This window comes from Erythranthe guttata, chromosome 2 (assembly GCF_056151865.1).
Source record: "Erythranthe guttata isolate IM_541 chromosome 2, IM_541, whole genome shotgun sequence".
Classification (NCBI taxonomy): Eukaryota; Viridiplantae; Streptophyta; class Magnoliopsida; order Lamiales; family Phrymaceae; genus Erythranthe; species Erythranthe guttata.
The window spans coordinates 14,660,623-14,717,500 of NC_142534.1; the positions used below are offsets into that span (position 1 = coordinate 14,660,623).

The 56,878-nt window shown below is 34.0% G+C and overlaps 6 protein-coding genes across 6 annotated transcripts; 5 read left to right on the forward strand and 1 right to left on the reverse strand.

Annotated features, from left to right (window-relative positions):
• The first annotated feature begins 756 nt into the window (after positions 1-756).
• Positions 757-2,384, forward strand: LOC148772428 (uncharacterized). The gene is made up of 2 exons (XM_088815036.1): positions 757-766; positions 1,990-2,384. The coding sequence occupies exons 1-2, from the start codon at positions 757-759 to the stop codon at positions 2,382-2,384; spliced, it is 405 nt and encodes a 134-aa protein (XP_088671162.1).
• Positions 2,385-10,324: 7,940 nt separating this feature from the next.
• On the reverse strand, positions 10,325-13,151 carry PSRP2 (RNA-binding (RRM/RBD/RNP motifs) family protein). Its single transcript, XM_012994298.2, has 4 exons — positions 12,759-13,151; positions 11,989-12,090; positions 11,583-11,882; positions 10,325-10,582 (listed from the first exon to the last, which is right to left on the reverse strand). Exons 1-4 carry the CDS (start codon positions 13,068-13,070, stop codon positions 10,544-10,546), a joined length of 753 nt encoding a protein of 250 aa, XP_012849752.2. The 5' UTR covers positions 13,071-13,151; the 3' UTR covers positions 10,325-10,543.
• Positions 13,152-17,043: 3,892 nt separating this feature from the next.
• On the forward strand, positions 17,044-19,947 carry LOC105969393 (FT-interacting protein 3). The gene is made up of 2 exons (XM_012994146.2): positions 17,044-17,091; positions 17,311-19,947. The coding sequence occupies exon 2, from the start codon at positions 17,339-17,341 to the stop codon at positions 19,739-19,741; it is 2,403 nt and encodes an 800-aa protein (XP_012849600.2). The 5' UTR covers positions 17,044-17,091; positions 17,311-17,338; the 3' UTR covers positions 19,742-19,947.
• A 608-nt stretch (positions 19,948-20,555) lies between these two features.
• NRPA2 (nuclear RNA polymerase A2) lies at positions 20,556-32,827 on the forward strand. The gene is made up of 27 exons (XM_012994243.2): positions 20,556-21,009; positions 21,854-21,936; positions 22,023-22,142; positions 23,197-23,273; positions 23,478-23,541; positions 23,675-23,745; positions 24,218-24,295; positions 24,378-24,423; positions 24,954-25,134; positions 25,208-25,260; positions 25,450-25,523; positions 25,642-25,759; positions 26,512-26,599; positions 27,184-27,299; positions 27,551-27,678; positions 27,800-27,879; positions 28,013-28,254; positions 28,374-28,538; positions 28,670-28,834; positions 28,930-29,004; positions 29,617-29,720; positions 29,801-29,876; positions 30,316-30,444; positions 30,532-30,672; positions 30,886-31,098; positions 31,640-31,894; positions 32,205-32,827. The coding sequence occupies exons 1-27, from the start codon at positions 20,775-20,777 to the stop codon at positions 32,628-32,630; spliced, it is 3,603 nt and encodes a 1,200-aa protein (XP_012849697.1). The 5' UTR covers positions 20,556-20,774; the 3' UTR covers positions 32,631-32,827.
• A 236-nt stretch (positions 32,828-33,063) lies between these two features.
• On the forward strand, positions 33,064-34,431 carry LOC105969491 (polygalacturonase inhibitor). Its single transcript, XM_012994244.2, is given in 2 exon segments — positions 33,064-33,364; positions 33,367-34,431. Coding segments are annotated over 2 exon segments (1,008 nt in total). The 5' UTR covers positions 33,064-33,207; the 3' UTR covers positions 34,218-34,431.
• A 1,011-nt stretch (positions 34,432-35,442) lies between these two features.
• Positions 35,443-42,090, forward strand: GFA2 (gametophytic factor 2). Its single transcript, XM_012994310.2, has 18 exons — positions 35,443-35,824; positions 35,922-35,988; positions 36,090-36,167; positions 36,807-36,889; positions 36,982-37,065; positions 37,167-37,205; positions 37,727-37,831; positions 38,340-38,384; positions 38,475-38,562; positions 38,837-38,901; positions 38,975-39,049; positions 39,518-39,590; positions 40,002-40,093; positions 40,177-40,248; positions 40,419-40,475; positions 40,655-40,703; positions 41,289-41,355; positions 41,655-42,090. Exons 1-18 carry the CDS (start codon positions 35,750-35,752, stop codon positions 41,749-41,751), a joined length of 1,311 nt encoding a protein of 436 aa, XP_012849764.1. The 5' UTR covers positions 35,443-35,749; the 3' UTR covers positions 41,752-42,090.
• Positions 42,091-56,878: the final 14,788 nt, after the last annotated feature.

Below are 56,878 nucleotides of genomic sequence, written 5' to 3' on the forward strand. Positions count from 1 at the left end.
ATCACATATCAATTAATAAACAATAAACAATGGAGAAAAGAATTGTAACTGAAGTTTCATAGGCAGATTTCCTTCCCATAATGTTGGTACTAATCAATTAATACAACGATTCTTACAATATAGTATTTGGAGAGATAAGGATTCTTTGTATTAACAATGGAATAAAAAAATTATGTCACTGTGACCTATAAATTTAGAAGAAGCCTTCGGAAATAATACTCGTCAATTGCAGTTGCGTGAATAAAGAGAAATATTGCACTATACTATTATGGAGGCTAGAAAAATTTTCGCTCTTGTTTTCTTTTTAACATTTGTTTTCGCCACTGGTAAGTCTTTTTTTTGTCTTTGATTTGTTAGTTTTATTTTTGTAACGTTTTATTTTAATGGCCCATTAACCTTTGTATTAAATTTATTAATTGTGGGTAATTCAAATCATGGTATTAAGGTGATTTTATGGTAATTGATTTGTAACGGTGAAGGCAGTAAAAGACCATGATGGGTGGGATTTGTCTTCTGCCGTTACAAATCAATCGTGGCCCTCTTCTCTCGTCTATAAAAGAAATCCACAGCTCTTCTCCTCAACCATCAGACGCAATTGAGAATTCCATCACTTACAGAATACTAGTGAGTTGTGATATTAGAGAGATGGAGAGAAGAAGGTGTGTCTACGAATAAAGTTCTCACAAGGAGATTCGAAGGAGGCCTGGCTAGGCTCGGCTTGTAGATTGCTATCGTTCATCCTCTCTATCGAAACCCATGGCGAACGGTATGTCGATAATCTCTATTACGTGATTATATTCTTAAGATGAATTTGATTTCAAGATTCTGTGGTTAAAGTTTTCCGCATAAAATTAAATAAAAGTCTTTCAATTGGTATCAGAGCAGGGTTTTGAAATCGATTCATCTTAGAACTCAAATATGTTATATGTTAATTATACGATTTTTGATTTCATGAAATAAAATATTTAAGATGATTTTATTATTTTGAGGAACGATTCTCTTGCTCCGTGTTTCGTATGAATAAGAACATCTTGAGTGCTGTACTGATATTATAATAACAATATTTTGTTTTGATATTAAATAATAATATCTTGGTACATGTTGATTTTGATTGAATTTATATATGTGTGTACTGTATTCAAATACAGTGTGTGCGTGTGATTTGATACACACACGTTATTAAAAAAAAAAAAAAAAAAAATTCTGCATATCGTATGAATGGTCTGGATCCTTAGTATTACATGTCTAATGATTATTTTAATATTTTGCTATTATGTAATTATATAGTGCATATGATTAAATTAACATCTGCACCATACTGACATGCTTTGAGATTAATTGTAATCGGCATATATGATTATATAGTACACATGAAATTTTGTATATTTAACTGTATGATACAATATGTCAGTACTCATTTTGTATGTTTTTGATGGGTTTAATATAGTACATCATGTGATATGTGTGTAGTAAATACATGTTTGTGTATATTCGATGACTCAAATAAAATAATGAGAATATTATTAGTTTTATATTTATAAAATTTACTAATCTTGTAGTTGCTAAAGTGACCTAGATTAGTAAAATCTAATAAATATAAGAACTATATGAAAGTTTAATCATTTACATGATATTAAAGATTATAATATTCTCAAATTGCAGTCATAATTAAGAAATTGAGACTAGCTCAAAGGATAGTCGATTTTAATTAATTATGAACTGGGTAGGGTATCATAATTTGTATTACTTAGCAATTAGAATTGTTTACCTAAAGGTAACATGAATAATTGACGAGTGAGACAAATTATGTTAGACCCTACTTAGGTGTTATAAAAGATTATTTACACCAACATAGAGTGAACAATAGGTATGCTGTATTTCACCCAAAGGCGAACTTGTAGTGATATCGATAGTTCATCTTATTTGACTCAAGGTCTTATTTGAGCATCCTTTTATCTTTACCTTATATATTTGCTATATTTATTTCAGTTCCTATTCCCACTTCATTGTACTCGCATGCTTCTGGTATTAAGACTCTCAGTGGGTCAAATTTCTCCGAATGGTATGAACAAATTCAATTCACCTTGGGTGTTATGGATTTGGACCTAGCATTGCTTACTGAAAAACCTGGGGAAATAACGGATGCTAACAGTGAGGAAGAAGTTAGCCTAATTGAAGCCTGGACCAAGTCCAATAGGCTTAGTCTTATGCTTATTAGAATGACAGTTGCTAATAACATTAAGACTTCCCTTCCCGAGGTTGACAATGCTATGGAACTGTTAACGGCTATTAAAGAACGCTTTAAATCAGCGGACAAGTCGTTAGCAGGGACACTCATGGCTGAATTGACTACCATGAAATATGGTGGTGATAAGGGAATTTAGGAACACATCCTGAATATGACTGATAAGGCTGCCAAACTTGGAGCTCTTGGCATGAAAGTGGAAGAGTCCTTCCTTGTGCAATTTATCCTTAACTCACTTCCATCAAAGTTCGGCCCATTCAAAATCCACTATAATACTCAAAAAGATAAGTGGAATTTGAATGAGCTGACTAGTATGTGTATTCAAGAGGAAGTGAGATTAAAGCAAGAAGGAAATCACTTTGCATTGGCTGTAACTCATGGAAGTATGAAGAAGAAAGGGAAATTTGTGAAGAGTGGAAAGAAATTCGCACCAAACAAAAGATATGAACCTGGTGAAAGTAGTCAGGGTCATGGAAAGGCTTTTGTTGTCACCTGTTACTTTTGTAACAAGAAGGGACATGTAAAGAAGGATTGTGAGAAACGAAAGGCTTGGTTCGAAAAGAAAGGTATTCATCTTTCTTTTGTATGTTATGAATCAAATCTTATTGAAGTTCCTTCTTACACTTGGTGGCTTGATTCTGGTGCTACAACTCATATCACAAATTCATTACAGGGATTCCTTACAACTCGGAAACCGGAGGAAAGTGAAAAGTACATCTATATGGGGAACCGTCTCAAATCTAAAGTGGCGTTTGTTGGCACTTATCGCCTCATATTAGAGACGCGGGTCACAAGATGGATCTTGAAAACACTTTTTATGTACCTTCGTTTTCTAGGAATTTGGTTTCTTTGTCAAAACTGGATGTTTGTGGTTATTCAGCTTTAATTGGTTGTGGAAAACTAGTTTTATGTTTAATTCAATAATAATTGGTTCCGGTATTTTATGTGATAGTTTATATAAAATATCTTTGAATCATGAGTTTGAACAATCATTATTAACCACTCATTCGGAAGTTGGCGTAAAGCGAAGCCTAAATAACGAAAATTCTTCTATCTTGTGGCATAAACGATTGGGGCATATCTCCAAGGAAAGAATCGAAAGATTGGTAAAAACTGGAATTTTGGAAAATCTAGATTTTACTGATTTTCAAATGTGTGTGGATTGCATTAAGGGCAAGCAAACTAAACACAATAAAAGAGGTGCCACAAGAAGTAAAGAGCTTCTTGAGTTAATCCATACAGATATCTGCTCACTACCTATTCCATGTTTTAGTGGAGAAAAGTATTTTATCACCTTCATTGATGATCTATCTCGTTATGGTTATCTCTATCTAATTCATGAAAAATCTCAAGCCGTTGACATGCTTGAGGTGTTTGTTACGGAAGTCGAAAGACAATTAGATAGAAAAATTAAAGTTATACGATCAGATCGGGGTGGGGAATACTATGGTAGATATGATGAGTCGGGACAAAATCCTGGCCCATTTGCTAAATTCTTAGAAAAGCGTGGTATTTGTGCTCAATACACAATGCCTGGAACACCACAGCAGAATGGAGTTGCTGAACGTCGTAATCGTACTCTTATGGATATGGTTAGGAGTATGTTAAGTAATTCAACTGTACCCATTTCACTTTGGAATGAAGCCTTGAAAACCGCTATGTATATCTTAAATCGGGTTCCCAGTAAGGCAGTCCCAACAACTCCATACGAGTTGTGGACTGGTAGGAAACCTAGTTTAAGACATTTACATGTTTGGGGTTGTCCTGCAGAGGCTAGAATATACAATCCAAATGAAAAGAAATTGGATCCTAGAACAATTTCTGGATATTTTATTGGTTATCCACTAAAGTCAAAAGGGTACAGATTTTATTGTCCTAACCATACTACGAGGATAGTTGAAACTGGAAACGCCAAATTCTTAGAGAATGGTGAAGTTAGTGGGAATGTTGAATCAAGAAAGGTAGAACTTGAGGAAATTAGGGTGGATATTTTACCATCTTATTTCCCTCAAGATAAAGTTAATCTTCAACCTATACAGCAGGTTGAAACAAATGATTCGCCACTCCATTCACCACTTCATGAAGATGGCATCATTGGCAATATTGTAGAACCACCACAACCGGTAGCTTTGAGGAAATCTCAAAGGGAAAGGAAATCTGCCATATCCGATGATTATGTGGTGTATCTACAAGAATCTGATTTTGATATTGGTATTCAAAATGATCCAGTTTCATATTCACAAGCCATGAAAAGTAAAGATTCTAATAAATGGATTGATGCTATGAATGAAGAGTTGAAATCAATGGACTATAACGGTGTCTGGGATCTTGTCGAATTGCCTAAGAACAGTAAGAAAGTCGGTTGTAGATGGGTCTTTAAGACCAAACGTGACTCTAAAGGCAATATCGAAAGATTTAAAGCTAGACTAGTGGCCAAAGGTTTCACTCAAAAGGAAGGCATTGATTATAGAGAAACTTTCTCTCCTGTATCTAAGAAAGACTCTCTTAGAATCCATATGGCTCTTGTAGCTCATTATGATTTGGAGTTGCACCAAATGGACGTTAAAACCGCTTTTCTGAATGGGGATTTAGATGAAGATATCTATATGGACCAGCCTGAAGGATTTGCAAAACAAGGAAAGGAACACTTGGCTTGTAAATTAAAGAAATCCATATATGGACTTAAACAAGCTTCTAGACAATGGTATATAAAATTCAATGATACCATTACTTCCTTTGGATTTAAGGAAAACACTGTTGACCAGTGTATATATCTAAAGGTCAGTGGGAGCAAGTTTATATTTTTAGTCTTGTATGTGGATGATATTTTACTAGCAAGTAGTGATCTTGGTTTGCTTCACGAAACCAAGAATTATCTTTCCAAGAATTTTAAGATGGTTGATATGGGTGAGGCAAATTATGTTATTGGGATAGAGATCTTTAGAGATCGATCTCGTGGATTGTTAGGCTTGTCTCAGAAAGGATATATTAATCGAGTTCTTGAAAGATTTAATATGCAGTTTTGTTCAGCCATTAATGCTCCTATCACGAAAGGTGATAAATTAAATGAAAAGCAATGTCCAAAGAATGATTTGGAAAAGGAGAAAATGAAATTGATTCCATATGCATCAGCAGTTGGAAGTCTGATGTATGCACAGACTTGTACTAGACCAGATATTAGTTATGCAGTGGGAGTACTTGGTAGATATCAAAGTAATCCGGGAATAGATCATTGGAAAGCAGCAAAGAAGGTTATGAGGTATCTTCAAGGAACAAAGGATTACATGCTTACTTACAGAAGATCGGACCAATTAGAGGTTATTGGTTATTCAGACTCCGATTTTGCTGGTTGTGTAGATAGTAGAAAGTCCACATCGGGCTTTGTATTTCTACTAGCTGGTGGAGCAATCTCGTGGAAGAGTGTAAAGCAAAGTATTATTGCTTCTTCCACAATGGAGGCTGAGTTTGTAGCATGTTTTGAGGCCTCGAGTCATGCACTATGGTTGCGAAATTTTATCTTAGGGCTTAAGGCTGTTGACTCAATTGCTAAGCCATTGAAGATATATTGTGATAACACCGCAGCCGTTTTCTTCTCTAAGAATGGAAAGTATTCAAGTGGATCCAAGCACATGGATCTTAAGTACTTGGTTGTTAAAGAAAGAGTCCAGAAACAACAAGTGTCAATAGAAAATTTAAGTACAACTCTTATGGTTGCTGATCCATTAACCAAGGGATTGCCTATAAAGACATATGAGGAACATGTTATTAGAATGGGTCTTTTGAGCAATCCATGATTTAATGAGATATGATTATGTAATTGACACTTAATTTATTTAATGAATTGTTTCTGTTTTCCTGTTTCCAATTATGTGTGCACATATTATATTTGGAGTTAATTTGACAGGATTTGTCCTAACAAGACAAAATTAAAGGGGCTATTATGGATTAGAATAGTAAGGGTTATTAGTGGCGTGATACATAGAAGGGAATATGATGAATGAATCATATAACCGCTATGATTCACATTAATAACTCAAGCTAGTTCTAGTATTAAAGTACTCTATTTACCTATTATGGTAATCACCTTAATTTTATTTTAAAATCGTGATCACGTGTCAAATGTTTTGTATGAAGAACCCACCGAGTCAAATAATTTTTAAAAACTTATTTTTCTTAAACGGTTCAATGGGCCAAGTGGGAGAATGTTAGTTTTATTTTTGTAACGTTTTATTTTAATGGCCCATTAACCTTTGTATTAAATTTATTAATTGTGGGTAATTCAAATCATGGTATTAAGGTGATTTTATGGTAATTGATTTGTAACGGTGAAGGCAGTAAAAGACCATGATGGGTGGGATTTGTCTTCTGCCGTTACAAATCAATCGTGGCCCTCTTCTCTCGTCTATAAAAGAAATCCACAGCTCTTCTCCTCAACCATCAGACGCAATTGAGAATTCCATCACTTACAGAATACTAGTGAGTTGTGATATTAGAGAGATGGAGAGAAGAAGGTGTGTCTACGAATAAAGTTCTCACAAGGAGATTCGAAGGAGGCCTGGCTAGGCTCGGCTTGTAGATTGCTATCGTTCATCCTCTCTATCGAAACCCATGGCGAACGGTATGTCGATAATCTCTATTACGTGATTATATTCTTAAGATGAATTTGATTTCAAGATTATGTGGTTAAAGTTTTCCGCATAAAATTAAATAAAAGTCTTTCATGATTACCCTTATGGTACACACTAAATTTACATCTTAAATTTCCAGACACTTTCGTTCACATATTTACATGTTCAACAAATTTGGCGACGGTTTTTCTATGTTTGTCATGTTTGCAGCGGGTCAAAAACTATGTGGTATTCAACTTCCAATGAACTCTTGCACTGACGATGGCACTTGCCAGGCAAAGTGCATCCCGTTAGGTTACACAATTGGCTTTTGTTACATAGGAGGACCCGTACCCCGAGTTTGTACTTGTCAAAGACCTTGCTAGTCATCTCAATTGGCTTTTCATCTCTCGTATGGTTTGCAAGCTATTATACGAGAGTGTAGGTTTACCCAGTGCACCTATATGGTTGGCTGCGGGTTCCTGCATTACCAAAAAAAAAAAAAAAAAAAAAAAAAAAAAAAAAAAAAAAAAAAAAGACCTTGCTAGTCAATTAACATGTTTTTTCTAATTGATTTTCCAATGTATGCGCAGTATTTTCGTAAACCATTATGTGAGGGAAGTTTGAATAAAATGAAATAATATTTATCTTGTTTTGAATTGAATTAAGTATTATTTTTATTTTGCACATCGTTGTAACTTTTACTAACATCTGTTGTCAATTAAGCAAGATAAACCATGATAAAATCATTTTGGTGGGTCGATCCATAAAATAATAGGTTAATCAAACATCAAACTAAATTTTACTATTTAATTAATCTTGATTGGATTTCTCAACCAAACGAGACTTTATTATACTTCATTCAAATATTAACCTTATAATTCAATTTGCTCTAGTTTAGAGAAAAGGAAAAATACAAACAAACACGTTTTTCAAGTTGGAATTTAATTACTATTGCAAAACTAATTAATATTAAATTCTTGGAACACGTGGTAAGAAGTGACCCGAATCAGTGCTAGAAGCAATGACAAAAAATGAAAGGATGAATTGTAATTGCAGTTTCATAGTTGGGCCCCTGCGTTTTGTTTTTTTTATAATTTGGGTCCCCGCACTTTTTTTATAATTTAGGCCCTCGCATATTTTTTTGATAATTTGGGCCCCCGCATAATAAGCCCATTAAGATTTGATCAAGTTTACTATTATTATTAGCCTAAACTAAATAACGAGATTTGCTTCCTATGATTTTTGTACTAATCAATCAATAAAACGATTCTTACAAAATAAATATTAGGAATTAATATTAAATATAGAGTAAACAAATTATGTTGTTATGAACCTAGAAATTAAGAAACCTTTGGAAATGATTCTCATCAATCGTAGGGTGAACAAAGATAAACATTACATTATATATAATATAATGGAGGCTAGAAAAATTTTCGCCTTCGTTTTCTTTTTGGTATTTGTTTCCACCGCTAGTAAGTTATTTTTCTCTTCGTTGGAACACTCTAATTTCACATCTTAAATTTACTGACACATACTCACATACAGAGATATCTTATATCTAAAAGAGAGAAATGTTGGGCAACCCTAAAAAACTTTAATGGTATTTCAGTAATTAATTATTTTTAGTATTTTTTCTCTACTAATTTCTAAATATATTTTTTAACAATTGTCAAAATTGAAACTAAATCGTGAAAAATCCTATCCTAATTGTACTTCTATAATTATTTATTTTTTGATATTTTTTTCTACTAATTTTCTTATTATAATTTTCAACAAGTATCAATCTCCTATTTTTCATCAATATTTCTCAACTCTTAAAAGATAAAGATAGATATTTGATCTGTTAAATATTAATCTATATATTTGGATTATAAATATTAATATGTAAGATTTTAAAAAACTAAAATTATATAGAATATGAATAATACATTATTAAATTTTACTATGTTAGTGATATTTTTTATTAGGTATTAAATTGATTTTTTTTCACTTTTGAAATTATATCACGTGCATCGCACGGGAAAAAAACGCTAGTATGTATATACATAAAATAGTGTTCAAAAGGAGTAGTTAGTTATTAATTATCATAAAAATCCCCAAAATCTGTTGTTTTTATATTTTTTCGTTTTTTATAAATTTCGTGACATTATTTTGTATCTTGGGTGTTCTGTAGGGGAAGTCATGGGTCAACCACAGTGTGTAAACATGGCCACGGGCCGGGTTTCCCCGGACCAACCCGACGATCGCCCCAACCCGCCCCATTGACCCGGACCCGCCAATATATGAGTTGGTTTCGGGTCCCCAATTTCAGGACCCGTGACCCGACGGGTCTACCCTTACGATCCAGAGTTTAATTAAATTATTAATAAATAATTCTAAAATTGCATTTAAGGAACAATAAATAATACTAAATTGCACTTTTAATTCAGTGGAAAATTAGAATGTCATTCAGACACATTTTGATGTCTGACCCATGATAAGTTTCTTCAGGCCCAAATTGATTATATGGGCTCAACCCAGGCTATTGTTATGATTTTGGATTAAAATAAAAAAAAAAAATGGGTGAAATTATTTACGTGGAGAGAAAATATCCATTTTGGAACAATCATTTTCAATCCGAAATTTTAAATTCCGACTTTTGACTTCTTCTAAAATTATTTGGATTGGGATTGAAATATATATAAGATTCCGATTTACAATTTGATTAAAGTTTCGAAAATAATTCCAAACATTCCGATTTACAATTTGATTAAAGTTTCGAAAATAATTCCAAACATTCCGATTTTGTTTTCCGAATATTACACTTAGAAAAACCAATATTATTATGTACTTTTTTCATTTTTAATAAATTTCGTGACATTATTTTTTTTATGTTGGGTATTTTGTTGGGAAAGTTATGGGCCAACCAAGTTGTGGACAACGTGTTTGTGAAAAACCTTGCTAGTCAATTAAAATATCTGGACTTTTGAATAAAATGGAATAATATATTTTTTTGAATTGAATAAATATCGTTGTATCTATTTTGCATACCATGTGGGTGTTAATTTTTGTTTAACCATATTGTAAGATTTCCATAACTTGCAAAAAACCAATAAAAAAAATTAAAATTATATAATACCAAATGAAAGCAGTTATTTTGCACATTGTGTACTGTTAATTGATTTGTTCGATGCTACACCCGGTGAAAAACACCGGGTGGGTCTTCTGCTGCCACGTGTCTCTTTTTTATATTTTATAATAGATTCCCCGCTAGGGTTTACCTTTAGGGGTTTTAGAAAAATAAAAAAAAGAACACGTGGCAGCAGAAGACCCACCCGGTGTTTTTCACCGGGTGTAGCATCGAAGGAACCCTGTTAATTCTTGGTTAATTGCAAATCATTAATCGAAATTCTACATTTTGAATCCATGTCCTTATTTCTAAAAGCAAGCATAAGGCTAAAATCAATAAAAAAGAGTGGGAAATAAAAATAAAAAAATAAAATAAAACAAAACACAGCACAAGTGTAATAAAAGCAATTTTATAGATTTGTACTAGGAAAAATAAATTAAAATTACATGAATCTCAGTGAGTTATAAACGTGTAATACACCGATCTATTAAATGCAACTAAGACATGACCTTCAAAACTTGTTAGGATTTCCAGTTCCACTTTGTTCACCGGAATTCAAATAAAGCGTCTTACTTTATTCTACGCCTTATTAACACGAATCTTCTGGCCCTCGAGCACCTGCAAAGCACATTTTACAACGCAATCAACAAACATGTGTCTTTCATTGATTACGAACACAGTACTAACATTTTTAACTTGTTAGTGCGTGCGTGAATGTATGATTGCATGCATGTATGTATCTATGCATTCATGCATGTAATCATCTTTTTTCTCTATTTCTACTGACTAAGCTTTCTCATAAGGCTTCGTTTGGATTGATGGATTTGAAACTACGGGTTTCAAATCAATTAAGCTTGTTTGGATAACCTTGTGATTTACTCCTATTTCGAGCAATCTTTTTAGTCATTGGTGGATTTCAAATTATTGCATTCAAATGCAATTCAGTTAAACAGTTCGATTTTGGGGAACATTTTGGCAAGAAGTAAGATAGAACTAAAACTCAATTTGAGTGTGTAAAGGGTTGAAACCGGACGGATCGGATCGGATCGGAATTAGCATTTTCTTAAAAATTCCATTTCTTTTAAGAAGTGGAAAACTAATTCCAATTCGATAGCAAAAGCAAAAAAAAAACGGAAAATAGAATTTCAGAAATTGAAATGAAAAAACTTGTTCAAAAAACCAAAATTTTCAGATCGGATTCGACAGATTTTCGGGAATATTATCAGAAATCAAAATTGGATCCCAAACCGGAATAACAGTATGTATTCCAATTCCGTTCCAAAAAAAAGGAATTGGAATCGGAACTTTCGAAATTCGGAATGAAAAATATTGTTCCATAATCGGAAAATTTCAAATCGAAAAAGGCGAAATTCAGAATTTACGACCCAACTTCTACCCCTAGATGTGTAAATGTGCTATTAGAAACCAAATGTGGATAGAGCATAAGAATAGCATGAAAGTTACGCACATGTCGAAATTGAAAAGACAACTATGATCAATAATAACAAAAACGCCACTCATGCAAAAAAACGTCAATAAATCTCCATATCGTAAATATATCATAATACCCCATTCGAAGAAACAATGAAAACTGAGAGTTCAAAAGTAGGAAACTTACGGCATTATTTAGAGACGATATGGCAGCTTCCACATCCTCTTCCGAAGAAAACGTAACAAAGCCATAACCGGTCGATTTTGACGTACCAGGAACACGAGATACCCTTGCACCGAGAGCTTTTCCCTTTTCTGCAAAGAAGTTTTTAAGGATGTCGGTAGTTACAGTCTTTGCAAGGTTTCCCACGTAAACCTTGTACGGACTGTCCACAAATTGCGAATCATCGGCTTGAACTGGCAAATCTGACGACCCAACCAACGGCTTTTCCGTTACATTTACTTTGATTTCACGTCCTCCAATTTCCTGGTCAAGATTTAAAAAAAATATATAATAATAAATAAAAAAATATCCAATCCTCAATAACTTCATTATCTTAAAAAAATTTCAAGAAATCAATCATTTTACTTACTGTGCCATTTAGCTTTTCGACAATTGCATTTGCGTCCTCGACGGTTTTTGTGGTGACGAAAGCAAAACGTCTGCTCCTTCCAGAGTACTTATCATACATAACCTATAAAAAAAACACTCTAAAAAGCTCATAATTCTGCAAGATTAGCATTCGAGCCAAATATATTCCCATGTATCAAAACCGAGCAATAAAAGAAGCTTCGACTCTCTTTAAACCAACGCCTCAAACTTAACATTGCTAAGCATGAACCTAAACACTACTTTAGCTAGACTAATTAAACTTCCAGAAAGTTAACATAGGTGGTGTTTTGCAAAAGCTTTTGGAAATAGATTATGAGTTTTTTTCTGCACATAATTTTCCCTCTACTTTTTCTATTTAAGTTGATTTTCCCGTATATTTGCAAACACTCTCAACTTTTAGAAATAAGCAGTTAAACCCAACTTAACCCACAATCTATAACTTATGCTTTTAAATAAGCTTTTGCAAACCACCACCATAGTAGCGAAGAGGACTACGGCAAAATCTAAGATCAATGCGACCCCGTTAAAGAACAATATCATCATATCATATAAAATCAACTTACATTTCCAAATTAAAAATAAATAAATAAAATATGCTTAGTGAAGTTTTTCACATATTTGTACATATAATTCATATCCCCCGCCAAGTAAAAAAAAAACAAATCAATTAACGGATAAAACCTCATCTACACTAACAAAAAAATCAGTAAAAAAAAAAAGAAAAATTAACAGTGGGGAAAAAACAACAACCTCGGCCTTCTCGACGGCGCCGTGCTCTTCGGCGATTTTCTGGAGCTCGTCGTTGGTGACGGTGCGGGGAATGTTGCCGATGTACACTCTTCTAGCGGCGGCGGAGGAAGGGTCCGCCGTGACTTGTGTTGCGTCCTCGGCGACGGCGTTGAGCCTGCTGGGGTTTGACGAGCGGGCGAATCTCAGAGGAGCGAATTGAGGTTTGTGGGGGTGGAGGTGGAGGTTTGGGAGATGAGTTTTGAAGAGTTTATTAGGGTTTTGCAGGAAATTTGGGGAAATTAGAGACGATGATGAAGATGTAAATGCGGCCATCTCTGCTTCCAATGTGAAGGTTTTTTCTGTAAAGGGGGGTTGAGAATGTGGAGAAGATGATAAGAGAGGGAACTGTGTCTAGTCTAATGGTTTATCTCTTAATTTTTTTATTTATTTTTTTTTTTGGGCAAATTTCATTTTTCACCCTTGGACTTTGGTTCGGTATCACTTTAACCCCTCTACTCTTGATTGCATCGATTTACCCCTGCACTTGAAAATTTGTCAAAATGTGGCCCTTGTTGTTAGTTGTTTGACATTTGACCTTAACACCGTTTGGTCTAAGCTCTGAAATTACAAAAATGCCTCCCCTTCCAATTTAAATAATTACTAAAAAAATTAAAAATCAAGACACTGAGAAAGCATAGTTCACGACGGCAACCACAATCTATTTTTTTTTTATAATTATTTAAACTGGAGGAGTGGTTTTTTGTAATTTTCAGACCTTAGACCGAACAGTGTTAAGGTTAAAAGTCTAAAAATTAACGGCGAGGGCTATATTGAGTTAATTTTCTAAGTACAGGGGGCAAGTTGATGCAATCGAAAGTAGAAGGGCAAAAGTGATATTAAGTCAAAGTACAAGGCAAAAAATGGAATTTATTCTTTTTTTAATATAAAAAGCGATTTTCTTTTCCTTTTTTTATTTTTTTAATAAGCATTGACATGCTCACGAGCTTATCTTTATTAATTACTATTACACTTTTCCTCTTAAATTAAATATATTTTGTGCTATTTCCATTTTTTTTTTACTTTTTTAAAGTTTAAATTGTGTTGGTGATGAGAAATTTGGCAGAGAAATTATAAGTTTTATAAGTGTTGTTTAAAGTTGACGCGTGTTAATTAAAAAAGTTATAAATCTTGATTTTAAGCGAAAAAATTCGGAATAGATAATTGAGAATGCTGAAATTTTATGTTACGAGTGGAGATAATGTGAGATTAGAAATATGTTCGTTGCTCGATAAAACAATAGAAATACTATGTGACACGTTGGGATTTTTCAATGATTGTGCTCAAATCAGAAACCGAAAATCGAAGTAAACTTGATAGCAGGGTCAGGCCTGGAGTGGGGCTCTGGCGCTCAAAACAGAAATCGAAAATCGAAATAGACTTGATAGCAGGGCCGGCTATGGGGTAGGGCGAGCAGGGCTCACGCCCAGGTCCCATTTCTAGTAGGGGCTCGAAAAACAGATTTTTTTCATATAGATTATATATATTTTTAATGTTACTTATTTGATTCTATATACATTTAATTACTATCATGTAGAATTAATCAAAAAATAATTAAATTTATTAGCTGAATAGTATTTATAATAAAAAAAATCATTTATTAATAATAGAATTGAAATATTATTGAATATAAAATAAATATGAGATTATCATACAAAAGAATTACTAAATATTTTTTTCTCAAAATTAAAATTTAAAATAATTAGCAACATAGTTATAGCATATGATATTAAAATATTTATTTTTATTTTATCAATAGAATAAATATAGTTTTATGAATATGTTTTTTTAAATTAAATCAAGAGTAAGTAGCACTTAACTCCCTTGTGGTATGAAATTAGGCACATAAACCCCTTGTGGTTTGCACATTTTACACATGACTCTCTCTCTTATGGTATAAAATTAACCACATAACCCCCTTGTAGCTTTGACATTTTGCATATAACCCCCTTATGGTATGAAATTAGGCACATAACCTCCTTGAATAGAAAACTGAAAAAGACTAAATTAGCCCTAAAGTTTAGCAAAATTACAACCATACCAACTGTTCGTTGGTTACTCTATCAAGTCAAAATTTCTTTTTTAAATTTAAAAATAACTTTTCTATAAAATGAAAAGTTTAATGTACTTTTTTTGTAAAATGAGAAATATAATATATTATTGTTTTTTTTTTTAATTTTACAACACAAAATGTATATAATACTATTTATTGTACGATTGACAATTTATTCAATTTTAGAAACCAATTTGAAATCTCATATGCTACAAATCAAATATAAAATGATTAAATTCGATATAAAATTATGAACTATCAATTTCTTTGTCCAATTACAATTCGATAAAATAATTCTATACATACTTCAAAGCTTTAATATTATTATTAATTATGATTATTATTTACTATTTTCTATTAAAAAAAAAATTATATTATAGCTGTTATCGAATTTTATTTTTATAAGAACAAAGTTTTTATTCTTTAGGGGTAATTTAGGTTTTTCCAGATTTCTATTCAAGGGGGTTATGTGCCTAATTTCATACCATAAGGGGGTCATGTGCAAAATGTCAAAACCACAAGAGAGTTATGTGTCTAATGTCATACCATAAGGGGTTATGTGAAAAATATCAAAACCACAAGGGGGTTATGTGTCTAATTTCATACTACAAGGGGTCATGTGCAAAATGTTAAAACCAAAAGGGAGTTAAGTGCTATTTACTCTTAAATGAATTATTATATACTTTTCTAATTTTTTTTCTTAAAGAAATAAATTATAATCCAAATATGCAATATATTTATTCTATAATGAGGCTTATATTAATAAATCTTTATCCACATTAAAATATTCGGAGAAAAAAAACCGGGGGCCTGCTTTATAGGCCGTAAACTTTATATTTTTAATTGAGAATTATGGATTTGCTTTGATTTTGATGGGCCTAGTTAAGCTTTTATAGAGGGGATTTTATTTAGATTTATGGCCCAAACTTTATTTATCCTTTCATCTTAAAACCCATATATTTGATTCGTTCTTATATCAGTTTAGTTGTTAATGCATGTTTTGCATGCACGCATGCCGTGCTATAAAGCTTAGGTCATGTGTATTATCAACGAATTATATAATATACTAAATTAAAGTTTTTATTCTGTATTTATTTTCTAATAGTGCATTTAATTTGATTTTACTAGTATTCATTGATCAATTTGTATTGGGTCACTGAATATTATATTTCAAAATAAATCAATAAAAAGTCCAAAAATATTCTATGGTATAATGGGATTCCCACTCGGTATAACAATTTAATTAATTAAAAAAAATCACCTATAGTAGTTTCTAATAAAATGAGAATTATTTTTAATAAAAAATAGATGAAAGTATTTAGTTCCATTAATTAACAGGGAACCAAAACTGCAGTGCAGTGCAGTACGTCGTATACTGTATACACACAGCCTATATATACATCCTAGGTTAGGAAAGTGACCCTCTCTCTTTTGCTTTCTTGCTACCAAAGAAATGCTAATAATAATTAATATTCTTTGATAATTGCAAGAACTACCAAAAAAAAAAAAAAATTTACTAAAGAATAAAATGGATTCGGATTATTATTATTATTATTATTATTATTATTATTATTATTATTATTATTATTATTATTATTATTATTATTATTATTATTATTATTATTATTATTATTATTATTATTATTATTATTATTATTATTATTATTGTTTAGGTAAATTACAACTACCCCTGAAGTATGGTCAAATTACGAAAAAAATCATCATGTTTTGAAAAATTACAACCACTCCTTCAACTATAAATCTTCTTATACGTCCACCCTTGTGGTGTCAAATTTAGTGGAATCTTCTAGATTATATCGAATATTCTCAATTTCTACCAGTTTTATCCCATTCAAACTCTACATTTTGAAGCAAGATGATCATAAGATGTGTCTTTTTGCTTGTATATATATCAGACTATGATGCATCAGAAACTGCATTTTTGCACAAAACGAATACAAACTAGAGAACATCACACGGAACGTAGAAGATTATGTTGAATTTGACACTATAAGGATGGATGCTTAAAAAAATTCAAAGTTTCGAGAATTAATTGTAATTATCCAAACAAAGGGAGTTTTTTCCTAATTTGACGGGGTGGGTGTAATTTACCTTTATTATTTAGCCCTATCAAATATATATATATATATATATATATATATATATATATATATAATTATAAGTTATAGATACTACATTGGCGTCTGTATTTACTGGGAAGGATCACCGTTACCAAAATTGTAGGTAAAAACGTAATTACGTAACGGCTCATTTTAGCCTCTTCGTATATCCATCCCCATTTTTTCAGGCGCTCTTCAAATTATTAATTATTAATTATTTTTTGAAACAACAAAATTTTTCACGAATCAGAAAATGATTTGTTTGCGATAGATAGTCTTTTGCCACAGAACACAACATTTTGCAGTAACACTCACTCTGCAACCCTTTGTTTTTTTTTTCCAGGTTTTCTCCATTCTCCTGTTAACCGAGGATGGCAAACCCGAATCGAAACCAAAATCAAAACCAGAATCAAAACCAGAATCAAAACCAGAACCAAAACAGGAATCAGAATCAGAATTCCAACGCAAATGCAACGCCGGAGGAGGATTTCAACCTGCGGGAGACGCGGCCGAGCCTCGGCGGAGGGAGGTTCTCCGGCAACGATCGCGTCGGCACCGCCTTCGACCTGGTGGAGCAGATGGACTATCTATACGTCCGCGTGGTGAAGGCGAAGGAATTGCCCGCCGCCGCCGACCCCTTCGTCGAACTAAAGCTTGGAGGGTTTACTTCCACCACCAGGCATTTCGAGAAAACCCCCACCCCTGAGTGGAATCAGGTTTTCTCAATCCTTAAGGATCGGATTCAGGCCCCGTTCATCGAGATTTCTGTGAAAGACAAGGCCAGAAACGGCGACAATTTGATCGGGTTAACGGTCTTCGACGCCGTCGATGTCCCGAGAAGGGTTCCGCCGGACAGCCCCTTGGCCCCCGAATGGTACAGATTGGAGAATCGGAGAGGGGAAAGAGTCGCCGGAGAGTTAATGTTCGCCATCTGGATGGGAACTCAGGCCGACGAAGCTTTCCCCGAAGCCTGGCATTTGGACGCCACCGCCATTAACGGCGACGGTATCGCCAGTATCAGGTCAAAGGTGTATCTATCCCCACGCCTCTGGTACCTCAGAGTCAACGTAATCGAGGCCCAGGAACTACAGCTCGGCGACCGAAACAGGCAGCAGCCGGATATTTTCGTGAGGGGAGCACACGGGAATATGATGTTGAGGACCAGAATTTCTCAGAGCAAAAATATCAACCCACTTTGGAATGAAGATTTGATGTTTACTGTTTCGGAGCCGTTCGACGAGCAGTTGGTTTTGTGTTTGGTGGAGAAAATCGGACCGAAAAAGGAAGACGAATTGGGGCAGTGTTCGATCCCGTTGCACGGTGTGGAGAAGCGGTTGGATTTCAAACCCCCGTTAAGCAGGTGGTACAATCTCGAGAAGCACACGGTTTCTGAAAACGGGCAGAGGAATGTGAATAAACTGAACAGCAGGGTTCACTTGAGGATCAGTTTGGATGGTGGCTATCACGTGCTCGACGAATTAACTCACTACAGCAGCGATTTAAGGCCGACCGCTAGGCAGCTTTGGAAGCCTGCGATTGGTGTGTTAGAGCTGGGAATCTTAAATGCTCAAAATCTCACAGCGATGAAGACGAAAGACGGGAGAGGATTCACCGATGCTTACTGCGTGGCGAAATACGGGCAGAAATGGATTCGGACAAGAACAATCCTCAACAGCTTCAATCCTAAATGGAACGAGCAATACACGTGGGAAGTTTTCGATCCTTGTACTGTAGTAACAGTAGGTGTGTTCGACAACTGCCATCTCCAAGGAGTGAATGGAAACGCAAAGGATTCAAGAATCGGGAAAGTGAGGATTCGACTCTCCACACTCGAGACTGGGCGAGTTTACACGCATAGTTATCCGCTCACAGTGCTGTCACCCACTGGTGTCAAGAAAATGGGCGAAATCCAATTGGCTGTCAGATTCTCGTGCGCGTCTCTTTTCAACATCTTGATGATGTACGCTCAGCCCCTTCTGCCGAATCTTCACTACCAACACCCGCTAAGCTGCCACCAGATCGAGAGCCTGAGGAACCAAGCTACTCAGATAGTCTCCACAAGGCTGAGCAGGGCTGAGCCGCCGCTGAGGAAAGAAGTCGTCGAGTTCATGCTCGACGTGGGGTCCAACATGTGGAGCGTACGAAGAAGCAAAGCCAATCATTACAGAATGGCCGGAACGTTGTCCGTGGTTGTCAAATGCGTCAAGTGGTTCGACCAAATATGCAGTTGGACGAACCCTTTCGTTACAGTCTTGGTCCACATTGCGTTCCTCGCATACATATGCTTCCCATGGATGATATTGAGCACCGTGTTTCTGTTCCTTTTCTTGATCGGTATTTGGAATTATCGAGGCAGGCCAAGACACCCGCCCCACATGGACGTGAGATTGTCTCAAGCAGACAACGCACTGAACGACGAATTGGATGAGGAGTTCGACACTTTTCCGACTTCCCAAAAGCAAATCGATGTGGTGAAGATGAGATACGATAGGCTTAGAGCGATCGCTTCGAGGGTACAGACGGTTTTCGGCGACATAGCTACTCAAGGGGAGAGGCTGTACAATCTGCTGAGCTGGAGGGACCCACGGGCAACGGCTCTTTTTCTCGTGTTCTGCTTCGTTGCTTGTGTGGTTTTGTATGTGACTCCGATGAAAATTGTGTGCGCTGTTGCGGGGTTTTACGCGATGAGGCATCCCAGGTTTCGGAATCCGGTTCCTTCGCTTGCTCTTAGCTTCATGAGGAGACTGCCTGCCAGAACTGACAGCTTGTTATGATACCATGATATATGCTTTTCTTGGTCCTGTTTTTTTTTTTTCTTCTTGAAAATCATTAGTTTATTAAATGTTTTTTGCGTATGGGTTTTTTGGCTGATTTGGGGTGGTAAGAGTTTTGAGGTTGTCTGGATTCTTGAATATAGTGGCTGTTACTTTTGTTTGCTTAAGATTATTAATCACTGCAAATTAAAAATGCCTTTTACAAATTTTATTTTATTTTATTTTATTATTATTATTATTATTATTATTATTATTATTATCATTATTTTTTCAAAATAAGTTTACATATCAAAAAATAATTCAAACTCCTACTATTTCTTCTATTTTTATTAAAAAAAAAATTCAAATTCTACATTTATATAGATTATTTATCTTATTATATAAGCAACTTATTTTAGTAAAAACTAATTCTTTTTTAAGGGAAGTAAAAAATAATTTTCCTGACGTTAATATGTGATACAATGATCACCTAGTTGATACAGTAAAAAAAACTGCGACCTCTAACAAATTTAAGTTCGATTCTCTTTCTCAATAATTTATAGGTCAAACTCGTTACAAAAAACTTGCTCGCAGTGTAATTCCTTTACGTATGGTTGTAGCCATTTATTTATAAGGACAATTTTTTATGTTTCTTTTAACGAAAAAATAAACATAAACATATGTGATTGTTAAAAATTCTATGGGCTTGGTTGTAATTAGACGATGAAATATGTTAGGGTATAATTGTAATTTCCTAAACAAAAGGGGGATAATTGTAATTTCGTAAACAAGAGGGTGGTAATTGTTTATTTAGACATATCTTATGGGCTTGGTTGTAGAATACCGAAAAAAGAAAAAAAAAACATAAATAAAAAAGAATTAATGCCAAATTCAAAAGCAGCCTAAACCCTCAAAAACCTTCCACCGTCTCCGCCCTCACTTTCTCTCACACAACCGCCAGCCGCCCCCCCGCCTTTTTTCATACCCACGCCGCCGCACCGGCACCGACCGATGTTTCTGTAATTTAGCTTTTTTTTTTCCTTCTTCTCAGGCAATGGCGGCTAGAAAAGATATTTCTTCTCAGGCAGCGGCGGCAAGCAAAGATAGCAACACGAAGAAATCGTGGTCGCCGCACCTGGATAAGGAGAAGGACTATGAAGCATTAAGAGAGATATTCAAACATCATATAGACTCGTTCGATTATATGGTGGAGCATGGTTTCGAAAAGATGATGCTCGGATTGAAGCCTGTCGAAGTTGTCGATTCTTCCACCAAGCAAAAGCTTAGAAATATCCTTTTTTTTAATTATTTTGATGATGATTTCCCATAGCAAATTTATGTATGTATGTATGTGTGTGTGTGTATGTATGTATGATTACTTTGTTTAATTCCCATAGTGTAGGTCTCGTTGTGTTAATTGAATTGGATTTCGCGAAACAAAACAACAGAATTACTGAATTTTTTCCAGATAATTTCGTGCCTGTTATTTTAGTAGCTTTCGATTATTCGTATCAGCGAAGAGCTGTATGAATTCCAATATCTGTGCTTTATCATTTTTTTTCCTGGTGAAATATGCGTTGTCGGATTCTTGTTCTGTTTTCTTTTCAAGTTTGATTTTGTGGCTTAATAAAATCTACGTTGCTTGTCGTTGAGTCGCTCATATTTTCTTAGTTTATACTTAATTAGCATCTTAATGTGCTCTCTTTTGGTGCAAAATTGTACGAAGTGAGAGTATACGTTATTTTATGCTTACAATTGGTTGTTTCAAATTGTTCTCGGAGTTGGTATGAACACTGAAAGCTATGAGATTTGTTTGGGATGGGTATTACTGTATGAGTTGGTATGAACACTGAAATTATTTGATTTTATCCAAAAATTCTTCGTTGTCTTGTTATCCGTAATTATATGATACAACTTGATAACAACTTTTGATTTTTTTATTATTGGTTTTAAATCGAAGAGATATTACTGGAGGTGTCCAGAACTTTGGTTTGTGCAGGGATATTGTTCAAATGTATTATACTGTTTAAGATTTTAGGGGCATGATCTTTTCTTTCGGTTGTTTTATGATCTATTTTTGTTGTACTTCATCATTTGGTATAGTTTAAAGTTGATCCTTAACTCGTGACATACTTTGGTTTGAAAATCCGGAAATATTTCCTCCTCAAAAAGATCGTGCTACCAAAACCATTGCAGATCCTTTATATCCTTTTGAGGTACACTTTTTTGACATCATAACTCCTTTATAACTGAATCCACCCCACCGCGAAATGTTAACAGAATCTTAATGTGGCTGGAGCAGTGTCGACAAGCAAATCTCACATATGCGGGGAAGTTCATGGTGGACATTAAATACCAGTATGATGAGGGTGTCGTTATTAGGGACAGAGTTAGTCTTGGGCAATTTCCTATCATGTTGAAGGTATGGGACTTAACACTTGATCCACTTGTTTTGTAATTGCTTGCCTTCGATTGATATCTTGTTCAGTTAAACAAATGATGATCTTTAATTAGTCAATGACTTGTTCCAGTCTCGTAAAGTGGACTCATGGCTGCTTTGCCCTTTTAGGATGTCAAGTTCTATGTTTTCGACTGTTTACTGGTATAATAACTAGTTGTTAATGAAGTCAACTTTCAAAGACGGAAAATGTTAAAATTTGATGGATGGATATAATTCAGTTGCTTAATTTCTCGTTTCTTAATAGTGACAGTTAATTTTCGTTTATACTTGAATACATCATTTTCAACAAATACCAGTCTTACCTGAGCTCTTGAACTGTGAATAAGTTTCCATAAAATTGTAAAATCTTGGTGATATCTCTATCTTAGGAACAAGGAGTCTGCCATAATCTTCATAGCTTTTATGATCATTTTTGTGGAAAACTTATGGAAACTATATTCTGAAGTAAAGATTGGTGAAATTTGGATGTTAAACAGTGATGGTGGGCTGACACGATGTTCTGAATATCAATTTTTACAAAATTTCATTTTGCATGACCATTCTTAAAAATAATAGTTACTGTTTCCATGATAAAATCGAATACGGTTAATAGCCACAATACGTTGTAGTTCCATTCTTTAAATTTGTTTGCATTAGTATCTATCTGTAAATATTATAAGATATTGATGTCTACATGTTAGATGTGCATGCCTAGGTTGCATTATGAGATTGCTTGTATCTTTATTAGGTCTTGCGAAGTGGGGGTCAAAATATCTTTATTAGGTTTCCTTCTCATTGGGTACACATAGTTTTTGTTTGAAGTAGTGATCATAAAAGCTATGAAGAGACTGTCGAATACTAATAATGTCGATGGTTATCTCTAAGAAAGATCACCGGAGTGAGGGATCAGAGAAACCAGTTAATGTTAGAGCTTTAAAAGACAAATGTATATAATTTCTGACCCCGAGCCGGGAATATTGTTTGAATTTGTTTTTGTATTCATGGTTTACCTGACATTATAAATTTTGTTATGCAGTCGAAATACTGTCATCTTAAAGATGCGAATACTAAGAAATTAGTTTCACTAAAAGAAGAGCCTTCTGAAATGGGAGGGTAAGCATGCCTAATTGTTCTTTCTGCCTATATCTTTCTCCTCCATCCCCCCCCCCCCCCCCCCCCACACACACACACACACACATATATATATATATATATATATATATATATATATATATATATATATATATATATATTTGTGAACTTTTATCTGACAGTTTTTTTAGTTTTATTGAGGCTTACCATTTACATTTTCTTTAGATACTTCATCTTGAATGGGCTTGAGAGAGTTGTTCGTCTTCTTATATTGCCTAAGCGAAACTATGTAAGTTCATCAGTATGCATCTATGTAACCATATTTCTATGGTCATTGTATGCATTCCTCTAGTGAATTTAGTTTGAGTAAAAACTTATTCTCTCTTGTTGTTGTTTACTCACCTGCTTGTGTTCTTATCTAGCCAACGAGCGTTGTCCGGAATTCATTTCGTGAACGACGTGAAGGTTATACTGATAAAGCTGTTGTCATAAGGTTCGATTTAATTTCAACTTTCACACCTCTCAATCTTTTAGTTTTTGTAACGTCAAGGTGGAAAATCAAATCTTTTATAGATTGTATGATTTCGTAGACCTGCGTGCCACACTGTTGCTTGTAATCTTTCATGCTTTGAATAGACATGGACCATCGTAATTTGCACCAAGTCAGAAATCATTGTAAGATGATTAAGTTATCTTTTATGCCTTTGACTTCCCTCAAAGTTGCTGGTCATTTTGGTTGAAAAGACAACATATCGTTACCTGATATGAGCTCCTCTAATCGCAAATGAAATAAAAGAAATATTTGTCCAGCTGCATGTTCTATGTCGATATGTTGAAACTTGGGCCATGCTTCTTAAAGCTCTTCAATTTTTTTTTTCTTCCATATTTATATGTTGCAAAAATATATCACTTAAAAGAATATTGCTATGGGATATTAATTTTGTTTTTTGGTTATGAACAATCAGATGTGTTAGAGAAGACCAGTCCGCTGTGACAGTTAAACTATACTACCTCAATAATGGGAGTGCAAGGCTTGGATTATGGTGGGAATTTATTACTTAGCCGCGTAGTGGACTTTGTCTTGTATGGTCAAATAATTAAAATTTAAATTTGTTCCACTTTCAGGATACAAGGAAGGGAATACCTACTTCCTGTTGGCATCATATTAAAGGTACAGTAAAGTTTTCTCATAACCTTTGACGGTATTTATTATTGTAAATTACTCTTGATTCTTGAAGTTTCTCCAAAATAGTTATGTATAGCTACTTACCTACAAGTTCCAAAATGTATGGCTGGATTTTTTATTTTGTTCGATGCCGACCTTACCTTTCTATGTATACTCGATAGTTGAGGGATATGTTATGATGTTTATCATTGTGGAAACGAAAATTCAGACTGCAAATACTTTGGTATCCAGTCGGGTCTTGATCCTCTTTCTGAGGAAGCTTTGAAACAGTTACAGGCTGTCTGGCTTCGGATTTTGGAGAATGGGGGAAAAGGATATTAGACGAGTTTAGGAGTGACAAAATGGGGTAAAATAGCGGAAAGTGGAGAGCAGTTTATAGTCGGACTTAAAATAATGTGATAGAAAATTCTAAAATACATGGTTAAACAATGATTAATATTAGTAGTAGGATGTTATCATTACATTATGAGTCGAATCTCTCACTACTCTCTTTTCTCATTGTCCACTCCATGTAGGCTCTGACTGAGACAACGGATCATGAAATCTATGTGAGCTTAACATGCTGCTACAATGAGAAGTACGACCGGGTTAAAGGATCTGTTGGCACTCAACTCGTTGGTGAAAGAGCTAAAATCATATTGGATGAACTTCAGAACTTGTCCCTTTATACCCGTGCTCAATGTCTGCAGCACATTGGTATTGAATTTAACTACTGCCTTTTTATCCTTCATGTGCGGATGGAAGTCTTAAAATATTTTTTATTTTTCAGGGGAGCATTTCCAACCTCTTATGGTGGGATTGGAAAAAGAGGGCTACTCCGTTGTAAGTTTTTGTTTTCTATGCAAATTATACTACGCGATGATCACTATTATGTGTCTTCTTAGTTTTGGTATCCCTTGTAGACTGCTTTCACTTAGAAGATATTTCACGCACCTATACACACATCTTCTTTTGCACGGAGTGTACATTTTTTCAATCTTTCACTCATTTCTTTCTACTTCTCATTTGCAGATTGCTGATGCTGTATTAAGAGATTACGTATTTGTTCATCTTGATGAAAATATTGACAAGTTCAATTTACTCATGTTAGTGTTTACTTTTTCTGTTGTTGCTAGTATATATATATTTTCTTTGATAATATCTATAGATGCAACATCAGTAGACATCTTTATCCCTTTGAAACTAATTCAAATGTCAATTTAGCTTCATGTTGCAGAAACTGTTTTCTCTCGTAGACCAGACTTCGGTTCCTGACAATACAGATTCTTTACAAAATCATGAAGTCCTATTGCCTGGACACTTAATAACCATTTATGTCAAGGTAAAAACCTTGGTATTTCATTCCAAGGAGATGCTTCTTTTTGTATAAATTCATTTTTAATGAATAGTGAATGTACATACTCTGCTAAATTTGATTTAAGATATTTTCTTTATCATATAAATTCGTTTTATCTAATACTGAATGTACATGCTTCGTTTGGTATAAGTCTTCATATGAATCATGTGTCGACATCATAGCCCCAACTGTAAAGAAAGACTTCGATGTATGGAAATAATGTGTAATAATGCTGTCCAATCTAGTTATCATCGATGAACATGTTTTAAGCAGTACTCCTAGACACAGTGAAGAACTTTTTTATACCCATCAAGTGAATGTTTCAGGTTTTCTTTGGGAATAACTATCTACTTGTTGCAAATTTAGTTTACTTTCCTGTCTCATTAGGCTAGTTAATTGTGAAATAAAATACATGGCCCGATGATACATCAGTTGCCGACTGAAATTTGTAGACTTGTAACCGGTGGTGTTTTTGACAAAGCATGGTGATACTGTTTACTGTGAAGCTCCATATCTGTAGTTAGTCGTTATTACTTTGTTGGTCCTCCTGATCATGCCTAAAGCGGAAATCCGCAGGCTTAAGCGTGGAATTGATTTATATCTAATTTGTTATTTACTGGATAGAGGGGTAACACAGATGATTTCTGAGTAACTAGTTAGTTGTGTTGTCTAGTATGTTACATGGTGTATTAGTGATTTCATTTTGAGTTATATAAAATAAATTTGTTATATTGCAGGAAAAACTACAAGACTTTTTGCTCAAGGCCAAACAGGCTCTTCAGGATGTTGTTGACAATAAAAAGAAGAATTTTGAGATGAGCAGCTGTATGCTTCTATACCCATTTCGATTTTAGCTTTACGTTTCTAGGTTTTTGTAGCTGGTGTTTATTTTATCATCTTATTGTGAAAGACCATGTTCTAAGTTCTTGGACAGGTGTTTATAGAGGCCCCGTGATTTTTTGGATTCAAATTTTTAATTGTGTTCCCCAGCTGCAGCAAAGCTCTAAGTATAAAATATGAGTTTGTGTGAGAGTTAAAACCATTAGGCAGGCTTGCTTACCATTAGTATAGGAAGTTCCATGTGACAGATCATCAATTTTGTTCTAATCGTGGGTCCAACTTTATATGTTCCTTTACTATCTTCGAAGAGCAGTGCTTGTGTGCCGAAGTGGAATTTTCTTTTTCATCTTTAATCATCTCCCTAACAATAGATAATGTTATATTTAGATTTATGGTTCTGCTTTTGGTACACAATAATCATAAGCATGACCTAGTTTTTATGGACTTTAGGCATTAGATGTGATCCTAATAAGTGAACTGTTCTTGTTTTACTCTTATGCACAACGTTCTGGGGACCTGTCTTGTATCTTTCTGTTTTGATATGCTCAGTGTTGTTCTGGTAAATGCAGTGGCAGATGTTAAGAAAGTCATCGACAAAGCTTTTCCAAAGCAAATTGGTGCAGCTATTGAAAATTTGTTGAAGACGGGAAATTTGGTTACAAAAACTGGTCTAGATTTGCCGCAGGTATGGTAGTGACATTCTCCTTCAGTATAAAAGGAGCTACGTACACGTATACAGATTAAGATCTTACATTTGAGGAGTTTACGGTTGGAATATACATCTGATGAGTGATAACTGTTTGTTTGAGGGGTTAATGTTCAAAACTCTTCTACTGAAAAGCTCTCTGAAAATCCTAGTATCTAAAATCATTTAATTTTTCTGATCTTTATTAGCCATGCTAGAAATCTCTGATTTTTCCAAGTTTCTGTTGCTAGAAATCTGGGATGACAGTTCTGGCCGAGAGATTAAACTTTCTGCGTTTTATTTCTCACTTTCGAGCTGTCCATCGAGGTTCTTTATTTGCTGGCCTTCGCACCACAAGTGTACGAAAGTTGTTGCCTGAGTACGTACTACTCTCACTAAAGTACTCTAGACATGTGATCATATTTTGCTGTTCTTTTCTTGTTCTTCCTCCATTTCTCACCCCATTTTCCATTCATACCGATATATATAATTCTGTGCAGGTCCTGGGGATTTCTCTGTCCTGTTCATACACCTGATGGGGAGCCATGTGGGCTGCTGAATCATATGACTTCCTCTTGCCGTAAGAACTCGTCTTCTAATTTCATCTTTTTCCTTGAGAAATTTTGATTAGCAGATGGTGACGGCCAATGTAGTCATAAAAACTTAGTCATAGAAATTTTCTGAAGCAATAAATATCTTTGACTCTTTGGCAGGGATAACTTCACATTATGATTCTGAAGGACAAGTAAAAGACTTCCTTGAAATTCGAAAGTCGATTTCAAGAGTGCTGGTGAGCATTGGAATGATTCCATCATTGCCAAAGCTTGTGCAAGCTGGCCCCCCTGAAGTTCTTCCTATTCTTCTAGATGGGCGTGTTGTAGGTTCTATTGCATCTGATATCGTTGGAAAAGCTGTCACTCACCTGCGGAGGTTAAAGGTTTCAGCAACTTCTGCGGTACTTTTTGTCTCTACTTCCTTTTGCTTTTGCCCCCCTCCCAAAAAAAAAAAAAAGAAAAAAAAAAAGAGAAGAAGAAACAGTTCTGGCGACAACTTATCATAGTTAACATGTATCAGATACCTGAGGATCTTGAGGTTGGTTATATACCTCTGAGCATGGGTGGTGCATACCCTGGCTTATACCTGTTCACATCTGCATCAAGATTTGTTCGACCGGTGAGAAACCGCCTGATACCTCCTGGTGAGAGCAACAATATTGAGCATATTGGGCCCTTCGAGCAGGTGGGTGTCGCCACATGGCATTGTACATCTAATCTTATTGAAGCATGAAGTCGATTTTTTTACTATATTAATTTGCTTGTTTGCATTAAACACCATCAGAGCTTCTGAAAGATATACTTGTATGCATGTAGGTCTACATGGAAATTAGTTGTCCTGATGGTGGAGATGGAGGTAGGAAGAATGTATTCCCGGCTACTCATGAAGAAATTCATCCAACTGGAATATTGAGTGTTGTTGGAAATCTCACACCTTGGTCTGACCATAATCAGAGTCCTCGTAATATGTACCAGTGTCAGGTCTTTCATCTTATTTTTATTTGGGATTCGATATGTTTTTGATCCGTAATGCAAATCTTTGTAATTTGACTCTTTCTCGCCTTTATCTTTAATAGATGGGAAAACAAACAATGGGTTTCTCTTGTCAAGCTATAAATTGTAGAGCCGATCAAAAGCTGTATCATCTTCAGGTTAGTCTTAATCATTTTCCATCCTTCTGAGTGTCGTTAAAAAGTTTACTCTATCTGTTACTTTTTCCTGATTTATTTACTTCTGAAGCGGATTTGCTTTAACTTATCCTAATGCTGCAAGGACTAACATCATTATCAATACCTGGCTTTTAATAGTTGAAAATACAAATATTTTTTTTGGCGTTTAAATTATTTCTTATTTTCTGTCAAATTGGGGAATAAGCATATTCTGAGATACTCCTAATAAGGATTAGGATTACCAGGTTACTTGCTCGAGAGTTTTGTTTTCAAAAAGCTTCAATTGTTGAGGATCATATTTTGGTTTAATAGAGTTGATTCCTTTCTGTAGCCTCATGGTCAGATGAAGCTGCAACCAGCAAACTTTCTAGGAATAATTTGTTACTAAATTTTTCTATTTGTTTGATCTAATTGTTTCTTTTATCACTCAAGATTTTCCAGCGTAATTATTCACTCGGTTGATGTGGTCAGTTGAAGTAAATTGAACCTCTGAGAGATTCACTTAATCCCATTTATTATTGATTGTGTTAAACATTATCTCTGCGCTTCGTCTCGACATTTTTTTCTAGTCTAACCATGGGACGGTGTTTGCAGACTCCACAGACGCCAATTGTGCGCACAAAGACGTATGAGAAATACAACATTGACGATTATCCACTAGGAACCAATGCCATTGTTGCAGTGTTGGCATATTCAGGGTAACTAATTCACGCATTGTTTTCCTAATCGTCTCTCAGAATGTTGTTTCATTTTCATTTGTTCTTCTCATTCACTGCAGATATGATATGGAGGATGCTATGGTACTAAATAAATCATCTGTTGACCGTGGAATGTGCCGTGGATACATATACCAGGTCTGCTAGTACTCAATATATTCATTTAATGTAGAACATGTTGTGAAATGTACTGCTTGGAGGATTTGCAACCTCCATACGTGTTATCCTTCCTCTCATTCCTTCTCTTTTATTTTGGTCTTTTGTTCCGAATAAAAAATATTTTTTAGAATAGAAAAAAGTATTCTATTTAAGTTAATAAGGTAGTAAATTCATTTTTTAGTATTGGGTTTCACTTGAATCTTTGTTGGCTTTGTAACAAAAGCAAAGTCTGGGATGTATATATTTTTTTTCAAGAAATAAAAGTCAACCACAGTAGGTTATTGGAACTGCAGAGAGAATAAATAAAGTTGAATAGGTTATGATGTTATTAGAGATTCTTACGACATGATAGAATATCTTGATAGTTTATTTTTTCAACGTTAGCTGTTTGCCTGAAATGTTGTGTTGTTCTTTGCAGACAGAAAATATAGACCTGACAGAAAAAGGGAGCAAGTCGGATCGCTCGCAACAAACATTTGGGAGAAGCAATCTGGACAAGTCAAGTCATCATTTGATTGATTCTGATGGACTTCCCTATGCTGGCCAGGTGTTTGATATATGCATACAGTATATTTTCACTATTTTTCTTCTTAGAAATGGTGTTAACTAATTTATTTGTGTAATCACTTACCAGAGGATAAAGCCCGGTGATCCGTATTGTAGTGTCTACAATGGAGTCACGAGTAGAGTTACAACATCTAAGTTAAAAGGTTCAGACCATGCCTACATTGATTATGTTGCTGTTGACGTTAAGACCAAAACGCGTATGCAAAAAGTAAGCGCCTATACTTGTACAAGTCTGATTATCTTCATACCTATATTTCCTCATGGCATAGAATAGCGAAATATAAATAGAACCAAAGAATCGAGTGTGTTGGTTATTCGATGCACCGTTCTGTAAATTAATGCACCACTATTTTATAAACTATTGGTCATTGCTTAGCATATATAACCACCATAAAAATTCTATTCACTTATCCTTATGCAGGCGAATATCCGTTTTCGGTATCCAAGAAATCCGGTAATTGGTGATAAATTTAGCAGCAGACATGGTCAAAAAGGTGTTTGCTCTCAGCTATGGCCAGACATCGATATGCCATTTTCAGGAGTTTCCGGAATGCGGCCAGATCTTATTATCAATCCCCATGCATTTCCTTCTAGGATGACGATTGGAATGCTTTTAGAATCAATGGCTGCTAAGGTATGACCAGTAATCATAACTATTTTATTGCCAACTTCTCTTAGCTAGTTAGGGTAATTACGTCTTCTGAAGTAAAGCCAGCATCACAGCAGTATATAACTCATTCACTGTTGTTAAAGATCTCTGCATAAGCCGTGTATGACTTATTTTTGGTCAACATATCGAAAGAACTAAGCTCTAAAGACTCATAGTTGTGTAGTTCAGAAATGCCCAAAGGCAAAAATAAAATCATTTCTATAATGCTGGGGCTTCATCGCATGCTTATCTTGGTTTATATATACGTGAATTTTGATCTTCAGTCAATATCAAAATCAATCATGGAACCCTCGTATCTTTTGTAATGATCTCAACTCTCTCACTGATAGTGTTCCCTCTTCTCTAGATTTTTTATATCAGTTCCACCATTCATGTGTGTTTAGGTTCAAATCTAACTGAGTGAGATTTAGTTTACTTATAATGTCATTTGTAACACACCTGAAAAAATGATCTACTATAAGGGTTTTGATTCTGAAACACTATTTTCATATGTGATTGATTGTAGGGAGGTGCCATGGATGGTAAATTTGTTGATGCAACACCTTTCTCGAGCTCTGTGAAGAATTCTTCTGAAGAATCTGGATCAGAACTCACCTCACTTGTAGATGAACTTGGTTCTAAGTTGATTGCACGGGGATTCAATTACCATGGTGTGGAGGTATTGTACAGCGGTGTTTACGGCACCGAGCTGACGTGTGAAATCTTTATCGGACCCGTATACTATCAACGTCTGCGGCATATGGTTTCGGATAAATTTCAGGTGCTAGATTTTCTTTGAAAGTTTAATGTTTGCAATTTGTTGTTATCAATATTATGCATTTACTGCATTTAGGTGTGATCAAAATGGAATGAAATTTATATGTTCATATGTGACTGTTTTTTGAGTTGTGCCTTTGCAGACCTTTTTTATGAATAAGAATCGGTATCTTGAAATGATCAATATATCTAAAATTTGTTGATTGTCTAGGTCATTAAATTGAATACTAAATGTTCTAATTAAATTTGCCATGATCTTTACCAAGACATAATCAGAAAAATAAACTAAAAATTCCTTAATTTTATTTTTGCAGGTTCGGTCCACAGGAATAGTGGATGAGGTGACTAGGCAACCTATCAAAGGTAGAAAACGTGGTGGTGGGGTCCGCTTTGGAGAAATGGAGCGAGACTCTCTTCTTGCCCATGGAGCAGCGTATCTATTACACGACAGGTTACACATGAGCTCCGATCATCACATTGCTAATGTGTGCTCCATCTGTGGAAGCATCTTGACTACATCTATCATCCAATCAAATACAAAAGCGATACGTGATATGATCGTCGGTAGGGACCTGCCAGGTGGCAGAACCCCCAAGAAGGTAACGTGTGTTGTCTGCCAAACTAGTAAAGGAATGGAGACAGTTTCCATGCCCTACGTCTTCAGATATTTAGCCGCAGAATTGGCAGCCATGAACATTAAAATGACTCTCGAACTGAGCAGTAGTGGGGCAGGTGCTTAAGATTTGAAGTAGAAGACAACTAGTAGCAAAACCGTAAAAGACGTAAAAGAGTAGATGCCTTCAATTCACTTGCTATAAAACCCTTTTTTGGCCCTCAGATTTAGAAGTCTGATATCTATAAAACTACTTATTGACATTTTTGTGTGGCACTCTCTTAAGTTATATCCTAGTAAAATAGTTTTGATTTTTCTGATTTATTACTGTGGGTCATTATTTTGTTACATGTTTATATACCTTTATGCAACACAATTATGCTCGGAAGAAAAAATCGTATGGTTGCCCTTCTACGTGGTTCTTTGTAGAATTATTTATGATTTACATATGTGGCAGTTAAATGTCTTGATATCCAATCCCATTATTATTTTGTCATATTCACACTTTGGCATGAATCTGAAAGGATGTAAACAAGTCAACCAATTACACACTGATACAGTACCATTTCTTTACCAGGTAATAAGCCCATCTTCACATATGTTCAGATCCCAGAAACCCTTTTTTCATATATAATAAATCAAAGCATATTCCTTAAAATAAAATATTATCTTCTCATCCATCTGCATGTATCCATTTAACAATTATGCTGTTTTTACTACCATTTCTCCTCTTTATATTCTTCCCCAATCTCTCCCAATCAACATCATCAGAGCTTTGTCACCCTCAAGACAAAGCTGCACTTCTATCATTCAAACACAGCTTCTCAAATCCCAATCCTTTCCCCTCGTGGGACCCACTCTTCACTGCTGTGATTGGTACGGCGTCACATGCAATGACACCACAAACCTCGTAATCAGCTTCACCATTATATCCCAAACCCTAAACGGCACAATCCCTCCGTCAATCTCCAACCTAAAACACCTCCAAATTCTTCGTCTCCACAAAATCCCGAACCTCGTCGGCCAAATCCCTCTTGAAATCTCGAAACTCTCGAATTTAACATCGTTAACTATAAGCTGGACTAATATCTCGGGCCCTTTACCTAGCTTTCTCGTTAATCTCAAGAATCTTGTATTTCTCGATTTATCTTTTAACCGTTTATCCGGTTCGATCCCCCCTTCTCTTGCAACTCTCCCGTTTCTTAGAGGCATCGACTTGAGTAGAAACCAACTCACCGGACAGATACCGGAATCTTTCGGTCACCTACCCAAGACCGCCGAATTTCCGGCGCTGGTTTTGTCGCACAACAAGCTCTCCGGCGAAATTCCCTCGTCGTTGTCCAATGTCAACTTTTCTTTCATAGACATTTCGTCGAACACCTTGTCTGGAGATGCTTCTGTGTTCTTTGGTGAGGGGAAGGCCACGGATACTATTGTGATATCGAGGAACCATTTCGAGTTCGATTTGTCGAAAGTGGGGTTTATGCATTTTTTGATTACTTTGGATATCTCGCATAACAAGATTTATGGGAATATTCCGAAGCATATTACGGATGCTGTGTTCTTGCAGCAGCTGAATGTTAGTTATAACAGGTTGTGTGGAGAGATTCCAACTGGCTGGAAATTGAGATATAGAAAAGATGGTTGGGATAACTCTTCTTTCTTTCATAACAGATGCCTTTGTGGGGTTCCTTTGGATATTCCATGCAAATGATGATGATGATTATGCATCTTTGTTTTTGTTTTTGTTTTTATTTTTTTATTTTTTTTATATATGATTTTACTATGCAATGTTTGTTTGATTTCTGCAGAAGTTGCTATTGAATAGATCATGATCTTGTCTAAGGTGAAACATCAAATAAACCAATTAGAGTGTTGAATTTATTTTATTTATAAATCAAATTTTACCTATGTATAACTTTTTTATACATGTATTGTATGTTTGTATGATATAACACATAAAATTTACCAAAAACACCATAAAACATACTATATTCCACTCGGTGCAACATTTAATGGTTGAAATTGGAACATAATTTTTCGATCCGTCGATTTTGGTCGAAATTTTTCGATTTTGAATCAATATTCTTCATTTCGAATTTCAATTTTTAATTTTCCATGATTTTTGGAATCTGAATTGGAATAAATATTAGATCCTAATTTCTAATCCAATTTCAATTTCCGAAAATTCTGATTTGTTTTCCGAAATTTTAACTAAAAAGTATTGTAGTTGACTAAAACATTGAAATTATCTGGGTTCTGCGAATCACGATGAAATTATTCGTTTTTTGTAACAAATTTTTCCATTTTTATTTATTATTTTCTTTGGAACGGAATTAGAATTAAATTTACACATCCGAAAAAAATTAAAACATCTTAGAAAGTGTTGATTACAATCCCACTCTAGGAGTATAAATTAGTCAAGGTCAAGCCGAACTTGACTGTTTGGCAAGCTCAAATTCATTTAGACGAGTTCGAGTATTTTTTTTCTCATGTTGGAGCTCGAGTCTGAGTCCATTTTGTGTATTTTATTCATTTATTTTATTTTATTAATATTATCAAAATTTTATTAGTATAAATTATAATTAAAAAAATGACTTGGATTTTTTTTTAATTATTTATATGAATCTATTATTTAATTGTATATTAGTTATATTTAAATTAAAATTAAAAAAACTCGCGATCTCACGAACAACTAAAAATGAGTTTGGGCTCCACTCATCAGAAAGCTGGAGCTCGAAAAACTCGAGTTCAATTTCTAGCTTTTGTCGAGGCGACCCAGTCCATCTGATGAACTTCGAGCTTTTTTTGTCGAGCCAACTCAGCTCATTTACACTCTTAATTCCTAATCCGTCCATCCGACGAACTTCGAGCTTTTGTCGAGCCTGCTCAGTTGATTTACACTCTTAATCCCCAATCCGATTCAAAAGACGGACTTCGGACCTACTCAGCTCATTTACATCCGTAATCCCTAAGCCCTAATCCGAGCCATGTGATTGGGGCACATAACAAAAGCCATAGAAAACGGGTCGGGTCCCAATTCAAGAATTAAATACCAGAAAATTGTGGACAAAGCAAATTTCCAATTTTTTCCAACAGTTGCCACTAGAACCTTCCAACAACTCTGCTCACTCAGTCCCTTCTCTTCTCCCTCACAAAACCAATTGACAAGGGTTTCTCTAGGGTTTTACTCCACGCGCCCATTCCCCCACCGTGTTCGTACAGTTACAGTACCCAACCAAATCAATGTTCCGGTCACAGGGCCTCCGCCTCGCCCGCCGCTCCCTCTCCTCCTTTCTCCTCCCCAATCCCCATTCATCTGTACGCATTTTCCCCTTCATTTCTGTGTGTGTATATATATATATATATATATTGCGATTATTGTGATAGTGATTGGATACTTGATTCTTATTTGCAGTTGTGCGACTCCTTATTGAAAGGCGGCTGCAGGAGCTTCCGCGCCGCACTGTGCGATCAATCTACGGGTATTTTCAATTTCGGAGTTTTATTGAATGGAAGTTTCAGTTTTTTTTATCCCTTCTTGAATTATGTGATTCCTGATGTTGTTTATTTTAATGGAATACAGTGGGTAATGAGAGGTATTGGTTGAAGGGAGGATTGTTTAACGATATTTCAGGCGCACCAAGGTCAATTCACAGTAATGGTAATGATTTACCCGTCGGTTTTTCATTCTCGGATTATCGGTTTTGTTATAATTTTTCTTCTTCTTCTTCTTGCATTTGGTGAATATGAGGGGGATTTCATGAATGAAAGTACTGTATTTGAAATTAACAAGCTTTTCATGGCTAATTTTTAATTATTAGTAGCAGCTACTTCTAGCACCAGCTTATTCAAAGCCTATTTAGTGAAGCTCAAACGTAAATCGATTGATGGATGCAAAAGTTTTGGGTTTGGGCTTTAACAATTACTCAGTGCATCTTAATCTTGATATGATATTTCCCCCATAATTTTGAACCTGAAGTTTACTTCCCCTTATACTTCGTAGAAGAAATATGACGATGATGACATATGATAATTATGCGACTACTCAAGTGCCCTCTTTCTTCTTTACGTATATGAACATAGGAACAAAAATAATTTCATTAATATCTGTTTTTTTTTTTAAAGTGGACTTGTAATTTATTCTGTGAACTATTAACTATTTGTGATCGGTCTGTTACATCATTAACTTTTTTTTCCGAGTCCTGGTAAAAGTTGCGCATGTGAAGCTAACTGTCTCAAGTCTTAACCTTCTCTTCTTTAATTTTTCTCTTATTTCTCTTTTTTGGATCTTCCCTTTCAGCACAATCGCCGAAAGATTTCTACGGTGTTCTTGGTGTCGATAAAAATGCAACAGCCTCCGAAATCAAGAAAGCTTATTATGGGGTATGTCACTGTCTGTTCACCTTTTTGTTAGAGCTTGCAAACAAACATGTACCTTAGTTATTTTCTCATTTTCTTATGATTTGTTTCCGCAGCTTGCAAAGAAGTTGCATCCCGATACGAATAAAAATGACCCAGAAGCTGAAAAGAAATTCCAAGAAGTCCAGAAGGCATATGAGGTATAATATCTTGTAAACCTTCAGGTTTTACCAAGTAAATTCCCAGGTGTAATTTCTGGGCATTTTTCTTTAACCTTGTTTTAATATCCCAATTTTTGTAGGTCTTGAAGGACGAAGAGAAGCGTCAACAATATGATCAGGTCTTGTATATCTCTTTGCTAACTAATATATGCTCAACTTTTTTTATAAAGGCCTACAGATAATGTATACACCTCTGGCGTCTAATTTGATATATGTATGTGCATACAACGGAGTAAAACTTACTGTTAAATATTAATAATGATACACGAATGATTGGGTGATTTCTTTTAAGAGTCTACCGTCATTTCTCCCTCACCTTCTCTCGTGTATGTGTTCTTTTATTTTGCTTACATTAATATATAGCATTATATATGTAAAGTCTCACATCTTTGAAATTACAAGTCTTCTGGAGAATATATCAGCTGGATTTAGTTCTTAAAGTTCTCTGTGTCATTTTCCGTAGGAAGATTCTCTGTACATGGAGGTGCAGAGATTGCTCTTTTTTTTTTTTTTTTTTCTGTGACAGGAGACGTGATTTATTTAATTAATTAATTTTCTTTTAACCCCCCGGCTGGATTTGTATCAAAAGCACAATTTTCTCTATAAGGTCTAACTAGTCGTTAGAATTTCCATTTAACAGCTCGGCCACGACGCTTTCGAGAGTGCCGGTAATGGTGAAGGTCCTGGTTTTAATCCATTCGCAGGTGGCTTTAATCCTTTCCAGGACATGTTCAGAAATGGTGATGTAAGTCTATTTCTTTTATGTCCCATTCTATATATGACTTTTATTTCCCTTTTTTTTTCAATCTATTAAGATTCCTTACCCTCCACTGGTACCGATATTAAGATTAGATTATATATTTATTGAAATGGTTGAAAAGGTCTTATAATTGCCACGTGCCATGATCACTTCAAAGTGGCTCTTCGTAAATTAATCGTGTACAGCTTCCACATTTTTTTGTCGACTTAAAAGGTTAATCAAGGTCATATAGCAAAAAAAAGAAAAATTACATTATATCTATAGTAATAGTTGATGGATGCATATTTTTTATAAAACTAAATACGTGCAAAATCTGAACTGCTAACAAAACCACCTTGGCAGCCGATTGAATTATTAACCTGCACCATAAAATTTGCCATGTCGAATAATTTTTTTGTCATTTCTTTCCCGGAATTATCTATAACTCCTAGATAACTTTGGAAATCTAATATATGTTTTCTTTTGTGTTTTGGCATATATTCCTGGGGATCAGATTTTCAACATCTTCAACAGGAACATGGGCGGTGAAGATGTTAAGGTTATGCTCTACATTAAATGATGCCATTATGAAGTTAGCGTGCTTTCTCTCTTCAAAATTCAGTCTGACAAATTTTAGCATTAACTTCAGGTTGCAGTTGAATTATCGTTTATGGAAGCTGTTCAGGGATGCGCCAAAACGCTTTCAATCATGACTGATTTGGCTTGTGATACTTGTGGTACTCCCATTTGTTTCCTAGAATAATTTCTTAGAAATTTGTGAAGTACCATCTAAAATTTTCTGCCTTATTTATTGTTTTTGAATCCTTCAAATTTATACTTGATTTAGTCTTACGTTTCAGCAGGTCTGGTTAGCTAGTCATGAATACTATTATGATGTTTATTCATACTGCCTTCTCAATGAATCTTCTTAATTTCTTAGTTTGTTCTTGTCATTCTTTTGATGTTTGTTTTCACAATATGGCTTTCAATCAATCTTCCTGACATATTTAGGTGGAACTGGCGTTCCTCCGGGAACAAGGCCCGAAACATGTAAACGATGTAGGGGCTCTGGTATGGTGAGTACCTTGGGCATCACTTTCCTCCTCGCAGTTGGTGAATTAGTCCTAATACCTTTCTTTTCTATCCTAGATTGTATCGCAAAATGGTCCTTTTACACTTCAATCTACTTGTCCAACTTGTGGAGGGGCTGGAAAAATTGTATCGGTACGTCAGTTTACGTTTTCTAATAGAATGTACAGTACCGGTTAAACCGCAAGTCTGAATATTGTTGCTTTCATCACATTTTTTTAAATATGTTGGGTAAAGTTGTTTACTGAATCGCATGTCCCATGTAGTGGAAAAATTCAGTTAAAATTGTTGGGGTTGCGGGCTTAATTTGGTTTGCTAGGCGACTCGGATAGTTAATGTTATTTTTCATTGTTGCAGTCTAATGGGAAAAAAAAATGTGCAATGGATATTTACTAGTTGCTAAAATCAAATGATTTATAGTATTTTTACATGTGAGACCAATTCCTTTTGTATATAGAACTTCCATTGTTGTGTCAAATGTTAGTCATTTAACTGTTATATTGCTATATCCATCTTGAAAGTAGTCGATGGCTCAAGCATAATAGTCCTCATTTGGAGTTGCGTAAAAACTAACCTCTATATTCTTACTTCTTGTTGCAACAGAGCCTCTGCAAGTCTTGCAAGGGTAAACGGGTAATGAGAGGGCCAAAGACAGTGAATTTGAATATTATGCCAGGTGAGCTCGGATGACTGTCTATTGATGTTTCATGTTATTTTTGTTGTGCTGAACTTTTTTAGGATTCTGTTTCTCGACTTCCTCCAGCAGTTTTTTGGAAATCAAATGCCCATCAATTGCTAATTTTAATCAAGATATATAATAGAAATGATTTTATCTCGAACTTTCCTGTTACATCATTAGTTGAGAAGGGAAATTGCGGTCTAACTGCATGTGAAATTACATTAATTTAACTTGTTCTCTTATTTTTTTGAACACTACGTATACTGATGAGTAGTTTTTTTAAAACTTTCTTCCTGTTTGGGGGTTTAAAGGGTGGTAAAGATTAATGAAAAGTGGTTTCGAAAGTGATATTCGTGGCTTCTTATTTGCAATTTCATCATGGGCATGATTTGCACGGTCTATCTGCAGGGGTGGATACGAATGAAACTATAAAGATTCCAAGAAGCGGCGGAGCAGATCCTGATGGAAATCAACCTGGCGATCTTTACGTTTTGATTAAGGTTGCTTTATTCTGCTATTCCTTTGCGTAGTTTGACTCTGGTTAATGCTTACATGCTCAAAACCATGCTGGATGTATTTGCAGGTCAGAGAAGACCCGGTATTCCGTAGAGAAGGTGCTGACATCCATGTTGATGCAGTCTTAAGCATCACTCAGGTAATACTCGCTGCAGAACGATTAATTTTCCTGGTAACTCTGGGTTTTTTTTTTCCCCGTCTCAAGAATAACAGAAGGAGATGCTTTTCCTGATGTCACCTTTTTTATATCCGACTGTCATTTTTATGAATGTGGGGCTGGTGTTCATCGGAAATTATTTTCTTTTATAGGCGATTTTGGGAGGAACAATCCAGGTTCCCACACTGACTGGCGATGTGGTTGTTAAGGTTTGTTTAAGAAGTAACTTCTCGTTTATTTTCCTATTAAGTAGATAAAGTATTATCGAATATGTGGACATGGTAATATGAATTTGCAGTGACTTCTAACTTTTTCATTATTTTTGACATTTTTTCTACATTTAACTGGCAACTGACACGGGCTTTCTACTCGTTTCCGCGATCTTTAGGTACGCCCTGGCACTCAACCTGGCCAAAAGGTTGTTTTGAGGAAAAAGGGTAAGCTTTCACCTCGATATTTACCGTCTCCTTTGTTATTCAGATTGTAAGACGCAGCGCAAAATAGGCGTGTTTTGCTTTAGCAGATTTTGATAATTTATTAGCTCTTGTTTTAGCCGTTTCTTTCTCATAGTCACCGAGCAGAAGTAACTTGCTGAGAACGAATTGCTCATCTTTCATGCACAACCTATTTTTCTGAAAAACCTTTTCATGTATATGCTGAATATTAGGTCTATCTAGGAATTAATTGGCTATGATTTTTTTTCGGTTTATGTGCCAGTCTCTTATTTCAGTTATTAAATGTAGAGGCTTATCCATGAGCAATAAAGTTTCATTTTAAAATGATCAAAAGTAGCTATTATGTAGTATTATGTCGCCCCCCCCCCCCCCCCCCCCCCCCCCCCCCCCGCCCCTTTTTTAATTATTATTATTTTTTCTTGTATGTATGTAAGAGTTGAGTTCTTGTGCGCCTCTCAATTTACTCCATGATGTACTTTGCCTCTTTTTTTTTTTTTTTAAGGATCTTGTATGTATATGCATGTTGTTTGGATGATAATAATTTCTCAAATCTTGTTTCGTGTGCAGGGATTAAAGTCAGAAACTCATTTTCATTTGGCGACGAGTACGTGCACTTCAACGTCAGCATCCCCACGTAAGTACCTTTGGTTGGAATACGATTGGTTCTTCTTCTTTGCCTTTTTTGTAGAACATATTCATCATATTCTTTTACCAATTTATACCATATTCTTCACACAACACACACACACACACACACTTCACACAACACGCACACGTGCACACACACACGCACTAAAAACTGCAGAGACACACACGCAACTCACAACACACTTCTCATCGAACTATGGGTCCATCCGAAGAAAACAATGTACCAACATGGATCTAATCCAAATCCGTTGATCAATACTTGTTTTCCGTGTTACCTTGTATCAGAAATCTGAGCCAAAGGCAGAGGCAATTGATTGAGGAGTTCACCAAAGAAGAGCAAAAGGAAGATGACAAGGGAGCTGCTGCAGGAGCATCAGGTTGAACACGATCGCACCCTCTATAAACATTATATACTTAGGCAGATGAAGAAATTACATTTCCTCTCGAGCTGAACATTTATGGCCGAGCAATTTTGGGATAAAGGAGTCGTCGGCAGTCGAATATTTTTACGCCTTCCCTTTTATTAGGCAGGCGATGTAAAACATTTCTCGGCTGTGAAGCATATTTATTCTTGATAGCTGTTTTGGTGAAATTGGGCTTCGTTTTATTGTACATAAAAACATTAATCTTATGGAGATGATGTATTGACTGTGTATGTTTGAACACTATGGAACATAATGAGTCTTCTCATTCTCTCTAATAATATCACTCCATTACTCTATGGCCATAGTCCATGAGAAGGGACTTAAATGCATATAGATCCAGATAAAAGACAGTTTTGCAGATAAACTCATGTCATGTCTGTAGTTTAAAATATCATTTATAATATATTCTTTTATCTATTTTATCCATTATACTCTAATTTCTCAAATATTACACATTGATCTCGGATTTGAACAAATATATCATACTAACCCTTATTTTCATAATTTTTTGCAAAACTAATTTTTTTTTCTGGTCAGATTCCGACGTTGACTATATATATATATATATATATATATATATATATATATATATATATATATATATATATATATATATATATATACTAAATTACTGTGTTAACAACAAAATTATTGACTGAAATAGTAATATTGAATACCAAAACAGTAATATTACTGTCGCAAACAGTAAAATTACTGTCTCAGACAGTAATTTTACTGTTTGTGACAGTAATATTATGAATATTACTTTTTCGAACAGTAATATTACTGTCCCAATGATAAGGAACGTCAAATTTGATTCAAATTGCAAAATAACTATTTAATTCGGAGAATAGTTATTAATGGGCATCGGTGGAGATACCGAAAGAAATTATGGAAAAATAAGGGTTTTCAACGAACTCAAATTGTATTTGAGTACGAAATGAACTCTATCTCAAGTAAAACGGCGCAAGGAACAAAACTCATGAGCAAAGCTCATGAATCACGTCAAATTTCAGCAATCTAACGTCGTTTACACTCCTAAAAGTTCGTTTTTGCTATTTTAGGTAAGTTTTAGAAAATTAATATCAAATCATAGAAAAATCGGATTAGGATTCCGTAAATTGGGTTGTTCCCAAAATTACAAGATCTATTTGAATGAGACTCTAACTCGTTTCTTCCCTTTTTGGTAATTTTTAGTATTTTCTTAGTTTAGTTAGGATTTTCAGTTTTTTTAGTATAAATAGCTGGCTTAGGACTTTATTTTGAGGAGAATTTTGGATTTTAATAAAATATTTAGAGTTTTCTCTATTTTACTGGTGGATTCCAGAGTTTTCGGTGGATTCCGAATATTATTTTGTTCTATAGGATTAATTCGTAGAAATTAATTATTTACCGTGCTTCCGTTCTACGCCAGTTGGCATCAGTAGCGAGGTTTTTTCTGGTTAGATGGCGAAAGGTGTGAAACATGGAGACACCAACTACGTCGGCGATGACCGCGGGGTTGAAAAACTGCAGAATCTGCGGTTGGTGCGCGAGGGATTTGCCCTTGACAACAACAACAGAAGGACTGAATCTAGCATGATGATTGCCGACGGTGTAGCCCGAGGTGCACATGTTAGACACAATTATCATGGACCTGTTCAACTTCAATCAAGGTATGACGACTATTCAAAGGGGAGCGAAAACTCTGAGTTTTAAGAAAACCCACCTAGAAGGAGGCAAAAAGATCGTGATAAATATCGGGTAAGAGTTGAAATTCCTTCTTTTGGTGGAAATTTTCTTGAAGTTGAGGATTTTATCGATTGGGTATCAAAAGTTGAAAGGTATTTTGAATTGATGGATATTTTGCCGAATAAGATGGTAAAATTGGTGAGGGGTGAGTTAAAGGGTAGTGCAGCCGCATGGTGGGATGTGATACATTGGAAGAGAGCTAGACAAGAAAAAGTGCCAATCCAATCATTGAGGAGGATGAGAAAAATGTTGATGGATCGTTTTTTTACCCTTAGTTTATGAGCAACGTATATTTCAACTATATCATAATTGTTCGCAAGGGAGTAGATCTGTTAACAAGTATACTGCTGAGTTTGTGAGACTAGCAAACTTAAATAACCTGCAAGAATCTGAAAGTACATAAATCTCGCGGTACTTGGCAGGATTGAATATGTCAATACGTCTTAAGATGGGGTGACGTACATTCTACACCCTTGAAGAGGCCTAAGAGTTAGCATGGAGAGAGGAATATCATCAGAAGCAAAATAGTTCTTCTAGAAAAAACCGAAGATGTGCCGTCTGTTATCAAAGTTAAGGAGGCACAAGATACTTCATTCGTTATTCAACCTCCAAATTTGGTGGAGGATCATGACGTATGAGTTGGCGAATTTGAAGAGGAAATTGTCGTAAAGGTTAAAAGTAGCGTAGCTATTATTAACGATGACGTTAACGAAATCAAAGTGAGCATCGACGAAGTTGAAGCGATAGTCAACGAGCTTGAAGCGACCATCAACAAAGGTGAAGAGAGCGACAATAGGGTAGAAGACAATGTTAGCAAGCTTTAAGAAGAAGTCGATGAGTTTAAAGAGGGTGTTAAAAGTAAATTTGAGGAAGAGTTTGAAGTTGTAGAATTTGTTCAGGAAAATGAAGGTGCACGAGAAAAGAAGGTACAAGTGGATTGCGTTGAGGTATGTGATCTAACTGTAGATAGTGTTTGCTGTGAAGTTCTTGTATCGGAGAAATTGGTGGAGCCATTGGGATTTTTGATTAAGAAGCCAATTTTTCCAAAGCCTCGTTTGGAGGAAGATTTTGTAAGCGAGATTTTTTTTACCGGGAATATTGGTGGAGCACTTGAAGTTGTTTGCAAATAAATATGCGATCGCTATATTTTGATCATAGCTCGAGGTCGAGCTCTTTTGAAGAAGAGGAGATTGATAAGGAACACCAAATTGGATTCAAATTGCAAAATAACTATTTAATTTGGGGAATAGTTATTAATGGGCATCGGTGAAATTATGGAAAAATAAGGGTTTTCAACGAACTTAAATTGTATTTGAGTACGAAACGAACTCTATCTGAAGTAAAACGGCGCAATGAACAAAACTCATGAGCAAAGCTCATGAATCACATCAAATTTCAGCAATCTAACGTCGTTTAGACTCCTAAAAGTTCGTTTTTGCTATTTTAGGTAAGTTTTAGAAAATTTGATAAGGAACGTCAAATTGGATTCGTGTTGCAAAATAACTATTTAATTCGGAGAAGAGTTATTAATGGGCATTGGTGGAAATATCGAAAGAAATTATGGGAAAATAAGGGTTTTCGACGAACTTAAATCGTAGTTGAGTATGAAACGAACTCTATCTCAAGTAAAACGGCGTAAGGAACAAAACTCATGAGCAAAGCTCATAAATCACGTCAAATTTCAGCAATCCAAGGTCGTTTAGACTCCCAAAAGTTCGTTTTTGCTATTTTAGGTAAGTTTTAGAAAATTAATATCAAATCATAGAAAAATCGGATTAGGATTCCGTAAATTGGGTTGTTCCCAAAATTACGAGATCTACTAGAATCAGACTCTAACTCGTTTTTGCCGTTTTTGGTAATTTTTAGTATTTTCTTATTTTAATTAGGGTTTTCAGTTTTTTAGTATAAATAGATGCCTTAGGACTTTATTTTAGAAGAATTTCGAATTTTAATAAAATATTTAGAGTTTTCTCTATTTTTCTGGTGGATTCCAGAGTTTTCGGTGGATTCCGAATGTTATTTTGTTCTATAGGATTAATTCATAGAAATTAATTCTTTACCGTGCTTCCGTTCTACGTCAGTTGGCATCAGTAGCGAGGTTTTTCCTGGTTAGATGGCGAAAGGTGCAAAACATGGAGACAACAACTACGTTGGCGATGACCGCGGGGTTGAAAAATTGCAAAATCTGCGGTTGGTGCGCGAGGGATTTGCCCTTGACAACAACAACAGAAGGACTGAATCTAACACGATGATTGCCGACGGTGTAGCCCAAGATGCATATGTTAGACACAATTATCATGGACCTGTTCAACTTCAATCAAGGTATGACGACTATTCAAAGGTGAGCGGCAACTCTGATTTTGAAGAAAATCCGCCTAGAAGGAGGCTAAAAGATCGTGATAAATATCGGGTAAGAGCTGAAATTCCTTCTTTTAGTGGAAATTTTCTTGAAGTTGAGGATTTTATCGATTGGGTGTCAGAAGTCGAAAATTATTTTGAATTGATGGGTATTTTGCCGAATAAGATGGTAAAATTGGTTAGGTGTGAGTTAAAGGGTTGTGCAGCCGCATGGTGGGATGAAATACAGAGGAAGAGAGCTAGACAAGAAAAATTTCCAATCCAATCATGGAGGAGGATGAGAAAAATGTTGATGGATCGTTTTTTACCCCTAGGTTATGAGCAACGTCTATTTCAACTATATAGTAATTGTTCGCAAGGGAGTAGATCTGTTAACAAGTATACTGCTGAGTTTATGAGACTAGCAGACTTAAATAACCTGCAAGAATCCGAAAGTATGAAAATTTCAAGGTACTTGCAAGGATTGAATATTTCAATCCGTCTTAGGATGGGGTGGCGCGCATTCGACTCCTTTGAAGAGGCTGAAGAGTTAGCATGGAGCGAGGAATATTATCAGAAACGAAATAGTTATTCTAGAAAAATCAAAGATGTTCCACCCGTTGCCAAAGTTAAGGAGGTACAAGATACTTCGTTAGTTATTCAACCTCCAAATTTGGTGGAGGGTCACGACGTAGGTGTTGACGAAGTTGAAGAGGAAATTGTCACAAAAGTTAAAATTAGCGTAGCTATGATTAACGATGACATTAATGAAATCAAGGTGAAAGTCGATGAAGTTGAAGGAAGAGTCAACGAGGTTGAAGAGAGCATCAACATAGTCGAAGAGAGCATCAACGGGGTAGAAGAGAACGTTAGCAAGGTTGAAGAGAGAGTCGATGAGTTTCAAGAGGGTGTTAAAAACAAATTTGAGGAAGAATTTGAAGTTGTAAAATTTGTTCAAGAAGAGGAAGGTGCACGTGAAGAGAATGAACAAGTGGATTGCGTCGAGGTATGTGATCTAATTGTAGATAGTGTTTGCTGTGAAGTTCCTGTATCGGAGAAATTGGTGGAGCCATTGAGATTTTCGATTAAGAAGCCAATTTTTCCAACGCCTCGTTTGGATGAAGATTTTGTAAGCGAGATTTTTGTGCCGGGAATATTGGTGGAGCACTTGAAGTTGTTTCGAAAGAAATATGCATCGCTATATTTTGATCATAGCTCGAGGTCGAGCTCTTTTGAAGAAGAGGAGATTGATAAGGAACGTCAAATTGGATTCGTGTTGCAAAATAACTATTTAATTCGGAGAAGAGTTATTAATGGGCATTGGTGGAAATATCGAAAGAAATTATGGGAAAATAAGGGTTTTCGACGAACTTAAATCGTAGTTGAGTATGAAACGAACTCTATCTCAAGTAAAACGGCGTAAGGAACAAAACTCATGAGCAAAGCTCATAAATCACGTCAAATTTCAGCAATCCAAGGTCGTTTAGACTCCCAAAAGTTCGTTTTTGCTATTTTAGGTAAGTTTTAGAAAATTAATATCAAATCATAGAAAAATCGGATTAGGATTCCGTAAATTGGGTTGTTCCCAAAATTACGAGATCTACTAGAATCAGACTCTAACTCGTTTTTGCCGTTTTTGGTAATTTTTAGTATTTTCTTATTTTAATTAGGGTTTTCAGTTTTTTAGTATAAATAGATGCCTTAGGACTTTATTTTAGAAGAATTTCGAATTTTAATAAAATATTTAGAGTTTTCTCTATTTTTCTGGTGGATTCCAGAGTTTTCGGTGGATTCCGAATGTTATTTTGTTCTATAGGATTAATTCATAGAAATTAATTCTTTACCGTGCTTCGTTCTGCGTCAAAATTAATATCAAATCATAGAAAAATCGGATTATGATTCCGTAAATTGGGTTATTCGCAAAATCACGAGATCTATTAGAATCAGACTCTAACTCGTTTTTGCCGTTTTTTGTAATTTTAGTATTTCTTAATTTAATTAGGGTTTTCAGTTTTTTTAGTATAAATAGCTGCCTTAAGACTTTATTTGAGGAAAATTTCGAATTTTAATAAAATATTTAGAGTTTTCTCTATTTTTCTGGTGGATTCGAGAGTTTTCGGTGGATTCCGAATGTTATTTTGTTCTATAGGATTAATTCGTAGAAATTAATTCTTTACCGTGCTTCTGTTCTGCGTCACCCAAACAGTAATATTATTGCACGAGACAGTAATATTACGCTCGAAGACAGTAATATTACGGTCGAAGACAGCAAAATTATAGGCCAAGGCGATAAAATTAATTAAGCAAGATTACTATCACATACAGTAATATAACTGTCTCCGACAGTTAAATTACTGTTGGAGACAGTAATTTAGCAGCCAAGACATTAATATTAATTAAAATATTTTTTTTAAAAAACACAAGTTCAAAAAGAATTAATAATTGTACAATTAGTTGTAAATACTTTTTTTCAGATTTTCTATTTGATTCAGCATAGATGTCTCGATTAATTAAAAAAAAAAATTGACATTACTCAAGGAAAAATTAATGTATATGACAAAATTACCCTCAACACTTTAAACTCAATTTCTAATTGTAACTCCAATTTAATCAATTTTGACCACAGAAATTCAATTTTGACTTTTTTTTTTAAATTGTTTTTTTTGAGATATTTTTTTTGCCGCCGGTTTCCGGTATTAACTTTGTTTTAATATTTTCTTTTTATTATAATTTTGTTTGTATATTTTTTCCGCCGCCGATTTTCGGTGTTGATCGTCGGTCTCTTGTGTCGATTTTTTTAGTGTTTTTTTACCTAAAATTTTATCCGTTTTTTTACGTTCGCTGCTAAACGTTGACCGTAATTGTACCGTCATTCACAGTAATTATACCGTCTCTAATAGTACATTTACGTAATTATACTGTTGTTGACGGCTCATTTATCTTGGATTGCAAGGTCGATCTGGGAATCCTATCCCCATGAACGGAACAGGGGATTTACATTAGGGAGGCAAATAACCATGCCAGTGGGCAGAGAGGATTTGGGCTAGGACAGGGTGTGACACCGGTGGCAACTGTGCCACCAGACAGTGGGACGGAAGGTTGGAGTGCGGAGGGACCGGCGGGAAGCCTCCAGCGACACCGGTGGAGTTCTCACTTGGAATTGGAGAGAAAGAATTTTACGACATAAACCTAGTTGATTGATTTAATATCCGACTGACAATTTGGCCGGGGGTCGTCAAAAGGTAACCGTTCCACTGTTACCTGCGGCCACGTTCGCTGCCATGAGGAATTGCAGCTGAATGACCCCATGGAGATATTCCGGCATGCAAGAGCGCCTGCCTAGCTTTTGGAAATGACGATTACTGTTGCAAAGGCCCATTCAAGCCAAGCAGAATGTAAGCCGACAATATCAACAACATAAAAAATAGATAATGACATTAATACTCTTTTTAAAATCAATACAACACAAATTTTGATTAACTTAATATTGTAGTTTCTCCTGATTATTTAGGAACTAGTAATTCACCCGTGCGATGTACGGGATCAATTTCTTTTTTTAAATTTATTTTGGATAAAATAAAACGAACGAACACTTTGAACAGTTGATATACATGTAAATAATACAAAAAAAAATATTTTATTGAATCAAAATATACATTTGTTTGTGACTTACCTTCATATTCGCTGAAAATCTTTTGTTCACACAACATTGCTTGTAATTTTAGTTATATTGCCCGATTCTGAGTTGATAAATATCTTTATCTCAAATCTATTTTTAACTCTGGACATTGCGGCGTACAATTGCATATGTCACCCTAGTATTAACACTAATATTACACTAACAACAACAACTACTACTAATACTAAAACCAACATTGATAATATTAATACCAATACTAATATTAATACTAAAACCAACACTAATAATACTAATCCTAATATTAATACAATGATTAACACTAATAGTCTAATACTAATATTAATATCAACACTAATATTAATAATAATACGCCAATTCTTATACGAATATTTAATGTTTAAACTAATACGCCAATACTAATACGAACACTAACACTAATACTAATACTAATACTAATACTAATACTAATACTAATACTAATACTAATACTAATACTAATACTAATACTAATACTAATACTAATACTAATACTAATACTAATACTAATACTAATACTAATACTAAGACTAAGACTAAGACTAAGACTAATGCTAATGTTAATGCTAATACGCCAAGACTAATATGAATTTGAATACTAATAATAATACTAATAATGATAATAATATTGATATTGATATTGATACTGATACTGCTACTGATATTAATATTGATACTAATATTAATAAACATACTGATACACATACACATATTGATACTGATATTGATATTGATACCGATACCGATACCGATACTAATATTAATACTAATACCAATACTAATACCAATATTAATATTCATACCAATAGTCATACCAATACTCAAACAAATATTGATACTGATACTGATACTCATACTCATACTCATACTCATACTCATACTAATGTTGTTATTGATAATGATACCAATACTGATAGTGATACTAATACTAATACTAATACTAATATCCTACTAATACTAATACTAATATTAATATTGATACTCATATTAATACTAATACTAATATTGATATTAATACTAATAAGTATACGAATACTAATACTAATCCTAATACTGATGTTGATAGTGATATTAATATTGATGCTCATATATACTATAATACTAATACTAATATTGATATTAATATTGATACTACTACTAATACTAATATTAATATTAATACTAATACTAATACTAAGACTAATATTAATAATAATACTAATACTAATACTGATATTGATATTGATATTGATATTGATATTGATATTGATATTGATATTGATACTGATATTGCTACTATTAATGATACTGATACTTATACTGATACTAATACGGATATTGATACTGATATTTATACATATACTCATACTCATACTCATACTCATACTGATACACATACTCATACTCATACTCATACTCATACTCATACTCATACTCATACTCATACTCATAGTGATATTGATATTGTTATTAATATTGATAGTAATAATGATATTCATACTAATACTAATACTAATACTAATACTAATACTAATACTAATACTAATACTAATACTAATACTAATACTAATACTAATACTAATACTAATACTAATACTAATACTAATACTAATACTAATATTAATACTAATACTAATACTAATACTAATACTAATACTAATACTAATACTAATACTAATATTAATACTAATACTAATACTAATACTAATACTAATATTAATACTAATACTAATACTTATACTGATACTGATACTGATATTGATGCTGATATTGATATTGATATTGATACTGATACTGATACTGATACGTAAGTAATGTTGACATAATTATAAATTAAACGTTTAAAAATAGTAATTTTGCCGCAAAATGAAATTAGTGATTATTTGTTTACTCTTACTTGAAAAAAGCTTATTATTTGAAACAAATTAAAAGAAGATACGTAAAGCATGTGTCAAATGTAGGTACTACCACTTGTCAAAAATATAGTTTCAATTTAAACTTTATATAGAATCATATCAATTAATATCCATTATTAATTTCTTCTTGTCTCTTATTCTTCTCTGTATATGATAAACAATAAAAATAAGTTTACGATTTATATAGTTAAATATAAATTAAATAGCAAAAGGAAATTGCTAAAAGGAAAAGAAAAAAAGAAGATTGGCACAAATAATAGAAAGTAAATAGCAAATTATGAAACAAAAATCTTGAAATACGGCTATCAGTATGTAATGGGTATCTAGAAAATATGTGGGTATCTTTAAATATTTTATTTGATCTAGAAAAAATATGTGGGTATAATCTATATATAACATTTATATTGACCATTTAATATAGCAGAGTATGTATATATACACACACACACGTAATATTTAAAATATACTTATTGATTACATAGTATAAGAAATCGTTATATGTAACCAAAAATAGTGTATAAATACTAACCAACCAAGTATATAAAAATTAATTGATATTTATATTGACTAACAAATAATAGAAAAAATCAATGGCAATGTATACAAAAAGTAATGGCAATATTGTTGGGTGCTAAATACCCACACGCAAGTACACGTATCGCAAATAAGTAGTAAAGTAGACTCGTGAGAGTCGGATGTCGATCCCACAGGGAATACGTAAATTATTTAATCCTAAGTACCAAATTTTAACAATTACGATTTTCATCCAGCCTACGCAAGTTTGTCAAATTAATCAAATAAATAAATTAAACTAATTAAGAAAGCAATTAAACAAGAGAAAATATCAATATAAAACGGATCTAGGATTTTATCTTCCCCCTGTGCGATAATTCTTCACCCAATTAATCTTCTATCATGCAAGTTACGATTCCCGATTATTAACCCAAGACACGAAATTACTCATAACCAGCTGTCGTTGTATTATAAGTCTATTATTCATAAAAGATTCACTATATGTCTATGCAAACCTAGTATAAATAAAGCATTAAATAACAAGTCTCGCAAACGGCTACCTAAGGTATTATCTGTATGTCTACGATAATACATGCAATTAACACACTCATCCGGTGAAAACTACTCGAAGGCTCTTCTATCCCTGTTCTAATTATTAAAACGATCTGTCAATCAATTCTAACAATAACCAATAGCAACATAAATTAGCTACGTTCATGCGCTAAATAAGATCAAAATAGAAGAAATAATCGAAGAATTAAACTTGCATAAAATTAGAAAAAGAGGTTCGAATTACCACATAGGGTTCCAACAAAATCCTAGAATAAAAACTTAGCTACTCATGTTCTCTATGAAATCTATGAAAAACATAATAAAAAATACGAAAAAACATAAAAGCTATGAATAAAAATAAAAGAGGAGAACTATGATGATGATTCGTCAAGTCTTCGTCTTCGTTCTTGTGTTCCTTGATTGCGTGTAGAGAGATGAAAGATAAAAGGTAAAAGATAAAAGATAAAAGATAGATCTAATTGTCTGCTTTTGGCCTTTGAATAGGGTGCAAAAATATAATAGGGCGGGTTTCCTTGTGTAATTAAACTTCATTCACTGCGCCACCTCGCAAATCCGGACGGCCGTGCGAGAATACGCTTTAAAATCCGGACGGCCGTCCGGTCCTTAATTCTCCAGAATTTCGATATTTTCACTTTTAGCCCACTTTTTCTCCGAATTTGCAGTTTTTCACCCCACAAGTTGCCAATTCTTCAATTTGCACCTAAAATACAAATAATAACCATTTTAAGCACCAATTATCGTTAAAACACACCAAAAGTTCCAATTAAAAGGTACAATTAAGTGTATAAATATACACTTAACACACCCCCAAACTTGAACTTTTGTTTGTCCTCAAGTAAAATCAATTTAAGAGCACAAAACACGACTATACATCTCATTACATAGATCGATTGGTCAACTTCATGTTTTTAGAACTTGCAATTATGATGATAATTCATAGGTATTCGCAAGCTTAACATTCAACGGCACTTAGTCACTCACTATCACCAAAAACCACAAATCATACAATTGTTTCAAGTATCCAATATTTGCAAGTTAAAGATAGAAATAATTTGTACTTACATGCATATATTTGACTCCAAATACTCACCAAATTATTTTACTCAACTAATATTGAGCAATAAGCTATTGGGGTCATTGGGACTTTGTGGCTTCCAATTGTTAGGCTCTTTGGTCCGAGGTAGGTAATATAGGTATGTGTGGCTAATTTTTCTTGAAGTGAGGTGATTACGCCAAAATTTGAAAGATAGGCGTTTGAAACAATGAATTCACCTCTAGGGACTTTAATAAACTCGATTCTCCAAAATTCACACGTCAATACTTTTGCCTTTCAGGCAATGAATCGAGTTTTCAACACAATTCAACAACCAGTCCTTATTTCTCCCTTCTAATCTATTATTCTTCTTCTTCTTTTTCTCTCTCTTTTTTTTTCGAAGAAGAAGAAAGATCTTATAAGAATTTTCGATCGACCTCCAAGGGATAATTATTCAACAATCTCCACTTTTCTACCTTCCACATATTGGCTAAAAGAAAGAACACCTTTTCTCCGAGGCTCAAATCAAGGTTCTAAGGATAAATTCGACAAAAAGGGTAGGCTTGAAAGGCTCAAACGGTTCAAAGAAGGCCCAAATCATATCCCAAATTACTTACTACCCAACACTTCGTATCATAAATGTCCTAAGGTGAGATTTTAAAACCGAACAAAGCATGATTTAGCACAAATAAATTCCAAATTTAAAATGCAAAACATTCAACCAAAGCAATGCACAATGTGTGATTCCTAGCAATAATTCACTTCTACGTTCCGTTGAATCGAAAGCTAAACGAATATCTACTCCTTATCAACATAAAACAAGTAATCTCATCATCAAACATTGACCATCTCCCATCATCATAATTCATCAATGCATCGAACCAATTTTTTTTTTTTTTTTTAAGCAAATAATAAAAACGGAAATAATAAAACGGCAACTAAAACAAAAACTAAAGCATGCAAAATAATAAAAAAAAATTAAAACACAAATAAAGCGCACATAAACGAAAACAAGTAGTTAACCACCCCCAAACTTAAAATTCACATTGCCATCAATGTGATTCGCCCGGAGTTTAAGGATAGAAATCAAGTGTATTTTATCCATGTATAAGTCCTCTTGATGAGTAGTATTACACGTTAAACTGTATGGCTCGATTATGCTATATCAATCAACCAATAAACACTGTACTAAAAAAATAAACAAACAAACAATGATACCATTAAACAATATGGGAGAATAAGACAAAAATATATATAACATGAGAAGAAACAATATTACATAAACAAAAAATACATAAACATACATTTGTAACATCAATCCACTCGTCCATAGTGTTTTATATTTGCTTCAGCATTAGACTGGGTAAAAACAGAACATGAATATACATAACGAAAATAAAAGAACAAAATGAAAGAGAAAAAAAATATAAGCTGAATCGTGATGTGAATGAATTCGCATGGTGTGGATGAATGAGATAGTAGGAGGGCTTTATAGGTGTGTTTAGGGACAAAAAAATATATTTAAAGATGGCAAAAAAATCGAAAGATTTATTCTTTTATGAAATGGAATTGGCATTACATTTGTTTGTTTGTGTTAATTATTAACGTTATGGTAAGTTCATAATTATATATGAAATTTATCAATTAATTAAGAGGCATTAATGGACCCCAGTAAATATATTTTTATCCGTAATTGTTGCTAACAAAAGTTAATTATCATTGGTACAATGTTATAAATGATTTTATTTTATTTTGTCCTCACAAATGAGTTGATATTTATAAGTTTCTATATGTAAATAATTGAATACACATGACAATAAATATAAGTTGCCCAAATTTGAATTTGAATTTGACATTGTTTTAAAATAAATAAGAATCTGGAAAAAAGAGAAAAAAAAGTAACCAGGGGGAAAACCCGAAAGAAATAATTGGTAAATAAAAGTCAAACAGTTTCTTAAATGAAAAAAATTCTTTGAAATATTTGCACATAAATATGTAATAAATGAAAATTTAGTATTATAATAAATACATATCTGGATTTGAAATTTAGTATTATAATAAATACATATCTGGATTTTTCTTGTGTATTAATAATAAAAAAATATAAATTTCATAACATATTTAAATTAAAATAAATTTTAATTCGATTTAAACATCCAAGTATAAAATATACTACATTTGCAAGAAATTAAAATAAATGCAAAATAAAATGATATCAAAATATATGAAATGATGGACTTTAAATTGATTGATAAAATACACTTGATTTCCATGTATGTTGATAAATTAATTAATTGATTAGTTCATTTGAATTTTTAATAATTTGTGTAAATATTATCCGAATACTAAAAAATATTAAAAAAAAATATTGTAGTTTTAATTGTAGTGTACTAGTTTAAGACGATAAATATTCAAAAATAATTAAATTAAAAAATAAAAATATTCAAATTTTATGCAGATATCCCAAAATTTTAAAATAATTGAAACGAAATGAATATATTTTTTCAAATCATTCAAATACACTAAAATTTTATAAATTATTCAAATTTATATTTAAATTACAAAATTATTAACATAACTATTTAATGAAAAATTTAAACAAAAATAATACTAAAAAAATAAAAATATTACATTTTTCGGAAAATTAAAATTATAAATAAGAAAATATTGTTGCGAAAATATGTAAACGCTAAATAATCTAGTACATGCTCAATCAAGTTCATTAATCTCAATTTCTTTTTCATCGAAACCAAGCTTACAATCATCTCACGTATAATCAAAAGATGGAAATGCGTAACTAGTTTTTTCTAAATATATCCTTACAATATACGCGGGTCATATTTATGCGTTTAATACAACGTCGCATGGCTTCTCTCTTGCTAATGTCGCCGCATATAACACAAACAATGCTATCCACGGATCTGCAAAAACCAAAAAAAAAAAAAAAACAAAGCAAACAAACACACATAAGTTAGATTGTTACATGTACACATACATAATAAATTAATAACATCATAAATATTCAACGACAAATAAATGCTTCAAACGAACACAATGATAAATACTAATTGCATTATGAATTTACAAAACAAAAGGAATAAAAAAAAGAGTTTTAGGATGAGGACCTTAGTTTAGCATGATTATAACAAAATATGTAGATGAAAAGTGAGATGAATGAGTTGGGGTTGAGATTGGGGGTATTTATACTTAATTTTCACTCATCAAATAAGTAAATAAAACGATATTAAGGAAATTATATTATATATATATATATATATATATATATATATATATATATATATATATATATATATATATATATATAT

Excerpts from the sequence above, each read along its gene's own strand:
- PSRP2 (XM_012994298.2), bottom strand. The coding sequence starts at position 13,070 with ATGGCCGCATTTACATCTTCATCATCGTCTCTAATTTCCCCAAATTTC. Across the intron at positions 11,883-11,988 it reads TCGAAAAGCTAAATGGCACA|GAAATTGGAGGACGTGAAAT; the intron begins GTAAGTAAAATG and ends AATCTTGACCAG. Across the intron at positions 10,583-11,582 it reads TATCGTCTCTAAATAATGCC|GTGCTCGAGGGCCAGAAGAT; the intron begins GTAAGTTTCCTA and ends TGTGCTTTGCAG.
- LOC105969393 (XM_012994146.2), top strand. The coding sequence starts at position 17,339 with ATGGCAAACCCGAATCGAAACCAAAATCAAAACCAGAATCAAAACCAG.
- NRPA2 (XM_012994243.2), top strand. The coding sequence starts at position 20,775 with ATGGCGGCTAGAAAAGATATTTCTTCTCAGGCAGCGGCGGCAAGCAAA. Across the intron at positions 27,300-27,550 it reads CTGGTCTAGATTTGCCGCAG|AAATCTGGGATGACAGTTCT; the intron begins GTATGGTAGTGA and ends TTCTGTTGCTAG. Across the intron at positions 31,099-31,639 it reads TAGAATCAATGGCTGCTAAG|GGAGGTGCCATGGATGGTAA; the intron begins GTATGACCAGTA and ends GATTGATTGTAG.
- GFA2 (XM_012994310.2), top strand. The coding sequence starts at position 35,750 with ATGTTCCGGTCACAGGGCCTCCGCCTCGCCCGCCGCTCCCTCTCCTCC. Across the intron at positions 35,989-36,089 it reads ACTGTGCGATCAATCTACGG|TGGGTAATGAGAGGTATTGG; the intron begins GTATTTTCAATT and ends AATGGAATACAG. Across the intron at positions 36,168-36,806 it reads AAGGTCAATTCACAGTAATG|CACAATCGCCGAAAGATTTC; the intron begins GTAATGATTTAC and ends CTTCCCTTTCAG.